The following is a 54,879-nucleotide window of genomic DNA, read 5'->3' as shown; positions in this document are numbered from 1 at the left end:
TGACTGCCCCATTTAGTAAAAGGAAATTGAGGGCCAGCAAGGTTTGCCTGCATTTGAAACCTGCATAAGTGGCTGTGTTATCTTTGAATTTCCTTGGTAAAAGATCTGTGGTCATAAGAGGTGAAGAAGGGTACTTGTTAAATTTAGAGAATAAGATTTGGTCAGTATGTGACAGGCGTCCATTAAAGTCTCCCGCCAACAGAAAAGTGGCTTCTGGGTATTTATCAGAAAGCGTTTCCAATGTCATTTGGATTTCCTGCCATCTCAGATCAACCAGATTTCTCTTATGAATTGGGCATAAGTAGATATTGATCACTACTATCGTTTCCTCTGCCGTTTGTAACTTTATAATCAGCATAAGTGACGACTGAATGTCGATTTTTTCGGCCTGAAGATTTATGGCTAAGGAAACAAAAGTGGCCAAGCCTCCTTGCGGTCTACCATGTGATAACGAATTCTGCGTGGCATTCAGATAGAAGCCCTTGTATCCTGTTAGATAGAAGTCCTCACAGGCCCATGACTCTTGGAATAGAAGGATGTGGCTGCCATTTATATAGGTAACAAATGATGGATCTATCAGTTTGGATTTAATACCAAGAGTATTATATAAAGAGTTATATAATAAAGGGTTAACTTCCCCGGCACTGGTGGTGTTTTTGTTGCTGACCTACTCCTGCCTCCAGCTCCTACCAGATTATGAGGACTGAAGGTCTCCTCCACCTTCCCACTGCCCTCTAAGGCCCCTCCCCCAGCAGCCTACAGCTCCATCATCTTGCATCTCATGACTTTGCCGTCTTCATTTCTCTCCATGTTCTGGGTGACCAGGGAGAAGGGATCTGGTCACAGCAGGAGGGGGAGACTCCCCGGATGAGGCAGGCTTCTCACTTCCCTCCAAAACATGTGCAGAAACAGTCTTCTTGACTGTTGGACCCAGTATTGGTCCAATCCATTTAATTAACTAAACTAATGTCCTAGTGGTGGATTTCTTACATGAATAGCAAAAAATTGGTAAGCGGCACTCGAAGGACAGTGAAAATCTGATGTATCTTTTTAATGCTCTCTTGCAAATTGTAATCCACTAATCCAGGAGGGGGACGCAGGTGGCGCTGTGGGTTAAAGCCTCAGCGCCTAGGACTTGCCGATCGAAAGGTCGCGGTTCGAATCCCTGCGGCGGGGTGCGCTCCCGCTTCTCGGTCCCAGCGCCTGCCAACCTAGCAGTTCGAAAGCACCTCCAGGTGCAAGTAGATAAATAGGGACCGCTTACCAGCGGGAAGGTAAACGGCGTTTCCGTGTGCGGCTCTGGCTTGCCAGAGCAGCGATGTCACGCTGGCCACGTGACCCGGAAGTGTCTCCGGACAGCGCTGGCCCCTGGCCTCTTAAGTGAGATGGGCGTACAACCCCAGAGTCTGTCAAGACTGGCCCGTACGGGCAGGGGTACCTTTACCTTTACCTAATCCAGGAGGATTTCAAAATGCTACTCTTTCTAACTTGCATCATTAAGTGCAATTGAATGTTGCAGTTTATCCTGTGTTGAGTCTCTGTAGGTTTCAAGAGGTTAAACCAGTTTAGCAAAGTTTTTGTTTGAGGAGGTAAAGGTAAAGGGACCCCTGACCATTAGGTCCAGTCGTGGCCAACTCTGGGGTTGCGGCGTTCATCTCGCTCTATTGGCTTCCAGGTCATGTGGCCAGCATGACTAAGCCGCTTCTGGAGAACCAGAGCAGCACACGGAAATGCCATTTACCTTCCTCCCAGAGCGGTACCTATTTATCTACTTGCACTTTGATGTGCTTTCGAACTGCTAGGTTGGCAGGAGCAGGGACTGAGCAACGGGAGCTCACCCCGTCGCAGGGATTCAAACCGCCAACCTTCTGATCAGCAAGTCCTAGGCTCTGTGGTTTAACCCACAGCGCCACCCGCGTCCCTGTTTGAGGAGGTAGGCACTAAGTATTAAAATGGAGAGTAAACCATCAAGCGAAGATTTGAATAAGAACTAGGGAAAATTGGGGCACATCCCATTGAACTGGATGGTTTAATGATCAAGGTGTCTCCCCTGCCAGGTAAGTTAAATGGTTCACTAGAGACAATGCCTAACTCAGCATATATGCTGCTCATTTCGCTTGACTCTGTGATCAAAATTTTCATTATAATCACTACAGGCAAGTTGCTGAAAGGAAATAGATTGGGCTGAGCAGATTCTAGGTATTCCTACAATTACATTCATTTTGAAACTGGGCACTTTCTGGAACAAGACCTCCCAAAATCTTCCACCAGGACCCAGGCCTTTACCACTTGTTAGGAATCTCCACATAATGGATCTGAAGAGATGTTAAAGGCGAAGCTTGCAGTTCTTTCCATGGCCAGCCAAAGATCTCTGGATTATGCGGATCTTTTAGAGCAAATAGACATTGGCTTTCCCTATCTCAAATGCGATGTGCAATGTGCAAAGCAATAAACCTTTGTCCAATGCTATCTTGTTTTAGCTTATTTCATTCTTTGCAATTGGTGTGTCACAGTTTGGACTGAAGGTCAATAAGTTCATTTGGGGGATGGTGCAAGGCAGGCTGGGAATGGAGGACCCGATAAATTTTCAGAGGCCCATAACCCCTGATTTTGGGGGGGGTTGCAGGGGTGTCTGACCCACCCCCTCCATTTCACTGCTCCATTCATTGCTGTTCTTAAAGACCTCCTTCAGTTTGTGCTGGGTTTGGGGAAATTTGCCTTCGTTTCCAGATTCATCAAGGAATTATATTTGTGTGCTTGCATCTTTTTTTGTCATCTGGGGCAGCAGAACAAAAATCTTATGAGCTCCACGATCCTAATATCTCCGTGGTATCAAGGTGTAACAGAATGAGCTGTGTTATGTCAGTTTTATATCCATTTCACTGGCTTCCAGGTTCTTTCCTGTCTCTAATAAATGTGTTGGCATTGATCTCTAAAGGCCTAAATGGTCTGGGGCTTGAGTATTTCAAGAACTGCCCTCTCCCATAAAAGCTTGCTTGAAAATGTCTCTCATTTTCTGGGGTTCTTGTTGTCCCTCCTCCACCACACCCCAAAAACAGCGGGCAAACTGAGCCTTTATGTTGTCCATCTTGGTTCCTACCCACAAAGGAGAACATAAGTTGGTGGAGATAAGGGAGAAGACCATTTCTATCGTGGCAAATAAATCATGTTCTGCTTTTCCAAGAGGGAATTTGCTGGCTCCCTCTTTGCCTGCCTATATGATGCCATTGAAAACTGTGATTTAGTGGCCATTTTAGAAACTATTTTTGGAATTGTGGTGTTTTTCATTTTTGCTGTATGTTTTTATTGTTGTACGTTTATTCTTTGATTACATTTTGTCTTGATTTGTTATATTGTTCTGTTTTTATGATACTGTAAACCTTTCTGAGAAAGGCAGGAAATGGAATGATAGTGAAACCTTTGTGTTCTTTAGCATCCTTTTGAAAGAGAAACGCTCTTTATGCTCTTTATGCTGAGAGTGTGGTGTTGACTTTCACTTTATCATCATCCATGGTGCCATGAGCTGACTTCAACACTTTCAGAGTTGAGCTTCTCCTCCATTTTCGTCTCTCAAGGTGTCTCAACCATTTGCTGAAGTTAGTAGTTCCACAGGCCCAGCAGAACAGGTAAAGGGTAAAGGTAAAGGGGACTCCTGACCATTAGGTCCAGTCGTGACTGACTCTGGGGTTGCGGCACTCGACTTGCTTTATTGGCCGAGGGAGCCGGTGTCCAGCTTCTGGGTCATGTGGCCAGAATGACTAAGCCGCTTCTGGCGAACCAGAGCAGCGCACGGAAACGCCATTTACCTTCCCGCCAGAGCGGTACCTATTTATCTACTTGCACTTTGATGTACTTTTGAACTGCTAGGTTGGCAGCAGAACAGGGCCAGCCCCAAAATAAACCATTCTGCCCTGCCAGGAAAGAAGTGGTAAAGGAAGAACTACACCAAAAACCAGGAGGGAAAGGTTGACAGCGGGGTCTGCTGCCCTTGTGGACCCTGCTACCTGAAGCAGTCGCCTCACCTTACCTCATGGGTGGGCCGATCTTGTAACTGAGGCCAAATTAACAATACCATGTATACCTATCAAAGCAGTCAAGCAAGCACATTGCATATTGTTTCAGAAAGTATGAATTAGGTAGGTTCACCTTTAAATGCAAGCATAATAGAATTTCTTTCTGTCCCTAGTGTAATGCAAACCTGCAGAACTGCACCCCCAAGGATGTTCCCCAAAATTTGGCTCTCAGTGGAATTGGCCCACAAACTTAAAAGTGCCCCACATGCCATTGCAGACCCACTTGCAGTGACCCATTTCCCGAGGGAGCGAGGCCTGAGCCAGGAAGGGGAAGAAACTGGACAAGACAACGTTCATTCCAGCTGAGAGTGGTCATGAGGCATCTGATCAAGGCCTGTATTTTAAAATGAGCTTAAAGATATATTTGCAAATGTTTGTATGTTTCATGCCAGGCAGAAACCAGCTGGCTAAGTACTCTGGCAGTTGTTTATCTTCCTGCTCTCCTGATCAAGGGCCCCCCTGATTTACAGCAGTAGCAGGAGACAAGTTTCTCAAAGTTGTAAAAGGGAAATACAGGCTGGGAGCAAATGTTACACTGACCCTACAAATTACAGAATACAATCAAGCTGCAAAAACACTAATTAAGAGTTGGTAAATAGTAAGATTTATTATTTAACAGAAAATAAAACCATGTGCCTCCCATTAGACTCCAGCCATATTTTCCTAAGGTTTAAGGTATACTGAGAGAGTTAAAGGGCAATAAATTTTGGGAAAAGCTAATGGGAAAAGCAGGTGGCTGGGAAAGGGGGGTGTAAACTGAAGAGGCTTCTTTTTGAAGCTGTTTTTACTGAGTTCCTTTTTTACTTTGCAAAGGCCTTTTCTTCTAAAAAGCTATCTATGTTATGTATGAGATTTGTTGGCTTAATGTAATTATGCAAAGGATTTAGAAAGTAAGAAATGTTAGATTCTTATGTTAGATTCTTATTTCATTGATGGTGTGTGAGAATGTGAACTCAAGATCTCTGTTTAGATAGAATTTAATACCATGAGCCATCTGTTTTAGCCATTTGTTTTGGAATGCAGGGGCAACAGGGGCAAAAGGTGATCTGGTAATTAAGGTGCCTTGTCGAGGCAAATGTAAGATATATGGCTACTTGTCTGCCATTTATGGATAGAAGGAAATATAGCTCTTTGTCTCCCATAAAAGGTAATAGGAAATGGGTGTATCTTTTATGATTGGTTCTAGCAAACAGCCAATAGGAATTTCACCCAGGCTGATTGGTCAGAGGCAGCCAAAGGAGGAGCAAGGGGGCTGGGCTGAGGAAATATAAGTGCTGGCCATCAGGGCTGGAGGGGGCAGAGCTTTTGGTAACCATATACCACTGTGTCTATCATTTATTTGTCTGACAAATAAATTATTATTTTAATTTCTCTATTGCTGCGTTGAATATTTCATTCCAGCTAAGCGTTAACCACAAGCAGGGTGCTACAGTCACCCTGCTTCAGTTTTCTGACCCCTGTGGCAAGGAAAACTATTGGCTGCATATGTTAATCAGAATGTGCAGACAAACAGTGTATTTTTCTGTAGGTCCTGACAAGCAACATACAGACATACAATAATGAGTCGAGATGCTTGAGAGGAAAGTCTATAAAAACTAATTTACTTTCAAATATCAAGCAATATTTATGTTAACAAGTAGATATCATATGAGAAGATAAAGGGGGGAGAACAATCGTGGTAGCGGCAATAAGAGAAAGCACATCTTAAAGGCTTACTTGGCCAACATGAACACCATACATTTAAAGCACTACGATGCCACTTTATACTTTCATGGCTTCCCCCAAGGAATTCTGGGAGCTGTGGTTTGTCAAGGGTGCTGAGAGTTGCTAGGAAGCCTTCCTTCAAATAGCTACAATTCCCAGGGAATTATGGATCATGTTAGCAAGCGATTTTAACAGTACAGTGGTACCTTGGGTTAAGTACTTAATTCGTTCCAGAGGTCCGTTCTTAACCTGAAACTGTTCTTAACCTGAAGCACCACTTTAGCTAATGGGGCCTCCTGCTGTCGCCACGCCACCGGAACACGATTTCTGTTCTCATCCTGAAGCAAAGTTCTTAACCTGAAGCACTATTTCTCGGTTAACGGAGTCTGTAACCTGAAGCGTATGTAACCTGAGGTACCACTGTACTAGGCTTAAGGAAAGTATATTTCTCAAATCCCTTAAAAGATCTTTCTTTACTCCTCCATGTAAGGTAAAAAAAAATATGACCATGTTGGCAGATACCGATTAGAACAGTGATGGCCAAATTTGGCCCTCCAGCTGTTTTTGGACTACAATTCCCATCATCCCTGACCACTGGTCCCGTAAGCTAGGGATGATGGGAGTTGTAGTCCAAAAACAGCTGGAGGGCCAAGTTTGGCCATCACTGGATTAGAAGAACACTAAACTGAAAGTATAGAGGCAAAGTGTACGGTAGGTGAGAGAATAGCTAGTTTAATGCAAGTGCAACTGCAATCTATTATTCATTCCTAATATTTCTATGAGAGGATAAGGTAATAATTAAGAACAAACCGTTGAAGCAACAAAAACTTAAGGTTCATTTAAACAATATGAAATGATACACTAAGCCAAGGGTAGGCAAACTAAGGCCTGGGGGCCGGATGTGGCCCAATTGCCTTCTAAATCCGGCCTGGAGAGTCTGGGAATCGGTGTTTTTTTACATGTCGAATGTGTGCTTTTATTTAAAATGCATCTCTGGGTTATTTGTGGGGCATAGGAATTTGTTCATATATTTTTTCCAAAGTATAGTCTGGCCCCCCACAAGGTCTGAGGCACAGTGGACTGGCCCCCTGCTGAAAAAGTTTGCTGACCCCTGCACTAAGCACTAAAGCAGAGACTTCTGGGATCACAATATCTATCTATTTTGGTAGCTCTTAACGTGGGGTGCCCAAACCGATTTGGATTAGAAGATGCAGTTGTTTAATTGGACTCGGATAAGCTTGCATTATGGATTGGTGATATTCACCCAGATTCATATTCACAACATGCACAGAAGCAGCTCTGTGCAGCTTGTCTGAGCCCGTGGCAGGGCCCCTCTGGCCAGCTTAGCCCTCCGAGGCCAGGGGCAAGTGTGCTTGGCTGCCTCCCATCGCCACCCCACTGCACAGGAGGCTACTTTTGAATTCATATAATAAACGTCTGGTGCTAGATACATTTGGATTAGGTTAAAATAAAATCTTACTGTGGTCCGTCAGAGCTTTATCATAGACTTTGGGGAGGACTGGTTTTCCAGATAGATTTTCATGCACAAGAAAGTACTGTATTTTCTGGCGTATAAGACTACTTTTTAACCCAGGAAAATCTTCTCAAAAGTCGGGGGTCATCTTATACGCCGGCTACAGCAGCAGCTCCTGCAGCAACTCCCCACCAAAGGATAAAATGACAGCAAATTAAATCAGAGGACACCAAGCTCTCTAGATGAAGTAGAAATACCCTTGAAAATTGGCCCCAGAAGCCCCCGGCCACTGGGAAGTGGAGCAGATTTCCGAGCCGGACTGGAGACTGGTTTTTTTAATTTTTATTTGGTGTGTGTTGGAAGAGGGGTAGTCTTATACGGCGAGTATATCCCATACTCTATATTTTAACTGGAAAAGTTGGGGGTGGGGTCCTCTTATACGCCCAGCCGTCTTATACGCCGGAAAATATGGTACTATGCATACTGCTTTAGCTGAGATTCCCGCATTCTAGGGGGCTGGACTAACTCTAAGATTCTATGAAGTTTTCTGACTTTCTGCATATCACCAAATTTCACCGCCCAAACTGCTGCAGTGTATCTTTCATCCGTTGTAAAGAAATGCCACAAAGGTCACTGAATCTCTAAGCTAAGCTACAGCTGAGATGTGTTTACAAAACCGAAAGGCGTGTGGATAAGTCTGACAAACTGGCAGGGCAAGAACTGGGCATTCATGCTTTTCAGTAGAGTTACTGATGGGACGTTATCCTCCAGGACATTTCCCTGAGCTGGGAAGCCCTGGCTATGTAACTTCTTGGCGAGGACTGTCGCTATGAGGCGGTTGTACCCTTTCCTGCGGTGTTCCGGCAAAGTATAACCATGGATCATAGTAGCAAATTGGTCCGTCAAACCCCAGGCAATGGGGCAGCCTCCTTCATCCAGGACGCAGGTACTAGGGAAACAGGAAATGAGGCTGGCAAGGTATTTTCGGCAAAGTTCGCTTCCTCCTCGGGACCATGTGCTGTTCAGCAGGCTAGCATGGGAGACATCGAGGGAAGCAAGCTTGGGTGGAGGTACTAGCCTAAAAAAGATTTCTCCAGTTAAAATGTGCTGTAAAATCCATAAGGTACACACAAAAACAGGGAATACATACTAAGGGGCTTATCTTTTGCTCTTTCCAGGCACAGCGAGCACTTTAAAGCTCTGTTTCCGAGTGCCTGTCATATGATAATAATAATAATAATAATAATAATAATAATAAATTCTTTATTTATACCCTGCCCTCGCCAGCCAGAGCCAGGCTCAGGGCGGCTAACACTGAATATAAATTACAATAAAGCATAATAGAAAAAAAGAAAAAAGAAAAAAAGTTAATTAAAATATGGCTTAAAATATGGTTTAAAATACAGCTTAAAATGCAGCCTCATTTTAGTAGTAGCCCATAAATCAAGTAGTAGCCCATAAATCAAGGGGAGGAAACATTTATATACCAAATCCCATATAAGGAGTCAGAGTGAGTTCAAGCCAAAGGCCAGGCGGAACAGCTCCGTCTTGCAGGCCCTGTGGAAAAAGATGTCAAATCCCGCAGGGCCCTGGTCTCTTGTGACAGAGTGTTCCACCAAGTCGGGGCCAGTGCTGAAAAGGCCCTGGCCCTAGTTGAGGCCAATCTAACCTCCTTGAGGCTCGGGACCTTCAAAGCGCTATAATTTAAGGTCCTCCTCGGGGCATACCAGGAGAGGTGGTCCCGTAGGTACGAGGGTCCTAGGCTGCATAGGGCTTTAAAGATCAAAACCAGCACCTTAAACCTGACTGTGTACTCCACCGGGAGCCAGTGCAGCTGGTAAAGCACTGGACAAATGTGATCCCACGGCAAGGACCCTGTAACGAGCCTTGCCGCAGAATTCTGCACCCGCTGGAGTTTCTGGGTCAGCTTCAAGGGCAGCCCCGCGTAGAGCGAGTTACAATAATCAAGCCTGGAGGTGACCATCGCATGGATCACTGTGGCCAGATCAGGGCGAGAAAGGTAAGGGATCAACTGCTTAATATGGTGGAGATGGAAAAATGCCACCTTTGCTGTGGCTGCAACCTGCGTCTCCATAGAAAGGGAGGTGTTGATGGTGACACCCAAACTCTTGACAGAAGGTGCTGACACTAATTAAGCCCCTGCAAGAGATGGGAGTTGACCCCCCAACCCCATGTCGTCCTGACCCAGCCAACGGACCTCTGTCTTCGAAGGATTTAACTTCAACCGGCTCCCATGCAGCCATCCAGCCACAGCTTCCAAATATCTGATCAGTGTGTCTGGAGGCAAGTCAGGGTGGCCATCCATCAACAGATAAAGCTGGGTGTCATCAGCATATTGATGACAACCCAGCCCAAACTCCAGACAACCTGGGCAAAGGGGCACATAAAGATATTGAAAAGCATTTATCTATTGCTCTGGAGTTCTCCCAGCGAAAATCTGCCCTTTAAAGCTCAATCCGTGGGAAACCTGAACTGACATTTGCTCTGATTGAGTGCTAAAGAGCTGGCTTTTGAGGAGAAAGCTCTGTGGCAAAAAAGGGCTTGGACACAGAGCTTTTAAGCACAGACCAGTGCCTGGAAAGAGTGGGCCAAAAGGCAAGTGTGGATAAGCCCTACTTGAGATGGGTGGCAATGGAAGGAAAGAAGACAAACAGAAGGGAAAGGTGGAGCCAGTATGCGGTAAAGCCTATCAGATATTCCGTGCTGTCGCTCCCCACCCCGGCCTTTTGGGATAATACTTATAAGGATCCTACTAATACAAGTCCATTCTTAATACCAAAGGTGAGTTTGAAGGAATGCATTCAACAGAAACAATGCATTCTTTGCTTTCACACCTGCAGGATAGCAATTTTGTCCATGGAGTTGCTCCTGGAAATGGTTAAAAAATACAAAAAGGGGATTCTTTTCTTCATCTGTCACAGCATCTTAATTTAGAAAATGTGGCAATCAGAACTAGGGGAAGGAAAGATTTGGGAGTGCATTTTAAACCTTCTTGTTTAATACTATGCTGTGTGTCACCCACCCAACTTTCCTTCCAACCGTATTTTGCACCTGTCATTGGCCAGTGGATCTAGTAAAAAACAACAACAAATGAGATTCTACAAGCCTGAAATCTGCCCACCGATGTTGCAAAACATTTATACAGAAAAGGACAGGAATCAGCAGACTGGGTGGGGTGGGGGAATCCTTGAGTAAACTGTGGCGTCTTCACCCAACTTCATAAATCAGTGTCTAATTTTGGCACATATTTCAAGAGCGGCATTGCTGTGGAAAATAGTAATGATATGACTAAACATACGGGAGTTTAACCTCAGGAAGTGTATCAGGATCTAGATGGATAACCATTTGGAAACAAGACCGCTTTACATCCACAAGCTTGGAACTAGCTACAGCTTGGGAAACGTCGTACAATCCATCCTGCAGTCCTGCGTACAGATAAATGAGAGAATAAGCTTTTAAAACGCAAGATATAAGGAAATGGACTAATCCAGTTTAGCCAAACTAGCTAGAGGTGCTGTATTGTGTCCCACAAAATACTTTTTTTCCATTTCTTTAGAAATGCTCCTTTTTCACACTCATAAGACAGCACCCAAAATTCATTTTGATGCTTTGCATAGATATTTTGTGGCACCTGTACTCACAACCAAATTTACATCCCTCACTGAATGAGTCAAATTAAAAGTTAAATTCATTTCATTTTGTGAGAAGGTACCCTGGGGCATTTAAACAAACAGCTGAAAGAATCTAACACAGTGGTTTAAACAAAACAACTTTTCATTAGCTGCAATTATCACATCAAATTCCCTAGTGCAAAACCAACCATCTCTCTCTCTCTGTGTGTGTGTGAGAGAGAGAGAATCACTTTGCTGCTGGACACATAAATAAGCAAGTGTTTATGTGAAAGCCTGCAAGAGAACATAACCATTTAATTTCTGCTATATTTTCACCATTCATTCTATAATCTTTAGAGCACAGCGTTTGATCTAGATATTCTTAGGATATTGCAGGTACAACATACCCTGGCAAAAATCTAGTTTGTGACAAAGGGCACATTGCTGAAATTCTCAAGTCTGTGCCACTAACTCTTTCCACACTGACAATATTGCTTGGAAATCTTTCTTCAGAAGTCAGTCACAACATTGGCACATCCTTATTTCCAATACCCAGCAAGAAATAAGCTTTACCCTGTATTTGGAAGACTTGTTCCCAGTTCACGGTTTCTGGGTTCTCCAGCAATGCTTGATATGCTTGCTGGTCCTTGTAGAATACAGCATAGGCATTGGTAAAATGGTCCAGGTCATCACTTTCAGCCTATGATTTTAAAGACACAAAAACCCCTAGTTCATCCCATTATACACACAAATACACAATAATTTTGTTGCTATAATCAAAACTGTGATATGCCACAGTGAAGAGAACTTAGAATGAAGAAACAATGGCCAAAAGTCATTATTTCTTCTCAATAAATGAGTTTTGTAGTGATTCTCATTAGGCTTCCCATTTCAAATTGCAGGAGTAAGGAAGTGAGCATGTCAAATATGTACAGCAAGTTTCAGCAATCATTTGTATATAAATCAGGAAAATTTGTATATAAATCAAGAAAACTAAATGAAACAGCTTGTTTGCTTTAAGGACTCATGTTGAAACTTCTGTTGTCAATTAAGTATGGTTCATCACTATCTATGAACCTAAACTGTAGTCAATCTCAACTATGATTAAGGGCAAACAAGCCAGTATAATAAAACATGGTTTGAAGCTGGCCTGACTCCCTAAACCATGCTTAAAACTAACCGATTTGTTCAGTTTCAGGCATAATAAAAAACGGAAGTGAAAGCTTCTTCTCCCCTCATGCTCATTGTTATGTACTGATTTGAATAGGATCCAAATTGCAGCAGTCTGATTGGTCCTAGAACAATAGGATCCAGAATGCAGCAGTCTGATTGGTCCGCAGGAGCCACCCAATCCAACTCCAGGTGGAAGTGAATCCGCAACCTGATTGGCCTACAGGAGAATCCCGGAATTAGCCAATCACGTGGGGCCCATTGTGTAAATAATGTATATAAAGCAGACATTTCGGGTGAACTTCCATTCCTCACTACTATGAGCTGAATAAAGAGCATGAAATCCACACTCGACTCCGAGTATATTTCACTCATGCTGCAAGAGAAGAGAACTCACAAATCCATGGCTCTTCTAAGCAATGCTGAACACCCAGCACCTAAATCTTGTGTTTATGGGGGAGGGGAGGGAGATGGAGAGAGAACAAACTAGATTATACTCTTTACTATACCGTTCTCTGCCGGCGGGTAATAACAGCTTTAAATTCTGGCCATGAATCCACCACCACTTCTTTCCTGAAGGGGTTTCCCCTGTTTATATTTAGCACTGCTCCATAAACCTTCAAAAGGAAAGATGAGCTGTTTAGAGGTTGGAAAAAATATTGTTACGAGGGTCAGTCTGGATGAAACCCTAGCTCCCTTCCAAAACCTGTCATCCTGTATCAGTGAGGCTAGCATGCATGAGGGAACCTGGAAGACCAGCTGAATTAAGTCATTTAGCTTTTGAGGCATCTAATCATAAGCCTGCATTTTTATCAAGCTTATATTTTTTGATCAAGGTTGTATCTTAAAAATGAGTTCAAATTCACAAATGTTTCATGCCAGGCAGGAACTAGGCTGGCTAAGATTTTGGCAGATGTTCATCCTCTTGGCCAGAGAGGCCCTCTGGTTTATTGCGGTCATAAAAGGCTGAGAGCGAGGTCACTGACCTTGCATGTTGCAGAATACAATTAGGCTACAATTAAGTTGGTAAATAGTAAGAATTATTGTGCCTCCCGTTAGAGACTTGAGCCACATTTTCCTAAGGGCAAGAGCTAATGGAAATAGGGAAAGAAAGTGTTTTTAAGTTTTTTCTTACTTTGAAAACGTCTTTGCTTATAAAAAAATTTATATATGTTATGTATTAAATATATTGGCTTAAATGTAATTATGCAAAGGAATTAGAAGCTAAGAAATGTTAAATCCTTATGCTAGATTCTTATTTCATATAGTTGGAAGAGATCACAGGGGCCATCAGCCACCAGCCCCCCTGCCAAGCAGGAAAGCACCATCAGAGCACTCTAGATAGATGGTTGTCAGGTTTTTGTTTAAAGGAACCTCCAATGAAGGAGATCTTTCATTGATGATGCGTACAAAAGATCTTTGATACCTGTTTAAAATAGAATTAGCCACCATCTGTTTTAGCCATCTGCTCTATTTTATTTTATTTTTATAATATTTTTATTAAGTTTTCACATTTTATAAAGACAAACATACACACACAAAGACAAAGACAACACGTATAAAATTTCATAACCTTACTTTCCTAACCCCAGTTCTTGACCTCCCCCCACCCCCCCTTCATACATCCTAGTTCAATTACATTAACTCAGCAAATTCAAATCTCTCATCCATTACATATTATTACTATATCTATATATATATGTTTTTTTTTTTAATAAAAAAGACCATTTACTTGGCCAGATTTTACTTATCCAATTTTCTTATAAAACCTTAAAACCTTTTCTAAGGTCGTCTCGAGTTCCTTCCACGAATTTCCCTTTAATCTTAAAAATAGGTCATAATAGTCAAACACAAAAGTCATAAAGATTTAAAAACAAGTTCTCTTTCCCCCCCCCCCCAGCCCCGGTTTCTGTCCCTTCCAAATGTCCCCCCATCCATAACAACAGTTTTTAGCCTGGGTTCCTCACATCTGAGGCCTTTAAGTCCTTATCAGTCTCTCTTTGCCGATCTTGTTGGTAACCCTCCTCATTGGTCCTCAGGTTTCGGGGAAATTTCAGCTCAGTCTCATCAAAATTTCTTCCATCCAAAGTACTTGACACCAGCTGCTGCAGAAGATCAACCAGTCCATACTCAAATAGGAAGCCCCGGTCATATTTCTTATTTCTTTTAAAATCAGGTATTCCAGATGTTCCAGGGGCTTCCTCCCTCCTCTTTCGCATCTTTCGCAGATTTGTAATCCAAGGGTCTTCTTCTTTGTATTCTAACAATGAAGGCTTGTGGTTGGTAGTCTCCATCTGTACTAGCCCTTGCTCGCTCTCCCCCTGTTCCAAAGTTATCTCTTCTGATTCAGCTGCAGATTTTTCCCCAGTCAAATCCATTGTACCTTCAGCAGAGTCATTTATTTTAGAGTTCAAGGTTATGAGTTGTTTACTCATGACCATAGTCTGCTCCTCCAGTTTTCCCACAAGAAAAAACATTCTTTCTAGCTCTGCCTGTAGTTTTCCATCTGCAGCCATTGCAATATTTCAATGTTTCCCCTAGGGGGATTCTAGTTACTTAGTAATCTTTTCCAATAGTCCTTTACTTTATTATTTCCCTACTTTGTTTCCAACCACTTTAGTTCGAATGTAACAAATTAAGTCCAAAAAGTGTTAAATAATAGAGTTTTTCACTTTCGCTGCCCGTTTGACAGCTCCTTTGACAGCTGTCAAACTCCTCGTTCCTTATTCTCCAGCTCACATAAAAGGACACCCCCGGGTCTGGGGGGGTTCAAACAAAAACTTCTAAAAAATCACTCTTACTCTCCAGCACACATCTTCTTCTGCCAAATTCATGCAAATCTTATCTTTTACAGAACACCAAGGAAAGAACTCTCCACCTTAGTTCTCCGATCTTTGCTTTAAATTTTCTGTAGGCAGGGGGGTGCGGACTTCCCTTTAGCACATCCCCCGATCGTGCCGAATTCAAGGATAAGCTTTTTAGAGTCCAAATTCCAATCTACTCACGGATTAATTAGAGTCCAAATTTCAGGGAAGAAAGTCAGCGGTCTCCGGCCATGGCTCGCGGCTTCGCTCCACTGCAGTAGCGGTCTACTCACAGCACCACGCCACTCCCCGTACCCTCTCCGCAGCCTTTAAAAAGGCTCTTCGTGGGTCGGGGGGGCGCTTTAGGTGCCCGCCGAGTCACCAGGTCCGCAGGCTTCCGCGCCTGCGGTTTCTAAGGGTCCCCGCGTCGCCGTCGCGGTGAGACCCGTTTGCAATGGAGCCGATTCCCTCCGGAGCTCGGAGGGAATCCGCCATTACTCGGATCGCGCTAACCCGGAAGTCCATCTGCTCTATTTTAGAATTAAGGGGGCAAAGGTGATTTGGTAATTAAGGTGCCTTGTAGAGGTTAATGGCTACTTGTTTGCCAATTATAAATATAGCTTTTATTTCCCATAAAAGGCAATAGGAAATGGTTGTATCTTTTGTGATTGGTTCTAGCAAACAGCCAATAGGAATTTCAACCAGGCTGATTGGACAGAGGCAGCCAAAGGAGGAGCAAGGGGGCTGGGTTAAGGAAATATAAGTGCTGGCCATAATGGCAGGAGGCCAGGCCAGAGCTTGGTAACCATATACCACTGTGCCTCATATTTATTTGTCTGACAAATAAATTATTATTTTAATTTCTCTATTGCTGCGTTGAATATTTCATTCCAGCTAAGCGTTAACCACAAGCAGGGTGCTACACTTTCACTGGCCAATTAAGTGCTCATAAACATCCCTAAACAAGAGCCAAGAGACCGTGCTCTCCACAAAGGGGGGTAGGCATTTCCCCACACCTGGCTGGATGCCAGGTGATCCTAGGCAGCAGAACAACAAAGCTGTTGTGTATAAGAGCTGGAAGCTGGAGGAGAAAGAGACACGTCGGACTCTATGCTGGACTTTGGTGCCCATCTGGAAACCTAATAGGGAAGGCAAGATCTGTTGGGGTGTTAATGCTGTGAGTGCCTCCATCCTATGCTCAGGTTGGATATATGCAGTGCTTTCTTTCTGGGGGGGACGCACACCCCTAAACATTTTGTGAATCTAAGTTTGTCCTCATTGAGGGGCAGTATTTCAATATGAGTAGGAAAATGAGAGCACCCCTAAACATTTTTTTAGAAGAAGAAAAAAGCACTGGATATAGGCATACAGTGGTACCTCAGGTTACATACGCTTCAGGTTACAGACTCCGCTAACCCAGAAATAGTACCTCGGGTTAAGAACTTTGCTTCAGGATAAGAACAGAAATTGTGCTCCGGCGGCGCAGCGGCAGTGGGAGGCCCCATTAGCTAAAGTGGTGCTTCAGGTTAAGAACAGTTTCAGGTTAAGAACGGACCTCCGGAACAAATTAAGTACTTAACCCGAGGTACCACTGTAATAGGGATGCGGGTGGCGCTGTGGGTTAAACCACAGATAGGATAGGATAGGATAGGATAGGATAGGATACGATAGTACAGTACAGTAATGGCCCTCTTAGTATGGGCTGTTAAGATGAAAAGGTCACATAGGTGGGGTCCCCTCCACCAACTGATAGGTAGAAAGACAGAGGCCAGAGTTTGGACTTGGTACAGTGGTACCTCGGGTTACGAACTTAATTTGTTCTGGAGGTCCATTCTTAATCTGAAACCACTCTTAACCTGAGGCACGCTTTCACTAATGGGGCCTCCCGCTGCCACCACGCCGATTTCCGTTCTCATCCTGGGGCAAAGTTCATAACCCGAGGTACTACTTCCAGGGTAGTGAAGTTTGTAATCCAAAGCATTTGTAACCCGAGGTGTTTGTAGCCCGATGTACCACTGTATTTCTGTGAGCTAGAAGCTGACAGGCTGCAAGCTGGGTAGCTAGGAGACAGAACTATGCTTGATTTCTGTTTGAATCCAAGACTGGCTATGGGAAAAATAAGACCCTATTGGAGTGTTAATCGTACCTTCCAATATGAAGCAGCCCCAGACCAGGACGCCATCTTCTTGGGCCACACTTCTGCACAAGATTGGGACCCCCCTCCCCCCAAAAAAGAGCTTTTGGGGGGCACAGTGCCACAAAACAAATGTTTTTGGTGGGCACACAAGGTCACTGCCCTGGAAAGAAGTGATATTTCTGGGGCAGCAATCTTGTGTGACACCCCAAAACATGTGTTTTTGGGCTCTGTGCCTGAAAAAAGTGCTGCCCAAAATCGTGCAAGATTGTGGTGGCCATTTTGTCCACTATCTTCCCTGGTATTGATGTCAGACTGACTGGGCGGTAATTATTTGGGTCCTCTCTTTTCCCCTTTTTGAAAATAGGGACATTTGCCCTCCTCCAGTCTGCCGGGACTTCGCCTGTTCTCCAGGAATTCTCAAAGATGACTGCCAGTGGTTCTGAGATCACATCTGCCAGTTCTTTTAATACTCTTGGATGCAGTTCATCTGGCCCTGGAGACTTGGATACATCTAAACTAGCCAAGTATTCTTGTACTATCTCCTTAGTTATTCTGGGCTGTGTTTCCTCTGCTGAATCATTTGCTCCAAATTCTTCAGGTCGGGCATTGTTTTCTTTATCGGAGAAGACTGAGGCAAAGAAGGCATTGAGGAGTTCAGCCCTTTCTGTGTCCCCTGTTTGCATTTCACCAGCTTCTCCTCTGAGTGACCCCACTGTTTCTTTGTTCTTCCTTTTGCTACGAACATACCCATAAAAGCCTTTTTTGTTGCTTTTAACCTCTCTAGCAAGCCTGAGTTCATTCTGTGCTTTAGCTTTTCTGACTTTGTGTCTACACGTGCTGGCTATTTGTTTGAATTCCTCTTTGGTGGTTTCCCCCCTTTTCCATTTTTTGTACACATCCTTATTTAATCTTAACTCAGTTAAAAGTTCTTTAGATAGCCACCCTGGCTTCTTTAGGCACCTTCCATGTTTCCGTCTCATTGGTATTGCCTGAAGTTGTGCTTTTACTATCTCCCTCTTAACAAACTCCCAGCCATCATGAACTCCCTTTCCTTTTAGTATTACTGTCCATGGGATCTCACCCAGCACTTCCCTAAGTTTTATGAAGTTGGCTTTCTTAAAGTCAAGAAATTGAGTCCTAGTATGCTTGGCTGCTCCTTTCCGCTGTACTATCCTCTCATGAGAAAAAGATGAGACCATGCCTGATTTCTGCTGGAATCCAAGGCTGTGGCTATGGGAGAAGCAGGACATCCTTGTGTTGTTAATGCTGTGAACCCCTCCATCGTAGGCTTGGAGACTGAGGTGGAGTGCAGCAATACAATTTATACACTTTGTTTAGGTGTATATTCATCACTATGGGACGCGGGTGGCGCTGTGGGTTAAACCACAGAGCCTAATTACTTGGGGATCAGAAAGTCAGTGGTTCGAATCCCCGCAACGGGGTGAGCTCCCGTTGCTCGGTCCCTGCTCCTGCCAACCTAGCAGTTCGAAAGCATGTCAAAGTGCAATTAGATAAATAGGTACCACTCCAGCAGGAAGGTAAACGGCGTTTCCATGGGCTGCTCTGGTTCACCAGAAGCGGCTTAGTCCTGCTGGCCACATGACCTGGAAGCTGTACGCCGGCTCCCTCGGCCAATAAAGCGAGATGAGCGCCCCAACCCGAGTCGACCGCAACTGGACCTAATGGTCAGCGGTCCCTTTACCTTTACCTATATTCATCACTGCCTAAGAAACTAAGAATTAGGCTGCTTTAAAAGGTTGAGTTATTTCCCTCTCTCTTCTGCAAATGTGTTTTCAGAGAACCACTGTAGATGGAAGCAAGATCTTACTGACATTTATGGAGAAAAGAGGACAGAGAGGATGGAGGCCGTTGTTCTTCCCCTACTCCCATGACACTCTGCAAGCCAAAGGCTTGGCTGCAATAATGAGCTCAAACGGAGGGAAAACACAAGGGAGAGCAAAGCAAGTTTCCAAAAGCAACAAACTGAAAGGAGCCTTTAAAGATGTTTCAAAAGACTGCAAATTCTGACGTTTTCCAGAAAAGTTGTGTATGTTTTACCTGAAATGAATCAGGCACAATTCTGTATCAGAAACGATGGCGAGTTTTTGTTTTGTTTTTCTCAGGGAGTAAACATTCGGCTTTCTTGAATGCTTCAGCTTACAGAGTTAAGCATCACCTCACTTGATTTGCTGGCTGCAATTGAGACCTCAGTTGAACGTGGGTACCTGATCTGAAGAGACACCAGCATAATGGAGCCTTGTACTTTGCATTCAGAACTGGCACATACCTGCAAAGCATAATCACTGCTACCCTCTCTGAGCATCTATGTCTATGCATGTGTTGCACATTTATGACGAACTGAATTTATAGGGTAGATATAACATTTCATCTTTATGAATTTTCAACAGGTCTCCATTAATCACTGATGCCAATGTTTGAAGGCAGGAACAAAACCAGCCCACCATTTTGCATCAGATTATTATTCTTATAACTGTCAACCCCCTCATAAAATTCTAATGTTCATTATCATAATACTGTAGTGATCACTTTGTAATTGTTTTATGCAAGTTTAAATTTTGTTCTGGGGGTGCTAATATAAATATAAAATGCATTTTTATTTAATAAAAGTATACAGACCATCCATCTTTTCAAAAAGACAAAAAACAGCCCCCAACTGCATTTCTGCATGGAACACAAGTACAAATTCAGGTCTAATAGCAAAAATCTGTACTCCATCATATCTCTAAAAGATATACCCTAATAGTTCAGACCTTCAAGCCCATAAATAAAGTCTACATAGATCTGCATTACCTTGAGTGATTCAGGAAAATTACTGAGTAATTTGTGTTCCAGTATTTGCAGCTTTGTAGAACAGTTTAACACCAGCATCTTGCAACCTTCATGCAAACATAGGTGGCCTACTAGAGGGCACAAGAAGAAGAAAAACCGTGACTAGCAGCAAATGTTACTTCAGTGCACTGGAAAATGGAAGCCCAAAACATAATCCTAGAGATCATACCCTTCTGTATTTATAGATTACATTTTATACAGTGCCATCGCCCACCCCACCCCCCAGCACCCTATAATCAGCTGGACTTTATTGTGGACTAAAACCTATGATAAGCTTCTTGGAAAAGAAAATTTCACAGTAAGTGCCACAAATTTGATGTTTTTACTGCCCTACCTTTTCCAGTTTGCTGTAAGCAGCTATGAGAGTGACAAGTCTGAAGGGGTAAACATTTTATAAATAAAATCAATAAAAACTTTGACAGCACTGTTGTCCACTCTCAAAGTTTTAAACCCAATAAAGGGCAGTATAGAGAGAGCCTGTCTTCACCCTAAACCTGAGAGGGTGGGGAGCTGTGCATGGGCAGCCACCCTCTCAAAATTCACAAGGCAGAGATTATTTTGTTGGAATGCAGAACTCAAAATTCTTCTACAATGGGGTAAGAAAGAAACACCATCTTATAGAAATGCATAGCCCGTTACTGATAGCGTATAGATAAAAACGGCATTTTAAATTGGATTAAAGTTTCATGACACCATGTCTGCATTTTGCGTCAAAATTGGCTGCGGACACAGACACGTGCCACTCTCTGAACAAAATATACAAATATCCCACACAACCCTCATATATCTAGGTCGCATACCTGGGGCTGATTTTCAACTGGCTGTTCAGATATAGGAAACAGCTGGAACACTAAGAGGCACTTTCGGTTACATAGATTTTCTGGGAACAGGTGGAAGATGCAGAGGAAATAGCCACACCCTCGGAAGGAGGGACTTACAATACAAGCTTTAAAAGACAATAGTAAAGGTCAAAAAACTCAAAAGCCCTGCAAACTTGCCTCATTGCCCACAAGACATTTGATATTGCAGCCCTGTTTCTTGTAAGATATCCCATTTCCACATACTTTAAAACAAATTACAATGATTATTAAGGAATTATTGAGCAATTACAACGGTGTAACCAGACTTGAAAGAACTAGTCATAGTTCTACACAGTCTTGTGGGAAATGGCCTAAACTGTGCAAATAGAAATACATTGTGGGAAGCAGAAGACCTCTGTGCCTTTGAAAGCTCTCAATTTCCCCCATGTTCAAAACCCCGTTTGTTCGGTTAGGCTTTTCCTAATGCTGCTCTAGCTTCTTCCCATAATCATTTGGGCCGGACTGAATCTGCTGAACAGAAACTGAGTAGAATGTTAACAGTCAGGAAAAAGCTCTGCATCTCTTGAGAAGACATCTGTAAGAAGAGGTCCTAAAAGTCTTATATCTGGAACAGACACATGGAATTATCCTGTGTCCATCTTCAATTACTTGCAAGGCTATAGATTTCTAAACTGAATTTAGTTTAGAAATTAGAAGGCTATAGATTTCTAAACTGAAATTCCTAAACTGAAATTAAAGTTTGGAAGCAGGCCAGTTGCATACCCCTTCCAAAGAAGGCAGAAACTTCAGGAATCAGATATAATTTCATTTTCATTGTTCTCTCTAAAGCATTTACCTATGTATCTACCTCAGTATCCCAGTCTACCATAGATCTTTATTGCACAGATAAGCTGATTAAATATTAGGTGTGGGAAATATGTCTGATTTATAACCCACTTAAAACTTATATAAATATGAATACTTCTTTTGAAACAAAGCAATTCTAACTTCCAGCTAAAATCTGTCTTCCATATACCCTAGGTGCTGAAGTCTCATCCTTGGCAACCATACATGCACTTTTAGTTCCCTGTGGACCACAGGCTAGAGCACGTTTGTCATTAAACAAAACTGAGATCAGTAGCATGTAAACAAACTTATTCGACAGTTCTCTTGGCTGTACAGTGTTCTAGAACATCTTTATGGGTGTAGCGGAAAGCTGTTTCTTTTATTCAGGCTTATTTCAGAAGATGCAAAGAAAAATATGCAAGCCAGAGATGTGATATACCTGTTTTGCTTGTTTTCCAAAACTGAATGGCACTTGACAATTCAACCTAAGAAAACAGAACTATAAGAAAGGAGTTACACCTTAATCTTGTGGTTCCTAAACCTAAGAAATGCCAGGTGTGATTTTCCTTATTGAAAGTAAAGAACCAAACCCTGCTTTGAAAATAAAATGTAATCCTTTAATTTCAGTTTTCTCTCCCTTTTTGGCATTAGTTCCGATATCCATGAGATCCAATTTAACTTGAAGAGGCGACTGCAAGTAGGTAAAATTATATTTTGTTAGATTGCAAGCAAGACTTTATTTTCCTCTTTTAAAATGCAGATAGAAGCCTAAATCATTCACAACCCTTCCCATTTGATATAAATGAAAACCTATTATTGTACCTTACGATTTTCATGAGAAACTCAGTAGATTTCTAGGGCACTGAGGCAGGAGGCACTGAATAAAACCCTGACAACTTACATTGGGGAGCTAAGCAGGGAGTTGCTCTGCTAGATTGGAAAAGTCAAACTTGCTTATCCACCCTTCTTCTGCATGCTTACTTCAAAAGAGGCACTTGACAGCTGCTCCTTCTGCTTAGAATCAACGGAATACAGTGGTACCTTGGGTTACAGACGCTTCAGGTTACAGACTCCACTAATCCAGAAATAGTACCTCGGGTTAAGAACTTTGCTTCAGGATGAGAACAGAAATTGTGCAGCGGCAGCGCAGCAGCAAGCCCCATTAGCTAAAGTGGTCTTCAGGTTAAGAACAGTTTCAGGTTAAGAACGGACCTCTGGAACGAATTAAGTACTTAAGCCGAGGTACCACTATATGACAATGACTTGGGATGATGGGAGCCAAATTCAATCTCCAGGATACTTACTGCAAGCTTCTCAGCTTCTGAATGTAGCACACATAGTAAGGAGAGGCTAGGTTGGCTCATCCCATCAGGAAAGCCCCCCCCCCCGCCCCCAATAGGCCCTACCCCTTAATGTTGGTTGATGGAAAAGGAAGTGTCTGTGGGTTGGGATGGGGCACTGAGACCCCTTAAATAAAGTATTGTGTTTTACTACTACTACTACTACTACTACTACTACTACTACTAAGGGGTTAAAATGTCCAGCATGGCATGCTTAAGATCATCCCCTCTTGCAATTAATCTTTTGGAACTGCTGCTCCCCCAGCCTGGGCTGCACCTGGATGATTTGAAAGAGCCATAAACAACGACTAAGCCTAACTTGTTCACACTTAAATCAGCTTGTTGGTGAGATTAGTAAACCAAACTGCTGACTGGTTTTACCTGCAGCAGCACTGACTTGAGTAGCCAAAACCAACCCTATTTGTAGCAAGGATGGCTACACATGGTTACACAAAAATATATGTCTGCAGCATGTCACAAAAGTGAGGCAGATGCTACTTTATTCATATTAGACCCAGCAATCAATACAATACATATTTAAGTTTTTTTATTTCATTATCTGGAAAAATAAATAGAAATTTATAAAAGCAAAAGTCTCATAGAGCTCTTTTGTGTGGAGCCAGTCTCTCAAGTTCTTTGTATCACTAGAACTGTAGAATATTGCACATTTATCAGGATTACTGCAATAAAAGGGAAATTTCTCATGATACAGGCAAATAAGCTACAAAGATATATACATATTGTCAGATAGGGTGGTTAACTTTAAGATATCTCAATTTGTTTTAAAAGTCTCCACAAAACACAACGCAGATTGTAACAATCCATCACTTTCCTGAAGACAGAGTACCGTCATAACCATCATGTTTTGAGAACAAAATGTTCATGGAAGATAATAGCACCAAGAAATAGGGCTAATCCTTGTTCTTCAATAAGTAATGTCCTTCAACTGACTTTCTTCAGACATCCACATAGTCATATGCCTGTTCTAGGAAAGCAAACAGTGTCTTCATTTCTTCTGATTCTTGTATGGTGTTTATGTCATTAAGAAGACCTTCTTGGTTCCTGACCTTCAGAAGCTCATCCTACAGAATGTGAAAAGGGAGAAAGTTTAAGATGGTATGAGGAAAACAAAGGATTTTCAGGTAGGAAATCAGTGCAATTTCCAGCAAAGCTTCAGGTAGCTCAAGGATGCAAAGAGGGCAGACAAAATTAAGGAGCAGCAAGCCTTAATACACAAGAAAGAATGGTTTCTGGACAGCCTTCTCCACCCTGGAACTTTTCTAATGTTGCTGGATTACAGCTCCCACACTGCTGACTGCTTGCCACACCGGCTAGGATTGGTGGGAGCTGTCCATCATCATCTAGAGGGCACCAGGCTGAAGGAGGCTGGGTTTAGGAAATACCATTTAATCACTGTGTGAACAAGAAGAAAGGCGCTGGTTCTGGAACAAAATAGAAAAGATACTTTTGCAAGAAGTGATTTTTAAGAGCAACTTCCTCTTCACTCTTGGGAGCCTTCTGAAACAGCCCTCCCGCCACTCACCTGAAGAATGGGTGCTGTGAGTCGGCACTGTGCAACATCAGGAAGACCAAGATCATCACTGCCATTTGTCTGGATTAACTAGAGAGGGAAGAGAGGAAATATCTACATCTGTATTGGATTTTTTAAAAATGTTTCATCTTTTGCTGCCCTGGGCTCCTTTGAGAGGAACGGCATGCATGCATGCATATATCAAACATCTACCTCATTCCTCCCCTGTGTACTTGTACTAAATCATATCTAATATGTTATTTATAATATACTTATATACTGCTATATTCCAATATATTTAGCTATACCTCCTTTTCAAACTGCTATGTCAACGATACGCCTTCAGCAATCCTGAATTCATTCTTCCATGGACTCAAGAGTCTGGTCAGATGAGGCTCGTCAACCTGGGGAGTAGTTCATCTAGAAGGACAACTCTGATTCTAAACCTCCACTGCCTTGCATAATACCTTTGGGAAAGAATGGGTAAACCCTACACAAATCCGGATCTAAGACAGTTGGCAACTTCTGGCAACTCCTGCAGCCAAGCTGGCGCCAAACATATTGCTCTGCTTTCGTTTTTACCACATCAGTGAGGCCGAGAGGCAGGTCTTGTCGTCAGGACAGCCCAGGACCTGCACACACACACTGCCCAGGCTTGTGCCCCAGAGAGGTAACTTCGGTGCTGCGAACACAGCGGTTTGACTTCATCCCCAGAGACACACTCCATTGTCCTTTGAGACAAGCCCAGTTCATCGTGCCCAGACTCAAAATTCCATCCCCATCTCAGAGATACCTCATTTGCTGTTGCTTTCTCTGTAGCCAGCTGACATTTTAATTTGTGTATTTTGTTCTGGAGATGTTGAATATTTCCTTCATGGAGCTCTGCTGTTGACGAAACTTTGTTTATTTCTTCCTGCATTTAAAAGGAAAATGAAACTTAAGAAATATATTTAAAGCAAGGAACCATCTGTGTAGCAAACATTCTGCCAGGATTAATTAGCTCCCACTGCTACATATCGGTTATGAGGCTGAAGCAGCTCAAGTATTCGCCATCTTTCATGAGTCATTCTACAGAATAGATTGCAAAAGATCTCTTTTCTACTTGAACAGAAGGAACACTTGTCTGATAATACATAATGGTTTATAATATGTAACCTGGGAAGCAAGGGTTAATTTTATGATTCACAAATATTAACTCTTATAAATAATTTGTGGTGCCATGGTTGTTATGACATTTAAAAGAGTCTGTTACACCAATTTCCACCTCTCTTACTTTGAAAAATGCCATAAAAACTGGCAGCATGAAGCAGATTTTGTATGATAACCAATAAAGATGGTCTAGGCATAAAGATTTTGGAAAATACAATAGCTCCATCTGTACCAAAAAGCTTTACATTTCCCCTCAGAGAGGGGTGCAGAAGTATAGCATTACGGTATGAAGGGGTGAAATAATTTGAAATATCTTGCAATAATAACACAAAACCTTTATGAATACCAACTGAAGCACTATAGTGAGGAAACTTTCAGGTTTCAAATCACCTAAAGCTCATAATCTTCTTAATTCACAGAACGAATTAGTCCTTTGTTGTGTACTCAGATGATATGCCATGTAAATCCCCAAGATGTACCCTCTCTTCCTTCCTCACCTGCAGTTTTGCCAAACCCTCTTCAAGAGAAACACTCTTTTCCTTTTCCTCTGCTAGCATCTTATGCACGTTCTTCAGGCTGCTCACCTTCTCCACGGGAACCTTTAGGGTCTCAAAATGTTTGACAAGCCTTGAGCAAAACGATAAACAAGATTCACACCTTGTGTAATATTTATAGTTATGGAAAGGGCAATACTATATTACTGTATTACTAGAGTTCTCACAAGCCTTGCTTACTTGAAGTACTGAACAGCACAGAAATATTTTTTGCTTTGGACTGAGGGAGAAGAGAATGTTCAATATAATCCAAATGGTCAACCCATACACCTAGCGGCTGTTTTCACTTTATTCTCCAAACAACAGGCTAAAAGGTCTAAATGTATTTTATCACATAGACTGACCCCCCTCATGAGCAATCTGGCACCAGGCTTTCAAAATTAAGGAACACTGGAGCATAATTATCTCACGGAAAGGTTTAACATTTCACAAAACGTATTTTATTATGAGTGAAACTATGTCTATTTCACCAGCTCCTTTGACAGAGGTATACAGTGGTACCTCGGGTTACATACGCTTCAGGTTACATACGCTTCAAGTTACAGACTCTGCTAACCCAGAAATATTACCTCGGGTTAAGAACTTTGCTTCAGGATAAGAACAGAAATCGTGCAGCGGCGGCGCAGCAGCAGCAGGAGGCCCCATTAGCTAAAGTGGTGCTTCGGGTTAAGAACAGTTTCAGGTTAAGTACAGACCTCCGAAACGAACTAAGTACTTAACCCGAGGGACCACTTTAATAGGCTTCCAAGGGGAGAAGTAAAGCAATATAATGTGGGACCCAATCCACTGGGACACCAACTGAGACATCCTAGCATTAGGAAAGTGTGGGGAACCTCCGGCTCATGTCCATGACTAGGCCTGCAAGGTCTCAGAGGTTGCCCCATCAACCTATTTTTGGCCAACCATGTCCACCTTTCCCAAGCCTGACATCATGTATGACATCAGTTACAGCAAAGTTCAATATGCAGCTGCTGCAAAGGAAGAATAGAGTACTGGAATGTGATCCTCATTCTTCCTTTGCAGCTGTACCCAATCACCCGATGTCATATAAGATCCGATGATTGACAAATCCATGGCACCCCCACCTGTCAAAATCGCCCATGGGGAGGGGGGCCTGGACACATCTGGATCTGGCACATCCCTGCATTGGATATTTTATTGTAGTGTTTATAACTCACTGTTCCTTGGAGGTGCTCAAGGTGGCATACATGGTTCTCCCTCTCCCCATTTTATCCTAACAACCCTTTCAGGTAGGTTAGGCTGAGAGACAGTAACTAGCCCAAGGTCACCCAGAGAACTTCATGGCTGAGCGGGGATTAGAACCCTGGTCTCCCAGGTGTTAGTCCAACGCTCTAGCCACATCATACCTGCTCTTATACCTTTAAGACTGAAGCCCTAAAGATTAATGGATGTATACCAGGGATTAAAAGTAACTGAATAGCATTTATGTATGTAAACATGCTCAGCGTCATGTCGCACAAACACCTGCAGTCCTTTCCCTCACTTGCTATGGTATATTCCTTACCTTTTCCTGAGGCAATTTAAGTGCTTTTCAGTTTCATTGTTATTCTGTGTAGTTTCATACTGAAGAGATCTGGCAGGAAAGATAATAACATATTGATATTTCTTCCTTGTGGAAAAATGTTTGCTGAATTTGCTGCTGCTCTCAGATAAGAACTAGGTTGATTTGTTTTGTTTCCTGATAGCTATCACTTTCTGCGTATGATAAGGGTTAAGAGCTACCTTTCAGAGAGGACTCTACATTTTCTTTCTTTCTTAGTTTCTTTTATCTTATTGTATTAAGAAAAAGGTTTATTAAAAATTTATAAAGAAAATAAAAATAAAAAAGGAACAGGTGGGTCCAGCACTGTTCTCTTCTGCTGCCCGTCATTATTCAACATCTTATTGATGTTTGATTTTGATTGACTTTGATGAAGGAATTGAGAGGATAAGCATCCAATTTGCAGATGACACCAAACTGGGAGGTGTAGCTAACACTGCAGGGGACAGGATCGGGATTCAAGATGACCTTAATAGATTGGAGAACTGGGCCCAAACCAACAGAATGAATTTCAATAGGGAAAAATATCACATTCTGCATTTAGGCTGGAAGAACCAGGTGCGCAATTATAAGAGCCATGACTTGCCAGCAGTACTTGTGAAAAGGATCTAGAGGTCTTAATAGACAAGCTTTACAGAGTCAATAGCATGATGCAGAAGCAAAAGAAAGTGAATGCTATTCTAGGCTGCATCAACAGAAGTATAGTGTTCTGATCAAGGGAAGTTATAGTACTGTTCTATTCTGCCTTTGTCAGACCTCACATAGAGTATTGTGGCCAGTTCTAGGCACAATTTAAGAAGGATGTTGACAAGCTGGAATGTGTGCAGAGGAGGGCGACCAAGATGAATAAGGTTCTGTAAACCAAGTCTTGTGAGGAACAGTTTAGGGAGCTGGGGATGTTTAGCCTAGAAAAGAGGAGACTGGAAGGAGATATGATAACCATCTTCAAACAACCAAAGGCTATCACATGGAAGATGGAGCAAGCTTGTTTTCCCCTGCTACAGAAGCCAGGATCCAAACCAATGACAATAAGGGAAATTCCAACTAAACATTAGGAAGAACTTTCTGACTGTAAGACCTGTTCAATGGACACCCTTGGAACGTGCTGGACTCTCTTTCCTTGAAGGATTTTAAGCAGAGGTTGGATGGCCATCGGTCATGGATGCTCTAGTTAAGATTCATGTATTACAAGACATGACAACACTCAGAAGTGCTTCCATCTCTACAATTCTATGATTGTTAAACGAGGGTACAGACTGTGTAACTGTATGCACAGCAGTTGAGATGTTCACTCATACCATTATTCATACATACACTATACAGATTTGCTGCCAGCAAATATTAATTGCTTCAATGCCACTTAATAAAAGCCATTCCCTTTTGCTTGTGGGAAGGTAAGTTCTCTTGGAGAAAACCAAATAAATTTCCTTCTCTTGAGTTCATAGTTAAGTCATGTGTTCCTTTAAACCACAAAGGGGCACTGCTTATATAATAATCCAGCCACCATGTGTAGCTCTCTAATTTAACTCCACTGCTAAAAGCTGAACCATTTTGTTTCCTGTGTTATGTCTCTCATCTCCACTCACACTGTAAATAGTTGATGCACCAATAAAGCATTTTAAGTCCAGAAACTGTAAGTGATTCTTCCAATTTAATTCACTCAAGATATAAGGTCTGCTAACAAGAGTGGAAGAAGGCTAATTGAATATAATGGGATGTTAGCTGAGATGCCCACACTGCAGGGAGTTGGACTTAGATGGCCCTCAGGTCCCTTCCACCTCTACAATTCTATTAGTCTAAGAACTATAAATAAATGTATCAACATAGTTGAAGCCTCTCAAAGGAAGTTAATATAGTACTGATGGAAAGGTCTTTCATACTTACGTTATTAACCAATGCATCATGAAGTCCAATTGCTCTCTTGTGTTCTTTGGAAGTGGCTGCCATTTTGCTCTTTGGCCTGCAGTCACCTTCACTACTTTTGAAGACAGAGAAGTTGTTTCGGCTGGCAAAGAACAAGCAAGTTTCTCAATATCACCACTGTGATTGCTAGATGTGCCTAGAATGCTGTGCCAACAACTTCTTAACCAACTTGCAGGGCAACAGTCACTGCATTTGCAAATCACCCACAATTAATACTTCCTATGTGTCCCACCCTCCCCTTTGCATAGTAAATAAGGAACCAGGAATGGCCCAGAGCCTCCTAAACAATGGGGATCCTTTCAAGACTCCTCCATACCTACCAACTCTGGCCTGGTTGTGCTAGAGCAGTGATTTTCAACCTTTGAGTGCATGCCTCCTTTAACCAACCACATTCATTCTGCAGCTCCCTTGTGGGAGCCACCTTCGCTATGATTCTGTTACAGTACATGTGTAAATGAATATTTCCCCATTCTGCCCCGCCCTTTCACTGGCCCGCCTTTGGTGCGTCTTTAAGTAGGAGCACATGTGCCAAGGGGAATCCAAGCAATGTCACTGCTCTGCAGGGCTGAGCTAACACACTCCACATGGCAGTCCCAGCCTGCCTTTCCTGAAATTAGTGTGCAGTATAGGGGTGGAGAGAACAAAACAAGATCACAAACCGAAATACAGTGGTACCTCAGGTTAAGACCTTAATTCGTTCTGGAGGTCCGTTCTTAACATGAAATTGTTCTTAACCTGAGGTACCACTTCAGCTAATGGGGCCTCCGCTGCCGCCGTCGCACAATTTCTGTTCTCATCCTGAAGCAAAGTTCTTAACCTGACGCACTATTTCTGGGTTAGCGGAGTCTGAAACCTGAAGCATCTGTAACCTGAAGGGTCTGTAACCCGAGGTACCACTGTACTTTGTTATTACGGGGAAGGAAAGCAAGAAACACCCGGCACAGGATGGTCTTTTCCTGACTATCCTTGTCCCTATAAAGCTGGGTGACTGTTAAGGGGGGGGGGGGGGTTGCCTAGGATGAGAGGTAAAGATGAAGAGGGGGAAAGGGATGCTGGGAGTAGGAGAGGACACACCCTACTTTCAGGGTTCTTTTTAAATGCCTCCTTGTAGAACACAAAGCAGCTTGCTCCTCCCGCCTGGCACTTCTTTGCTGAGGGGCAGGCAGCCACACGCCACTCAATGCAAAAGGAGACCCCACCAGCTCGCACAAGTCGGAAAGGCTGTTTGAGTTTTGACCCACAAAGCTGGTCAGGTTTAGTGTGCAAAAAAGTCCAAGAGAGAGAGAATGAAATAGGCCACCACCATAAAAAAGGATGGGGTGGGGGGAGTTTAGATTTGAAAGAAAAGGGGAAGTATCCTACAGAAGTTGGGAAGAGAAAAGGGGTTGTTACATTTTGACATAAAGGAAGAAGGAAGGAGAGCAGAATGGAGCCTGCAGAGAGACAGGATCCAAACACAGAACACTGCCCCTTTTTAGAAGGGGTCTGGATAGGCAGAAGGGAAGACGTGGGGGAAATATCCAGACAGTAAAAAGGAGAATAATCTGGGCCAGGTTAGGGCAGGGAGGAAGAGGTCAGTGGAATGCTGGGATTCCTCCCCATGGATCAAACAGGCAGCAGCCTCTTAGAAGTGTCAGCAGTTTTAATTACCCACAATGCATCCACACTAAACACCAACAGAGTGTGGACACATTGTGACAGTGGCTTAATTTTTCATACACTTTTCATATAGTAAATCCCTACATTTTATGGGCTACAGCTTACCCTGCCTACAAATTCACAATTGTAACAGAGCTTTGAGATCTATCTCTGTGCTAATAATAAGATTATTACTAATACCAATACTAATACCTTCAGTAGACTGTGCTCTCTGCTGCCTTTGTTTCTTCTGGACTGCTTGCACACCTTGCTATAGAGAAACATACAGGAAAACAGAGTCAATTAAATGCTTGAATTGCCATGTGTTTTTACAAATGTAGTATACAAATGCCTGATTCACAACCCACTGAAGCCCACACTGGCTTCTTTATGAGCACCATATCAAGTTTAAACATATATGTAATGACCAAGATTCTTCAGTGCACTCCCATGACCACTTATCTGAAAGTAAGCCCCATCAAATGCAGTGGTACTTCCTTCTGAGTATGCAGGCACAGAATCTGCACTATACATTGCTTTCTCTCTGTTCTTCCAGCCAGTCCCTTCACTTTTTAAAAATAAATAAATATTTTTTTATTAAAGATTTTCTCGATTTACAAAAGAAAATGCATTGCCTCTTTTTTCAGGTTATAAGGTCTTTTCTACAGAAGTTATGTTTGTTGTGAGACATCAGTGTCGAGTACAGTATAAGGTCGGGGAAGAAAAAGCAAAAAGGGGGGAGAGGAGGGGGTGAAACTTACTTTCTTTTTATAGAGTACGTGTGGGGTTTTGTGTCAGCATCAACTGGATACGGTGTTCGAAACTCCTATTGTTATAGGCACATTTTGCAACAGGGAATATCATTAGTGCAAGCAGTTTCTGAGCTCTGGGCGCAGTACTGCACCTAAGATTTCAGATTAAAACTGCAGAGTAGAAGGAAAGGAGGACCTTTTTCTGCCTCCCCACTTCCAGCTACTCTCTGAAGACGGGAGAAGAGACCCTCTTAATAATATATGGGTGGTAGGCAGGGGAAGGACTAGACCATGTGAAAAATGAACATAATATTTTAGCTGCAGTTCATTCATTTTCAGCTTTGTATTCTTGTTATAAAAATGTGTCCCTAGACATTCCGTTGTTGTGTCTATAACCTAGGTTTAAGGTGCCATTTAGCTCCTATTGCTCATATCTCAGTTTCTAACACTGACTGGATAGGTTCTCTTTCTATTTACTTGTTACAATTTCCTTGGTAGTGAGAGGGATTAAGGGGGCCCAAGGTGTGGTTGGCTGCAATGGGGCTTGTTTGCATTTATGAGGGGTGAATAGCGGGGGGGGGGGGGGGGGTTCTGTGCAGCAGAAAGCAGAACCTCCTTCTCCATAGTTCCAGCCTCAAACTAAGTCTAGGCTAAAGATCTTAACATTTGTGCGTCAGAAAATACAGTGCAACTTATGAGTAACCATCCAACTTTTGCTGAATGACTGAAGCGATCCTCCCTGCAAACATTTATGTACTGCTGCATACTTCTGGTGCTTTATTTAACAGCTGTACGGCTTGCCCAGTTGCACATCTCTGGAACAACTCCACCATCTAGTGGCCAGTTGAGTCTACCATCACTGTAATTTGGGCTTTCCTATGCTGCTCGGTCCCAGCGCCTGCCAACCTAGCAGTTCGAAAGCACCTCCGGGTGCAAGTAGATAAATAGGGACCGCTTACCAGCGGGAAGGTAAACGGCGTTTCCGTGTGCGGCTCTGGCTCGCCAGAGCAGCGATGTCACGCTGGCCACGTGACCCAGAAGTGTCTCCGGACAGCGCTGGCCCCTGGCCTCTTAAGTGAGATGGGCACACAACCCCAGAGTCTGTCAAGACTGGCCCGTACGGGCAGGGGTACCTTTACCTTTTATGGTGATACTACTTAGCACTCTTACAGCTACTTCGAATGTACAAAGCACACTGCATACATAACATTATCACAGCCCCTACAATCACCTTCTAAGGCAGGCCAGTTATACTGCAGATGGGTGAGAGGGGGTTAAGGCTTGAATTCTTGAGTTTATGGCAGAGGTACAGCAATACATTCACAGCTTGTTATGCAGCTTCAGGATACTAAGAATGCAATCCTACACACACACATATACACACACCCAAGAAACAAAACTGTGTACACATAACACACATCTTACACAAGGGTTTGGTTCCAGAGGTCCACATGTAAACATGAAATAATGTAAAGCCAGTAACCCCTGCAACTCCCTCTTCTGCAAGGTGGAGAAGGTTGTGGGGACATAGCTGTCAACTTTTCCCTTTTCTTGCGAGGAATCCTATTCGGAATAAGGGAATATCCCTTTTAAAAAGGGAAACGTTGACAGCTATGTGTGGGGAGGCACTAGGATGCTGCCAGAGGAAAACCCACCAGGTGCACAGGTGTGCGCATGTGGGAATAAATAAAAGGGGAGTGGGGAACAGTGGTTTCCCTCCGCTTTCCATTTATTTCCAACCCACCCACCCCAATCCGTGCAAGGCTGCGATGGCAAGGGGAAGCAGCCTTCGCGTGAGAGTTACCTGCGCAGAACCATTCTGCACCTGGTTACCTGCACCTAGAATCATAGGGTTGGAAGAGACCACAAGGGCCATCGAGTCCAACCCCCTGCCAAGCAGGAAACACCATCAGAGCACTCCTGACATATGGTTGTCAAGCCTCTGCTTAAAGACCTCCAAAGGAGGAGACTCCACCACACTCCTGGGCAGCAAATTCCACTGTCAAACAGCTCTTACTGTCAGGAAGTTCTTCCTAATGCTTAGGTGGAATCTTCTTTCTTGTAGTTTGGAACCATTGCTCCGTGTCCGCTTCTCTGGAGCAGCAGAAAACAACCTTTCTCCCTCCTCTATGTGACATCCTTTTATATATTTGAACATGGCTATCATAACATTGGGTGAAATGGACAGATTGTCTATCTCATAAGGTAGCTAAGTTACCTAATTTACTATCTGGATCACTCCATCATCTTAGTATAATATTTGTGGAGCTTTATATTGTGTTGCAGTAAGTTGCTGTAGTGATTCATATAGTAAAATAGGCCTTGTACCAGACAGATATTTTGTTGGAACAGTTGCAGAGCTACTGCTTCTGGGTTTTGTTAGCTGATATCGAAATGAATCAGGACCATTTTAATTGGTTTTCACATTGTCACAGTTTCTATTTTAAGACACATCCTCCACCTTTTTTTAGACTACAGTTCCCATCATCCCCTGAGACAGCTCAGTTGTACTGGCTGGAGCTAATGGGATTTGTAGCCTGAAAGAGTTGGAGGGCAATTCCTTGTTTTGTCCATGCAATGAATTAGCAGCAACTCATAGAATCATAGAATCATAGAGTTGGAAGAGACCACCAGGGCCATCGAGTCCAACCCCCTGCCAAGCAGGAAACACCATCAGAGCACTCCTGACATATGGTTGTCAAGCCTCTGCTTAAAGACCTCCAAAGAAGGAGACTCCACCACACTCCTTGGCAGCAAATTCCACTGTCGAACAGCTCTTACTGTCAGGAAGTTCTTCCTAATGTTTAGGTGGAATCTTCTTTCTTGTAGTTTGGAGCCATTGCTCCGTGTCCGCTTCTCTGGAGCAGCAGAAAACAACCTTTCTCCCTGATCTATCCGGGTGAACTCCAACACGGCGGCAAGGGCTGAAAGGGGGGGGGGGATGGTGGTGCGAGCACCCCGCCTCCCAAGCGGTGGCATTCGCTTAAACGCTGAACAGCATTTCTGTCAAGCACGAAATCCTCTTTATCAGTCGTGGTTTGCCCTGAAAGAGATGACCATCTCCTCATCATCAATGGAGAGGGGCTTCATCCACGGAGGTAAAAGATAAAGGTACCCCTGCCCGTACGGGCCAGTCTTGACAGACTCTGGGGTTGTGCGCCCATCTCACTTAAGAGGCCAGGGGCCAGCGCTGTCCGGAGACACTTCCGGGTCACGTGGCCAGCGTGACATCGCTGCTCTGGCCAGAGCCAGAGCCAGAGCCGCACACGGAAACGCCTTTTACCTTCCCGCTGGTAAGCGGTCCCTATTTATCTACTTGCACCCGGAGGTGCTTTCGAACTGCTAGGTTGGCAGGCGCTGGGACCGAGAAGCGGGAGCGCACCCCGCCGCAGGGATTCGAACCGCCGACCTTTCGATCGGCAAGTCCTAGGCGCTGAGGCTTTAGCCCACAGCGCCACCTGCAGGGGACCTCAAATAGCTGGCGCTCCAACCACTGCACCGCACCGCCCGCTTACTTTCCCCTCAGGCGTCCTCTTCGGCCGCTTCCCGCCAGCTCCCCCTCTCGCGCCGGAGGGTCCTCCTGGCCGGCCGCTGGGCCCCGGCGCTGCCCTCGCCGCTCCCTTCCCCGGGCGGCGTCTCATCGCTCCTGAACCTGAGGGAAACTGTCCGCCGTTCCCGCTCAAGACCGTAAGGCGGTTTCACTCGCTCCGCCCACTCTCGCGAGACGACGTTCCGGAGCCGTTAGGAAGGGGGCGGGGCCACACAAACAGACAGACGCAGAAGCCTCAGGCGCCCGGAAGTGGCTCGCTAAGGGGGGGGGGGTGCCTGGCCGCAGCGGCGCCTGCGCGTTGCAGTCGTACGGCGCCTACGCTTCCGTCCGTGGCTCCGCAAGTGGCCGTAGCAGGTACCGTAATGGGCGGACGAGAAGCGCAGGCGGTTTTTCCTCTCCGTCGTCCTGCGCCTCCTCTTCAGCGTCTCCGGCGCAGCTCCCGCTTGAGTCACGGAGAGCCCTCGGGCGTCTGATTCCACAGGTGCCCCGCCCCCCACGCCTGCTTTGGCCCTTGAGGAGAAAAGCGAGCGGGGATAAATCAGGGTGCCCAGCGGCTGGTGGACTACAGTTCCCATCTCTCCCGGTCGCTGGTCTTGCTAGCGAGGGATGATGGGAGTTGTAGTCCCTCCAAGAAAACAGCCGCGGAGCCAAGGTTGGGTTAAATCGTTCAAGCGCGCATGCGCAGACGGGAGGGTGAGGGTCTCTTCTTACCTGACAGGAGGCCCGTTTTGAAATACTTATTTTACGTCGTCCTCTTTTCCTGTACCGACGGAAGCTGAGGCGAGGCGAGAGAACGGTATTCGCGTGGCAGCCAGAGCGTAGCTGTCAACTTTTCCCTTTTCTTGCGAGGGATCCTATTCGGAATAAGGGAATTTCCCTTTTAAAAAAGGGAAACGTTGACAGCTATGAGCCAGAGGGAGGAGGAGGAGGAGGGTGCCTCTGTCCATGCGCAGAGTGCATAAGGGCCGTGATGCGGAATAGGCACGCTTGAGTGTTCCCCTCCGCGCAAAATGGGGAGTCAGGCCCGGGTGAAAGCAACCTCTCAAAACAAAAGCTCCTTCTCTTCTATATAGAGCTTGATGAAAGTCAGATATCTCTGAAATGTTGCTTATAAATTTTTAACAAGTTTGCAAACATATGGCATTAACAAAGACGTTCACTCGTAACATTCAAAGGGAAATTGTAGCTGTTTGGTAACATTACACTGCAGACAAAATCAGGCCAGTCACAGGCACCGACGTCATGTGTTTGATGTTACAGAACAACTCTACCTAGATAGTAAAATATGACTTTGTTTGTTTTTTTAAAAAAATGGCAAGAGGCCCAATTCCCCCCTAGATTATGAGGCACTAGGGCTACAGCCCATTGTACATCTGGCACTGCTCAGAGTTTAAAACTAGCCACTCCAGTGCTTTCTTCCCCAGCAGCTGTGTTCCTGCAGTGGGGATCTAGATCGCCTTCCGTCCCCCTTGAACAAAATGGGTCAATGTACTGCTCTCCCCATACCCCCCCCCCCATATTCCTATTCTGATAGGCTGAAGGGAAAGGTGCTGCCTAGCTGCTTCCCCTCTAACCTACTACAGTGGTACCTCGGGTTATGAACTTAATTCGTTCTGGAGGTCCGTTCTTAACCTGAAACTAATGGGGCCTCCCACTGCTGCCGCACCACCGGAGCACAATTTCTGTTCTCATCCTGAAGCAAAGTTCTTAACCCGAGGTACTATTTCTGGGTTACAGAGTCTGTAACCTGAAGCGTCTGTAACCTGAAGTGTATGTAACCTGAGGTACCACTGTAGTTGATCACTTGCTACAATAATGTCGGCACACAAACTGAACACTCCACGTCGTTCAGCTGGTGGCAGGAAGCAGGCTGTTGTGTGTGCTCTTTTTTTTTTTTTTCCAAAAAATGAAAACTTCAGTGCATAAGAAAACTCTCTGATTAAATTGCCTAAAAGCCTTTGTTGTGCAACAAGGCTAAGGGTGGCTGCAACAAAAGAAACTTCAAAAAATATATATCTGCAAACTTTATCTGTTTTTGATGCGACTGGTACTCACAGTCTCACTATGTCATATTGTACGGTAATATTGTAATATTCAGATCTCAATCCACAGGCTGCAACTTAACAGCTGCCACTTCAGCAAAAAATAATAATGTTACGTGCCAAGAATGGACTTCTGCGCCTCTGGCCCTCCTGTTACAGGAAAGAAGCAGGGCCACACCTCCGTGAGCAGTTTTGGCGCTCGCTCCATGAACAGGTACTCCACCCAGAGTGGGTGGCCATGGCCAAAAAGCAGTTAAAGGGCAAGAATCCAGAGGAGCTGATATGGCACACCCCAGAAGGAATCGCCATCAAACCGTTGTACTCTACTCGGGACACAAAGGACTTTCCTGAGGAACTACCTGGGGTCAAACCCTTCACCCGTGGTCCTTACCCCACCATGTATACCTATAGGCCTTGGACCATCCGCCAGTATGCTGGTTTCAGTACTGTTGAAGAAAGCAATAAATTCTACAAGGACAACATCAGGGGTGAGACACAGGGCTAAGGGAATGAATGGGGTGGGGAAAAATATTGTCTAAGGCAGGCTTCCTCAACCTCGGCCCTCCAGATGTTTTGAGACTACAATTCCCATCATCCCTGACCTAGCTAGCTCCTGCTAGCTAGGGATCATGGGAGTTGTAGGCCAAAAACATCTAGATGGCCGAGGTTGAGGAAGCCTACCTAGTCTAGGGCTGCAGTCCTAACCCCACTAACCTGGGAGTAAGCCCCATTGAATTCAGTAAGACTTACTTCCGAGTAGGCATGGTTAGGATTGCACTGTACTTTTGGGACCAAAGTATTTCATGTATAACTGTGAGAGCAATCCTAGGCATGCATACTTAGAAGGAACCCAGGACACTTCTTCTAAGTAGCTATGGATAGGATTCTGCTGTAAGATTTCATCACTGTGCACCCTTACTTGGGAGTGGGGAGCACTGAGTTTGATGTGCAGGATCAGGCATATAGTTTTAAGGGTAGGTCTGGAAGCAGAATATTTGATCACTTGCAGATTCTTATATTAGCTCTCAGAGGTCAGTTTTTTAGTTAAAAACTACTGCTAACATTTATTGTATGATTCTTGTTCAAATGCTGCCAGAACATGTGCAGCTTGTGATTCAGTCTGACTCTTAATTAAGATGTGTAATATTAGGGGGTTTTATTTTAACTCTTTTGTTATTAATCTTTTTTTTTTTATGGGACTAGCTGGCCAGCAGGGTTTATCCGTTGCTTTTGATCTGGCAACTCACCGCGGATATGATTCAGACAACCCCCGAGTCCGTGGAGATGTTGGAATGGCTGGAGTTGCCATTGATACAGTAGAGGATACCAAGATACTTTTTGATGGAATTCCTTTGGAGAAGATGTCTGTTTCAATGACAATGAACGGGGCAGTAATTCCTGTCCTAGCTACGTTCATCGTAACTGGGGAGGAACAAGGAGTGCCACAATCCAAGCTCACTGGGACAATACAGAATGATATACTGAAAGAATTCATGGTTCGAAATACATATATTTTCCCTCCAGAGCCATCAATGCGGATAATTGCTGACATATTTCAATATACATCAAAGGTATTATTTGCTTTAATATCCATTAATTATCATTACTATGTGTAGCATTCATAGGTTGAGGTCTCTTGTGAAACAAAGCTGTATACTTTTTTATTGCAGCACATGCCCAAATTTAATTCTATTTCCATCAGTGGATACCATATGCAAGAAGCTGGAGCCGATGCGATTTTGGAATTAGCTTACACTATAGCTGATGGCTTAGAGTACTGCAGAACTGGACTCCAGGCTGGTCTCACTATTGATGAATTTGCACCAAGGTACATCAGTAGGTCATCTTTGTCAGGGTGAATCTAGTTTTTAATTTCAAGACGGGGCTCTGGTTCCATTGTATAAAATGGTTTGCTATAGTAAGGGATGTACAAACTTTTTGTTCTTCTTATGTCGGAATCTGGAAGAGATCTTGAAGGAGGGACTGCAGAAGAGGGGGGAAGTTCCGTTGCACAAGTGGAAGCCTGTTGCTTGAAATGGAACAACAGTGTTAGATACAACCCACCATTTCCAACCCCAGGATGAATGTGGCCATCTGGTGGCTTCGTGGGATTGATCTATCAGCCATGACTGTTGGTTGTGATCAGAACTTTCTGTGAATGTACTCTTGAAAACTCAGCTATCCCTTTAGTATTTCAAAGACAGGCTGAAGGACACATCTTTCAATTTTGGGTTCAAGAACATTGATATTTATATGTACTGTATAATCCACAGTGTAATTTGTTCCTTATTCTACTCTGTTAAGACCATTTGTACTCTTATTCTAGGCTGTCTTTCTTCTGGGGAATTGGTATGAACTTCTACATGGAAATAGCCAAGCTAAGAGCCGGGAGGCGGCTTTGGGCTCACTTAATAGAGAAAATGTTTCAGCCCAAGGACACCAAATCACTTCTCCTTCGAGCTCATTGTCAGACTTCTGGGTGGTCACTAACTGAGCAGGTAGGAATCCCATTTTAATTATCTACCCCAAGTGTAGTAAATATAGCGGTGCATGCTCACAGATAATAAAGCAGTAGCCTTTCTAACTCTGGGCGCCTTTGAACAGCTTCTGTTAAAAGGCCAAGAGAGGAAGGAAGGAAGAAGTAGCATTGACTACCTAATGTCATTACTAAATAAGATTTGCTCAACGTTCCTACATCCTGATATTTAATTAAAGTTATTTTAAATGTACATGCAATTTAAATGTATTTAGATGTGTGGTTAACAGTGGTGTACATATAGGAGGAAGTCATATTTAGATGGTCAGCAATTCTGAATACGGCCAAACAGAACAATTTCCGTCTCCAATCTCCACCAATGAAGGGGGTTAAGATAAGGCAAAAGGGACCCTTCGCCATCAGGTAAGGCTTCGTTGCTGTGGCCATCCTCTCTGCCCCAGTGCGGCAGGAATCTACCTCTGGCAGCGGCCTGTGGACAAGCCCCAAAATAGGGCATTTGAGGATAGGGACAGGGCACTGGTAGGTTCGGATCGGCTGGATTCAAGCTTCTGTGAATCCCCTGTGAGGCCCAATTTTGGGGCCTCTAAGCTACAGCAGCAAAAAAAGTAAAGGTAGGGGAGCCCAGTTTTTTTAATTGCTAATCTACTGCACTCTGTATATTGGTGTACTATATTCCTTACAAATGCTCTGGTTTTTCTTCTAGGATCCTTACAATAACATCATCCGCACTACAATTGAGGCAATGGCAGCTGTTTTTGGAGGTACTCAGTCCTTGCATACAAATTCATTTGATGAAGCTTTGGGATTGCCGACGGTGAAAAGTGCTCGAATTGCCCGGAATACCCAGATTATAATACAGGAAGAGTCTGGGATTCCTAAAGTTGCAGATCCATGGGGTGGCTCCTTTCTGATGGAATCTCTCACCAATGATATGTATGAAGCTGCATTAAAGGTCAGTCTTTTGCTTTGAGGAGGGAGGCAGAGAGAAAAAGGAAGCTGGTAATTTTAAGCAGCCTTGCAAATAAGTCTTGGAAACTTATTAACCTGTATATTTGCAGAGCGATCTAAACCCTTGATCCGCTGTGTTTGGGCTTTGGACGAGACAGAAATGTTCCTTTGTCCTGCCCAGCTCGGCTTCTTTCCACCATTGGTGAGGAATGTCTCAGTGCACCTCTGAACAGTGGGCAGGGAGAAGTTACCATCACTGGCTGGCAGAGTTGATCCTTTGCCAACCCTGCTGTTCTCATGTGACTGCAGCAGATCCATTCTGGGCCTGCACCAGCCTGGGTGCTGGCATAGCGAAAGGATATTTCTCTCTCTTTCCCTCCCCCTTTCACAATGACTGGTCAGAGGTTTGGATTGACCTCTTGGGCAATCCAAACTTAGGAAATGCCAAAAATAAGAGAATAGGGACATGGGTGGTGCTATGGGTTAAACCACAGAACCTAGGGCTTGCCGATCAGAAGGTCGGCGGTTCGAATCCCCACTCGTGTTGTTTGGTCTCAGCTCCTGCCCACCTAGCAGTTCGAAAGCACATCAAAGTGCAAGTAGATAAATAGATACCGCTCCGGCGGGAAGATAAACGGCGTTTCCGTGCGCTGCTCTGGTTCGCCAGAAGCGGCTTAGTCATGCTGGCCACATGACCCGGAAGCTGTATGCCGGCTCCCTCGGCCAATAAAGCGAGATGAGCGCCGCAACCCCAGAGTCGTCCGCGACTGAACCTAATGGTCAGGGGTCCCTTTACCTAAAATAAGAGAACTACATGCTTTCCAATTTACATACCGTCCTGATTAGCAGGAACAACATCTTGCTTGACTTAGGTGGGTAAACAAACAACTATTCACAAACCTGGTTTTAAGAAATGCCATTTGGAAGGGTGAGCTCCTGATTGTTCCTTTGCGAGTGGAACTCCCTTCAGTGCTGTACAGTTCCTCAGGAATTTCCCCATGGGAACTACCCAGTGCATCGGGGAGTGGTTTGTTTGTTTGTTTTTGAAGCACCGAAACTGCTTGTAAAAGCAAGAGGGGGAACTCTGTGATCATCAGCTGAAGGGCAGTATACAAATTTAATAATTAATAATAATAAAATAATGCTTTCAATGGAAACTGCTTTGTGTTTCAGGGCACACTCCCAGCACCAGTCAGCTGATTGGACTTGGGAGCATAACTTCAAAGGAGGTAGCTGTAACTGCCCATCAGCTGGGCAGTTTGCAACAATCCCCTTTGGACTTTGACACCAGAGTGTGAGAGTCTTAGGGAGCCAGCACACTGGCTGGATGCAGTTCCCCACCCCTGGTCTTAAATGGTTGCATTTCATCTGTCCCAGTTTTGTAAGTAGTTTCCTTGCAAATAGTGGGGTCAGAGAATGTTGCTTTAATGGTGATTTTAGTGCTAGACAGCCACATACTGAGAGTCATTAACAGTATCCAAATTTTGTTGTCTGGTTAGCTCATTAATGAGATTGAGGAAATGGGTGGGATGGCCAAAGCTGTAGCTGAAGGAATACCCAAACTTCGAATTGAAGAGTGTGCTGCTCGGAGACAAGCCAGGATTGATTCTGGTAAGGAAAATGGACACTATTTAAACACAACATACACTTACGTGACTGCGCAGCCGCAGTCTGCCAGACATATAGACAAGTATCAGTCTTGAACTTGAATACCTTTATTCATATATTAAGACGTAAGTTCCCGTAACTCTTAAAACTCTAGTCCAAAATTAGGGGAATGAAAATGTAGAATCCAAGTTGAATTTCAGCAACACTTGCTAGTAAGATAAGTCTGTCAGTGTATGAAATAAAATCCTACACAGTAGTACAGGGGTACCTCCAGTTATGACCGGGATCAATTCGGGAGGCCTGGCCATATCCCGAAAATTTCGTAACTGGAGGACCACTTCTGTGGACACACGCGGCGGAGGTTACACAACACAAGGTACCACGATAGTTGCATTTGTTTTTTGCCTGTCTGAGCTAGACACCATACGTGAAACAATGGCTGGGTTCCAGTGAACTCTGCAACTAGTGCTGCAAGCCCAGGGGAAATTGTGTTTCTCATGCAGTCACCCATGCTGCATAATGAACCACCTACTAAAGGGGGGGGGGGCTTTCAAAAAGTAGTTTGTATTTTTGAACTGATTTCTATTGCCCTATACAAGTCCTCTGTTTCATAGGGGAATTGTGTATTTTCTGGCTGCTATAAGGGACACGGGTGACGCAGTGGGTTAAACCACAGAGCCTAGCACTTGCCGATCAGAAGGTCAGTGGGTCGAATCCCCGCGACGGGTTGAGCTCCCTTTGTTTGGTCCCTGCTCCTGCCAACCTAGCAGTTCGAAAGCACGTCAAAGTGCTAGTGGATAAATAGATACCACTTCAGCGGGAAGGTAAACAGCGTTTCCGTGCGCTGCTCTGGTTTGCCAGAAGCGGCTTAGTCCTGCTGGCCAAATGACCTGGAAGCTGTACGCTGGCTCCCTCGGCCAGTAAAGCAAGATGAGCGCCGTAACCCCAGAGTCGTCCATGACTGGACTTAATGGTCAGGGGTCCCTTTACCTTTTATATGAGCATCTTGCCTGTGACTTCATATTGCACAGCTATTTCTGTTAATAGCATCCACTGTTTCTTACATTGTTCATGGGTCCCATTGACTTTGGCTTTTCTGTATTTGAGGTTTCCTCTCCTTTGCAATACAGATCGTGACACGTTCACCTGTGTGGAAGCATGCAGTTTTTACGTGCATGCAAGCTGAAAATCTTAGCTACCTAAATTAAAATTTGAATGCCGTTGGTGAAAAAGCTTTCAGGTTGTGTTTTACTTTTTAGAAATCTAACTTCATGTCGCGGCTTGATAGAAACTTGTTTTAAGTTAGCAGTTTCTGAAATTTATTTTAAATCCTTAACATTTGGGAAATACCCAGGTTCTGAAGTAATTGTCGGAGTGAATAAATACCAGTTGGAAAAAGAAGAGACTGTTGAAGTTTTGGCAATTGATAACACTTCAGTCCGTAACAAACAGATTGAAAAACTTAAAAAGGTAAGTGTTAGAGATTTAATAGGTGAAGTAATATTGGCATTATAAATCAGCATATAGTGTTTTTTTATATTTGTGTCAAACCATATTACAGTTAAGAATACTTCTTAATATGCTTAGGATCACTTTGACCGATTGAAATAATATGCATTTTCCATACTGCATGATCGCTCTCTCTCTCTCTCTCAGAGAAAATAGCATTTTAATACTGTTCTCTACTCCCTTCTTTGCTGAAGCCCCTCTCTTGTCCTGTCTGTATCTATGTCTTGTAGCTGGGGAAACCCAGCCAGATGAGTGGGGTATAAATAATATGTGGTTGTTGTTGTTGTTGTGTGTTGATAGCTATTTAAAAAAATTACATACTTTAATTGCTCACAAATGTAGTATAACACTTCAGAAGCTGAACAGTTGACAAAGTCAAAGGTAGTGGTTTATTTCAGTCATAGCTGGAGGTTGTATAGCTAATAATTTATCCTGTTTGGGCTTTTTTACCAGAATAGGCAAATACATTATCAAACTACTATTGTTGATTTTGAACATTCCTGATTTTCATAAACAAAGCTTTGGTGCTTTTCGCTTCTGGACCCTTCATTTTATTTTAAATGTTACCACCTTCCTAAATTGACTGCTAGAATTGTGTTAGAAAACTGTACTAAACCTGTTTAGTTTGCAGGCTGAACTTCATCCTCCCAACACACACACACACATATTGGACAGATGATTAATTAGCATTGATGGTCAGGGTGTAATTTTTAGAAATAAATAATGGCATGTGTGTGCAATGCTTGGGTTTGTTCTTTTTCAGTGATAGTAGATGTCAGCAAAGTTCCCTGATTGAGAACCTCTTAGACGCAAACAAGTGAATCTGTATCTCTGTGAGGGTTTCCTATTTGGGGGCTTCGGAGCGTATCTGTTTGCATTATATCAAAGGCAATGAGTGATATTTCCTTTAAGTTTCAGGAGTGACATTTATGCCAAGATAGATAAACTGTTGGCACCAAGGAGATGTACTGAGATAGGTCTTATTGAAGTTGGTAATCTAATAAATATTGAAGTTGGTAATCTAATAAATATTGATTACATGAGTCCTCTTCAAACTCTTTTTTACAAAACAGTCTTTATTACTTACTTACTCATTTACTTTGATTATTTATATCCCACCCTATAACCAAAGCTCTCTGTGTGGCTTGCAATATAAAAACAGCACAAATTGTATAAAAGGAACAACTTAAGCAGAACCAGGGAGCCCTATAGAATTATGCTGCAAACAGTTCTTGGCTGTTGTAAAGTTTTGCTTTTGTGTCTTTCCTTGAAGGTGAAAGCTTGCAGAGATGAAGTTGTGGCTCAGCGTTGTCTTGCTGCCCTGTCAGAATGCGCCGCCACGGGCCAAGGCAATTTGCTGGGCCTAGCAGTGGAAGCAGCACGTGCAAGGTATTGGGGGAAAATACTGTGCATTTAACCAAAGGGTAGTTCAGAGTATCTCTCCCAGGCTCTGACTAACTCCCTGTGGCCCTGCTCTGGCAGCGCATAAGGAATGTGTGTGACTAGAGGGATGTTTTCAATGGTGGAAAGGCTCAGATTTAAAAGGTATTCAGCTGTCTCTCAGCCTGATTTCCTTCACTGAGGGGCAAAGGGGTGGGGATTATGAAGCTAGATCATCACTCTGAGTTCTTTGCAGGAAAACCAGGAGAAAAAGGCAACAAATTTTTAAATAAATAAAACGCGAATAAATATCTAAGGGAGGAGGGAAGCCAGAAGCAGCCATAACACATAATTTGCTCGTTTATATTCTCAGTGGAGCATTTTCAAGACTGCTGTGGGAAGGATGACTGGGAAGTCAGGGTCCATAAGCCCCATTGTATGGGCTTAACTTTCGGTCCAAGTGAGGTGTCTCCTAGGAACGTTTAACGTAGCTCTACTGCACATTAATACACCATTCTAACTTCCGATAGGGGACGAAGGTGGCGCTGTAGTGTAAACCACAGAGCCTAGGGCTTGCTGATTGGAAGGTCAGCAATTCGAATTCCCGCGACGGGGTGAGCTTCCATTGCTCAGTCCCAGCTCCTGCCAACCTAGCAGTTTGAAAGAACGTCAAAGTGCAAGTAGATAAATAGGTACCACTCCGGCGGGAAGATAAACAGCGTTTCTGTGCGCTGCTCTGGTTCGCCAGAAGAGGCTTAGTCATGCTGGTCACATAACCCAGAAAAACTGCCTGCGGACAAACGCTGGCTCCCTCGGCCAGTAAAGCAAGATGAGCGCCGCAACCCCAGAGTCGTCTGCAACTGGACTTAACTGTCAGGGGTCCCTAACCTTTTTAAACTTCCAATATTGCGGAATTGGGGAAAGTTGAGATTAAGTTTGCTGTGCTTAAATTACTGTAATATGAAACTCTTGTGACAAGTGCCATTAAAATAGGTGCTGAGTTTTTATTTCTTTCTGTTGAGGTGTGTTTACCCAACCTTAATGTTTGGGCTGCATACATTTTTGCAGATGTACAGTTGGTGAAATAACGGATGCAATGAAAAAGGTGTTTGGTGAACACAAAGCCAGTGACCGCATGGTGAGTGGAGCTTACCGTCAGGAGTTTGGGGAGAGTGACGAAATTGCTCAAGGAATCAACAGGTAAGGTGTGCTGTTTCTATGGAATGGATTAAATCAGATGGTGTGCTATCAGGCTTACAAATTTTTGCATGCTACGAATGTGTGTCCCATCTCACTTCCAAAGTTTTAGAGTATTTAAACTATACAGTAGTTTGTATTTCACAGAATTTCTTACACTTCTCAAATTTACTGCACTAATGCTAGTTCCTGTCAGCTGTGCCCCCTTCCCCCCAGAGCAGATTAAGGGGGGCACAAGAGGCAGAGGAGGGAAGCCTATCTCACAGGCAGAAATCCTAGCACTGATGGGAGGTATTCATTTGATACTGCCCTCTGTAATTTCTGCATTTCTTTTATCTTCTCCATTTTTAATTGGGGGATTACATTATTTTATCCCCTTTATAAGCCAACCATTTTTACTTAATAAATGTTCTTCCAAATTTTATAAAGTCAAACAATTACCTTAAAGCTATTACCTCTTTGCATGTGTCTAAAATGGCTTGATTTTGTTTTGTTAATGCTGGGTTTTCAACCTTACTATGCAAGTTATGGTTGTTATTCAGGTTTGTTGTATCCGTTCTGCAAATTCGCTGTATTTATTAATTGGTTATGGGAAGTATTGTAAACTAGACATTTAACAAAATAAACTCATCGCCTTTAATTTAAGGCTGTTGATGATGAGAACCTGATAAAATACCAGGCTGCGTTCAAGGTGTTACCAGTAGTATATAAAGCCCTTAACACCTTGGGACCAGTTCACCTGCAAGGTTGCTTTAACCGATATTTTCCCACTCAGCCACTTCATTCTGCAGAACTGACATGGTTACGGGTACCACATAATACTTGTTAATAATAATATCCTTCAGTGTAGCCACATCTACATTTGAGAACTCCTTTCCTAGTGACATCAGGCAAGCACCTCTGTTACTCTGTTTGGTAAAAACATGCTTGTTTTGAGAGACCTACGCAAGAGAATAGTGATGTGTGTTTTAATCTGTGTTTAGCGTATCACTGATTTTATTTTTTCAATGTTTTGAAAAGGTTGTTTTTAGTTCTTTTTACTGCTAATTTTATTGCTTTTATGAAATAAATAAAGCAAGCTCAGCATAATTTTGCATCTATTATATTAGGAGTTACTAGAATCTTTTTGTGTTATTTGAATGTATTCCCTGTTTTTCCTGTTGTTCCTGATTTGATTCAATCTCATCATTACCAAAAGGAAGGTAAATGAGAGAGATTATAAAATTTCCATATACACATAAAAGTCCATACTACTAATAGAATTCAAAAGAATATAGATAAATCTTTAAAAATAGAAGACTTTTTGTGGTAGTCACAGCTGTCAAGATACCCTTAAAAATGCAAATTCTAAATTCAGAGTTAACAAGTTTGTGGAACGTGAAGGTCGGAGACCACGTCTTCTTGTTGCAAAAATGGGCCAAGATGGCCATGACAGAGGAGCCAAAGTGATTGCTACGGGATTTGCTGACCTAGGGTTTGATGTGGATATAGGCCCACTCTTCCAGGTATTTAATCTCTTCCATTCAAATTTTTATTCGTTTGTTTGTTTGCTTGCTTGCTTGCTTGCTTGCTTGCTTGCTTCTCCTAGCAGTTAAAATGTCTGAAGCTTAAATAAAGGATAGTTAAAGGTAAAGGGACCCCTGACCATTAGGTCCAGTCACGGACGACACTAGGGTTGCGGCGCTCATCTCGCTTTACTGGCCAAGGGAGCCAACGTTTGTCCGCAGACAGTTTTTCCGGGTCACGTGGCCAGCATGACTAAACCGCTTCTGGCGAAACCAGAACAGTGCACAGAAACGCCATTTACCTTCCTGCCGGAGTGGTACCTATTTATCTACTTGCACTTTGACGTGCTTTTGAACTGCTAGGTGGGCAGGAGCTGAGACCGAGCAACAGGAGCTCACCCTGTTGCAGGGATTTGAAACGCCAACCTTCTGATCGGCAAGCTCTAGGCTCCCAGTAAATCATCTGTAGGAATGGTTTTATTTATTTTTTTGAATATATTTTTGTATACAGCTTTGAGGGCCTCGGGCTTTTAAGCAATTTATTAATTTGTAAAATGTTTTTTAAAAAATACATGCAGCTATTGTTTCAATTTCCTGTTCACACCAAAGGTAACAACCAGAATATGTTGTACTGGGATGATTTTACAGGTTCCCAAGTTGGAAGATGCAGTGGGTTAGGTGGTTATGTTCCTCTCTGTACTCTACTTTCTGGGTACCTCGGGTTAAGTACTTAATTCGTTCCGGAGGTCTGTTCTTAACCTGAAACTGTTCTTAACCTGAAGCACCACTTTAGCTAATGGGGCCTCCCACTGCCGCTGCGTCACCGCCAAGCGATTTCTGTTCTCATCCTGAAGCAAAGTTCTTAACCCAAGGTACTGTTTCTGGGTTAGCGGAGTCTGTAACCTGAAGTGTATGTAACCCGAGGTACCACTGTATTGTCTAACCTCAATGCCAGTAGCAGCCTCAGCAGTGCATGCTGGTGCCTAGTGTTTTCTTGTCGCTCTTCTCTATGAAAAAAGAAGCCTGGGTCTGCATGCAGTGTTAGGTTTTATGCATTCTTCTTTCCCATATTGTTTGACACTTCCTTTGCTTTCTCTTCCTAGACACCCCGTGAAGTGGCCCAGCAGGCGGTAGATGCGGATGTGCATTGCGTGGGGGTGAGCACCTTGGCTGCTGGCCACAAAACTCTTGTTCCTGAACTCCTCAAAGAGCTGCATGCCCTTGGCCGCCCAGACATTCTCGTCATGTGTGGAGGAGTCATCCCTCCCCAGGTACTGCGTACCACCATCACAAGATGGCTTGTTGTGAGATGATTAAATTGTTCCCAGTGAGGTGGGGTCTCCATCTACTTCCTCCTCCTCCTCCTCCAGGCAAATGAACACCATTGAAAGGCTTTTCAAATAACATCTAGCTATTGAAATGTGGAAATCCTTCAGCAAATTTTGGAAAGCATTGTAGTTTACAGGTTTAGGGTCACAGAACAACGCAGTTGAAAAGCAGCCTCCTAAAAGCTTTCTAAAACTGCCAATATAATCAAATAATTTAAAAATCACTTTTTAAAGTTAAAAATATTCATAAACATTTTAAGAAATGAAGAAAAAAGGGACTAGTTTCCTTTACTGACATAGAATATACCGTATTTTTTGCTCTATAAGACTCACTTTTTCCCTCCTAAAAAGTAAGGGGAAATGTGTGTGCGTCTTATGGAGCGAATGCAGGCTGCGCAGCTATCCCAGAAGCCAGAACAGCAAGAGGGATTGCTGCTTTCGCTGCGCAGTGATCCCTCTTGCTGTTCTGGCTTCTGAGATTCAGAATATTTTTTTTCTTGTTTTCCTGCTCCAAAAACTAGGTGCGTCTTGTGGTCTGGTATGTCTTATAGAGCGAAAAATACGGTATATAATTTTTTCTTCTTCCAGAATTTTGTTTTTTCCCAGGGGGTGGTGGGGCGTTATAAACAAAAATAATGTTATACAAATGAGTATAGTGGTACCTCGAGTTACAAACGCTTCAGGTTACAAACTCCGCTAATGTGGAGTTACCTCAAGTTGAGAACTTTGCCCCAGGATGAGAATGGAAATTGTGTGCTGGCACAGCAGCAAGAAGCCCCATTAGCGAAAGCACGCCTCTAGTTAAGGACAGTTTCAGGTTAAGAACGGACCTCCGGAACGAATGAAGTTCGTAACTAGAGGTACACTGTATACTGTACCAAGTTTTCTTATGTCATTTGTATATCACAAAAATAGCATAATAAATGTGGGAAAATATCCAGAACATATGTTTCATTATTAGTGGTCAATGTAGAAGTTCTTGGTTCATGAATTGGTTTAAACAGTTAGGAAGAAGGGAAGAAAGGGCTGGAGGGGAAAATGGAGAGTGGAGTGGGGTAGAATTTGCTTTTCTGCTTCGAATCTCTTGACCTTGGTATATGGTAATTGTTAAACCTGGCAAAAGATTTGTATAGAGCCACAAGTCTCTGGTTGTCTTGGAGCTGAGGTGAAAATGTTCACCACTTTTGATGATTTCATTCTTTATGTTAGATAGGATAACACCTAGAGCAGAGATTGCTTGAACCTGTAGTCACTAGGACTTTGCACACATGGCAGAGTTTGCACAGGTGACAGCATCACTGCTTTTCCCCATAGCTAGCATACAGTCGTACCTCGGCTCCCAAATGGCTTGGGAGTCGAATGTTCTGGCTCCCAAATGATCAAAAACCAGAACGTTCTTTTGGAAGCCGAACATCCGACAGTGCTTCCACTTGGCTGTAGGAGCTTCCTGCAGCCAATCAGAAGCTGCGCATTGGAAGTTGAACGTTTTGGAAGTTGAACAGACTTCTGGAATGGATTCTGTTTGACTTCCGATGTACGACTGTACTAAGTTATTTTCCCTTCTCCATGTGCGCTACCTCCTCACTTGCCATCGCTAAACCCTGCTCTTTTAGCATGTGTTCTGCAGAATTTTACTTTACAAAGTTTGCATGCATGTTTTATGTCTGTTTTTCTCCTGCACAGGATTATGACTTCTTGTATGACTCTGGTGTTTCCAATATATTTGGCCCTGGAACCCGAATCCCAAAGGCAGCTGTCCAAGTTCTTGAAGATATTGAGAAATGCTTGGATAATAGGCAGCAATCTGTGTAAACTTCTGTCTCATTACAAACTTTGTATCTCATGGTGAATCTTATACTTTGTGTTGATGCATTGTGATCTGTTGATAAAAAGAAGGAACTGATGCGAAATCATCTACAATGTCTGGTGTTGCTTTATGCTTTCTAAGAAAGTGGGAAATTATCTGCAGTATTATTACATATGTATGTAAAATCTATCAAAGAATCTAAATGAAATGAGTAAATTTTAAAATTTTGCATATAAGACTTCATTATATCTGAAATACACTTCAGATCTTTGGAAATGCAAATTACAATTTAAAATAAATGTTACTGATAGAGAAAGGTGGTGAAATTTTGTCCTGCTGTTTCATACTGTTTGTTCACATGCCTCTTGCCCTTTCGGTCCAGTCTCGTTGCCCTAGCTTTGTTTGCTTGTCAGATTGACAAATATCCATTTCCTACCCCTGGTAGTTCTGTGACCTCACGAATCCTTTACTGAGATGACATGCACAAAACGAGTAGAGCCACCCTTTTATGAAAAGTCCATTTTTTGTAATGTTCTAGCTCAACAGCCTTAATAGAAGTATTGAATAGGGAGGTGTTAACAGCCCGTTAAGCAAAGGTCTTTTCTTATTCTTTAAGACGCCTGTGCCTCTTGAGACTCCATCATTGACACCTGAGCTCAGCATCCCATACAGTCCAACAAAAGCACAAAATCAAATGCCAAGTTCACTAACATTACAATCTCTTTTAATTGCATAAATATCTCCTCTACCAGCTATCAATATAGCAAATTCTAATTTAATCCATGTGTTCAAAATTCCTTGAGATTCCTCATTTCTTGCTGGCAGGTCTTTTTTAAAAAAACAGAGACCTCAGAATTATCCTGCAAGCAGTTTATTATAAACTTCCTAGGAATTACTGCCCTTGCAGTGTTTCCCTGGGAGATTTCATGATCTGGACTTTGGAGCAACGTTTTCGAATAAGACTTCTGCAGCTGCAGCGGATGGATTTGGAACTTCTCCACTGTCTGTCTTTCTGAATGAAGAAATGTGCGCGTTATCCCTTCCTGACCAAATCACTGACACATGGCAATTGGTGGTATGCTTGGTGCCAAAGTAAACTTTCTGACTATAGCAGCACTGGAGGCACTTAAGTTTTGCTGAAAGTATAGTAAATGAAAAGGGTTGTAGGCTGTTGACGGTTTAGCAAAAAGACATGGCAACATTCACTGGATTCACTGGAGTGAAATATTGACCAGAAGCTGACTGCGGCATATGGTGTCCATGCGCTGAAGAATCCCACACTGATCAGTACAGCCATCTGTCAAAACAACCACTTATAATTAGTTACTGGCTGGCTTTTTATATTTTCTCCTTTTCTATCTGTTATTTCAAATCGGTGAGAGAGAAATGAAGGATTAGTGCTTCAACATTTAAGAGATATTTAAACAATTGGCTCTTGCTTTTATTTTAGGCTGTCCATTCATTTTATCCTAAGACCCAAAAGCAGTATCCTCTGCAGTACAGCAGCCCTCTAGTGGTAAAAAATAACACAAGATCAGGATAAGAAATTAAGAACAGCATCCTTTGTGTTTATCATATGCTTTACATCATAATGGAATGTCACCTGTTTCAAATTATAGTCCTATAGAAGAAAATATGGCAGGACCTCAACATCTCATACAATAGCAATATATATACCACATGGTTCCTCTATGAGCCCATGTATTGCAAGATCTGAGAGTCTTACAGTATACAGGTTCATCATTAAGTTAGTCCCCAGTATGTATGTGGCTGCGAAAACCCAACCAGATGGGTGGGGTATAAATATTTTGAATATTAATATTATTTCACATTAATACAATAAGCTTTCATACCAATGAATCTAACAACTGAAAAACAGAGGAGTTGCTCAATGTCTGCAACTCAAATGGAACACAAACCATACATGAAGGCAAACACACAAATAGCCCAGTCCACAGCATCCATAAGTGCTTTGGCATTTCCCCAATATTTTGACAATAATTTTCAATCTGTAGGGACAGAATCAATGTCTGAGTCAAAGGAACACTGTGTTCCTATTGCTCTTTAAAATACAAAAATACTCTGCTCACAACACCACATACCCACCAATGTCAATTTCCTTTCCAGCTTTGCTGCATTTGAAGTCCTGTTGAAGTTCTGCATCTCATGAGAGGTTTTATGAACCTTCCAGGCTATACCCAAGTAACAGATGGTGATGGTAATTGCTGGCAGAATGGTACAGATCCTACAGATGACTTACTGGGTTATACATTAGGGAGAGCTATCCTAAATAAAACATCTTCAAGAAGACACGTAAACATTATGATGCTAGGCACCTGTCTAATTCCAGCTGGGAACGGATTCCAGAGGGCTGGAGCTACACTACTAAAAGCCAATTTCTAGTACAAACTAAGCACAACTCTGGCTCATGCAGCACTCTCAGCAGCGCCCCATCTGAGAATATAAAGGAGCAAAATATGTGTTATGGCTGCTTCTGGCTTCCCTCCGCCCTTAGATATTTATTCGTGTTTTATTTATAAATTTGTTGTCTTTTTCTCCTGGTTTTCCTGCAAAGAACTCAGAGTGATGATCTAGCTTCATAATCCCCACCCCTTTGCCCCTCAGTGAAGGAAATCAGGCTGAGAGACAGCTGAATGCCTTTTAAATCTGGGCCACCATTGAAACCACCTCTCTAGTCACACACATTCCTTATGCGCTGCCAGAGCAGGGCCACAGGGAGTTAGTCAAAGCCCTGGAGAGATGCTCTGAACCACTCTGTGGTTAAATGCACAGTATTTCCCCCAATACCTGGCACGTGCTGCTTCCACTGCTGGGCTATCAAATGGCCTTGTTCCTGGGGCGGCACCTGCTGAGAGGGCAGCAAGACAACGCTGAGCTACATCTTCATCTCCGCAAGCTTTCACCTTCAAGGAAAGACACAAAAGCCAAGCATTACAACAGCCAAGACCTGTTAACGATTGATAAAGCTGCCCCAATGCCGCCCAGTCTCTTACTCCTCTTCCTCCAGGTCTTCCAGGATGAGCTCTTCTGAAAGGAAAAGAAGAGAAGGCTGCCAGTTAGAGAGGCTTCTTACACACACAGAGAGAGACTTTCTGAACACATCCACAGAAACAGACCTTACCTTCAGGATTGCTTTCTTTCTGATTCGCTTGGGGCGGCAAGGAAGTCGGTGGAGCCTACAGGGAAACAAAGAGCCACATGGGGTGTGATGATCTAAAGCTCAAAATAGCCTCATCCTTTCCTGAGAAATCTTAGGGACTGGAATCAACTACTATATGCTGAAAGGTTTTACCTTTGTGGTCCTTTTGAAAAGGGGTCCACAGGGGGAGGCGGGAGGGCAGGCGGGGGGCGGGGGGGAGGACTCGGGGAGAGGGCACACTTTATTCTTTTTGGCCATCCGCGAAATCACTCTTCGCAGTCTTGAAAGCCTAAAAAGGAAAGAGAAGAATGTGAGAAATGGGGCTCACAGTTAGTCCTCTCCTGATCTACGTCCCCAAACTGGTTTTTGCATTCACGCCTCTAAGCTCCCTATCCCCACAGAATTCAGTT

General features: G+C 43.4%; 3 protein-coding genes, 1 long non-coding RNA gene and 1 pseudogene across 10 annotated transcripts; 1 reads left to right on the top strand and 4 right to left on the bottom strand.

The window, feature by feature from the left end:
- Window positions 1-6,819: 6,819 nt before the first annotated feature.
- On the bottom strand, window positions 6,820-21,304 carry GLYATL3 (glycine-N-acyltransferase like 3). 2 transcript variants are annotated; one of them, XM_079970098.1, is made up of 6 exons: window positions 20,645-21,304; window positions 19,806-19,915; window positions 12,563-12,670; window positions 11,457-11,583; window positions 10,571-10,697; window positions 6,820-8,329 (listed from the first exon to the last, which is right to left on the bottom strand). In XM_079970098.1, the coding sequence occupies exons 2-6, from the start codon at window positions 19,881-19,883 to the stop codon at window positions 7,903-7,905; spliced, it is 867 nt and encodes a 288-aa protein (XP_079826224.1). In that variant the 5' UTR covers window positions 19,884-19,915; window positions 20,645-21,304; the 3' UTR covers window positions 6,820-7,902. The 2 variants fall into 2 exon arrangements, with proteins under 2 accessions (XP_079826224.1, XP_079826225.1); XM_079970099.1 differs by lacking the exon at window positions 12,563-12,670.
- Window positions 21,305-23,313: 2,009 nt separating this feature from the next.
- On the bottom strand, window positions 23,314-35,648 carry CENPQ (centromere protein Q). Its single transcript, XM_079970105.1, has 8 exons — window positions 35,454-35,648; window positions 31,400-31,457; window positions 29,510-29,630; window positions 27,590-27,658; window positions 26,008-26,137; window positions 25,155-25,274; window positions 24,374-24,451; window positions 23,314-23,912 (listed from the first exon to the last, which is right to left on the bottom strand). Exons 1-8 carry the CDS (start codon window positions 35,577-35,579, stop codon window positions 23,787-23,789), a joined length of 828 nt encoding a protein of 275 aa, XP_079826231.1. The 5' UTR covers window positions 35,580-35,648; the 3' UTR covers window positions 23,314-23,786.
- On the bottom strand, window positions 32,512-33,452 carry LOC307212716. The gene is made up of 2 exons (XR_013837134.1): window positions 33,103-33,452; window positions 32,512-32,836 (listed from the first exon to the last, which is right to left on the bottom strand). It is a non-coding gene; the product is annotated as an uncharacterized lncRNA (long non-coding RNA).
- Window positions 35,649-35,723: 75 nt separating the features above from the next.
- Window positions 35,724-51,635, top strand: LOC307212439 (methylmalonyl-CoA mutase, mitochondrial). Of its 5 annotated transcripts, none has more exons than XM_079969818.1 (13): window positions 35,724-35,842; window positions 37,601-38,018; window positions 38,734-39,101; window positions 39,201-39,358; window positions 39,857-40,028; window positions 40,731-40,979; window positions 42,475-42,586; window positions 43,938-44,053; window positions 45,366-45,481; window positions 46,541-46,672; window positions 48,027-48,174; window positions 49,278-49,445; window positions 51,186-51,635. In XM_079969818.1, exons 2-13 carry the CDS (start codon window positions 37,640-37,642, stop codon window positions 51,312-51,314), a joined length of 2,247 nt encoding a protein of 748 aa, XP_079825944.1. In that variant the 5' UTR covers window positions 35,724-35,842; window positions 37,601-37,639; the 3' UTR covers window positions 51,315-51,635. The 5 variants fall into 5 exon arrangements, with proteins under 5 accessions (XP_079825944.1, XP_079825946.1, XP_079825943.1 ...); XM_079969820.1 differs by having other exon boundaries at window positions 35,750-35,842; window positions 37,587-38,018; XM_079969817.1 differs by lacking the exon at window positions 35,724-35,842 and adding an exon at window positions 35,854-35,969.
- A 529-nt stretch (window positions 51,636-52,164) lies between these two features.
- Window positions 52,165-54,432, bottom strand: LOC307213499 (red-sensitive opsin-like; annotated as a pseudogene). Its single transcript, XR_013843988.1, has 5 exons — window positions 54,404-54,432; window positions 54,324-54,357; window positions 54,118-54,233; window positions 53,416-53,554; window positions 52,165-52,606 (listed from the first exon to the last, which is right to left on the bottom strand). The product of XR_013843988.1 is annotated as a red-sensitive opsin-like (transcript).
- Window positions 54,433-54,879: the final 447 nt, after the last annotated feature.

Source organism: Podarcis cretensis (genome assembly GCF_951804945.1).
Source record: "Podarcis cretensis genome assembly, chromosome: 3".
Classification (NCBI taxonomy): domain Eukaryota; kingdom Metazoa; phylum Chordata; class Lepidosauria; order Squamata; family Lacertidae; genus Podarcis; species Podarcis cretensis.
The sequence above is the reverse complement of the archived record's forward strand: the minus strand, read 5'-3'. Positions and strand labels throughout refer to the sequence as shown.

Bases quoted from the DNA above. Each gene is read 5' to 3' on its own strand.
- CENPQ (XM_079970105.1), bottom strand. From the start codon at position 35,579: ATGAGACGCCGCCCGGGGAAGGGAGCGGCGAGGGCAGCGCCGGGGCCC. The intron at 31,458-35,453 runs GTAAGCGGGCGG...GTTTCTCTATAG, and splicing joins AGAGGACGCCTGAGGGGAAA to CAAGGTGTGCAAGCAGTCCA. The intron at 23,913-24,373 runs GTGAGTGGCGGG...CACATTCTGTAG, and splicing joins TCACAGCACCCATTCTTCAG to GATGAGCTTCTGAAGGTCAG.
- LOC307212439 (XM_079969818.1), top strand. From the start codon at position 37,640: ATGTTACGTGCCAAGAATGGACTTCTGCGCCTCTGGCCCTCCTGTTAC. The intron at 39,359-39,856 runs GTACATCAGTAG...CTCTTATTCTAG, and splicing joins ATTGATGAATTTGCACCAAG to GCTGTCTTTCTTCTGGGGAA. The intron at 45,482-46,540 runs GTATTGGGGGAA...ACATTTTTGCAG, and splicing joins GTGGAAGCAGCACGTGCAAG to ATGTACAGTTGGTGAAATAA.
- GLYATL3 (XM_079970098.1), bottom strand. From the start codon at position 19,883: ATGCTGGTGTTAAACTGTTCTACAAAGCTGCAAATACTGGAACACAAA. The intron at 12,671-19,805 runs GTAATGCAGATC...TTCCTTTTGAAG, and splicing joins ATTTTCCTGAATCACTCAAG to GTTTATGGAGCAGTGCTAAA. The intron at 10,698-11,456 runs GTAAAGCTTATT...ATCTGTACGCAG, and splicing joins ACAAGTCTTCCAAATACAGG to GACTGCAGGATGGATTGTAC.